Source organism: Bombina bombina, chromosome 4 (genome assembly GCF_027579735.1).
Source record: "Bombina bombina isolate aBomBom1 chromosome 4, aBomBom1.pri, whole genome shotgun sequence".
Taxonomy (NCBI): Eukaryota; Metazoa; Chordata; class Amphibia; order Anura; family Bombinatoridae; genus Bombina; species Bombina bombina.
In genome coordinates, this window is record NC_069502.1 from 652,292,059 (window position 1) to 652,364,147 (window position 72,089).

The following is a 72,089-nucleotide window of genomic DNA, read 5'->3' on the forward strand; positions in this document are numbered from 1 at the left end:
CCAACCAGACTATACTTTTTCTTAAAATGAGACAGTTCTATTATAAAGATACCTCTTAATAAGTCAATTGAAGAGATGTAACAGCAAAAGGATTTTAGGCTGATTATTATCCAGGATATACAATATATTGCACGCTGTTTAGAAGTTAAAAATATAATTTCAAAAATATGTATAAAAGGAGTGGTAAAATTGAAATAAAATTAAATTTATATTGGGAATGCACACTTAATACCAAGAATAAAAATAAAATTTTATTATATTAAAAGTATACATCAAGAATAAAAATATAAATATATTGGGAATATACATTTAATACCAAAATTTAAAAGGACACCACAAATAAAGGACTTAAATAAAATATATGTATAAGAAAGTACCATCTTATACCTAATATGAACCTCCTCTTGGATTATCTAATGAATCAGCAATGTGGAATATTGGGGTAGGTGGAGATTGGATGATATATCTGACTGGATTAATATATGATCTAAAGGTTTGAGGGCTAGAATGATAATACATGCTCTATCACCTAAAGGTCCCTAAATTTTCTATTAGAAAAGGTGCACTATCTCAAAGTTCGCATTAAGTCCTTTGGCATAGACACAATCCAAATTGAAAATCCATTTTTATTCTGTCCTAAGTAATCTTTGTTCCATGTCCCCCCCCCCCCTCCAATCTTTAAATAGTTTGCTGATCCCCATATCTTTAAAACTTTGGTCACAACCACCATGTACTTCTTTAAAATGTTTGTATATAGGTAAATCCACTTTCTTCCATTTAGTCTGTAATAGATGCTCTCGTATCCTGCCTTTGAGCTGTCTTGTGGTTTGTCCTATGTACTGTAGGCCACACCCACATTCTATGAGGTAAATAACATATTTGTCAGAACATCTAATGGTTTGTTTAATTTTAAATTCCTCATTATCTTAGAAATCTTAGAAATCTTAGACTGGAACTTACCAGTCTTTATCCCATGTTTACAGACTTTGCAATGATAACACAGAAAAAAACCTTCTAATTTATTGCCTAATACACCCAAATGGTTAATATTTTTCTTATCACTTGGAACACTGGGAGCTAGGATGGATTTAAGATTGTTCGCTTTTCTATAGATAAGATAAACTGTGGTTGGGCTGTCAAATGTTCTCCTATAATATCATCATTCTTTAGAAGATGCCAGTGTCGCTTTATGATATTTTCAACTGTTCTCTTCTTTTCACTATATTGGGTGATGAATGGCACTTTAAGGTTAGCCTTATTGTCTATGGGTGTTTTGGATTTATAAGCCAAAAGTGTGTCTCTGTTTATATTGTTTACCTCGCTAATAGTTTGGTCAATGAGGGTTCCATTGTAACCTCTCTCAAGGAATCTTTCTTTTAATATTAGAGATTGTTCTTGCCACATCTCATTACTGGAGTAGTTTTTTTTTTTATCCTCAAAAAATTGTCCTTTTGGGATATTGGAGATACATTTGTTGTGGTGGCAGCTGGTCTGGTGGATGTAATTATTACAGTCTACCTCCTTAAAAAATGTTGATGTCTCTATTCTCCCATTTTTCACACAGATATCCAGATCCAAAAAATGTATATGTTCTTTACTGATCTGGTGAGTGAACTTAAGATTTATCTCATTCAAGTTCATGACTTCTAATGTATGTGATAGGCCTTCAGGAGTGCCTTTCCAAACCATAAATAGATCATCTATATATCTCTTATAGAGGACCAGGTCGGTGCTAGCTGGGCACGACTGCCCGAATAGGGACTCCCATCTGCCCATATATAGGTTGGGATTCCCAGGCGCCAACTGATGGAGGCTAAGTGTGACTAAAAGGTATATTTATTACATATAATATCAGAAACGGGATTTGGGCCACAGATCTGTGTGTATGTAAATGTTCTCCATTGGCAATGATATTAACTCTGGAGTTAATACCATTGCCAATGGAGAAAAATACATACACACAGATCTGACGCCCAAATCCCATTTCTATCCAACCTATTGTAAAGGTCCAGCCATCGAAACATTTGAAACGATGGTTTGTAACGATATCAAGAAATTGAAATCAGTTAATTTTCATAAAAAGAATCTCAGTAGAAAACAAGTAGAAATGATTACTAAATTTTAATATAATAAGAATATTGTCATTAAACCAGCCGACAAAGGCGGTGGTATAGTGATTCTCAACAAAGAAGACTATTCTCTAGAGTCAAATAGAATTCTAGGAGACAAAGAGACCTATGAACTCTTGAGAACAAATCCCACAGATGAATATAAGAGATCACTTGATGACATGCTAATAGAGGCGAATTATATGGGTATTATTAAAGACAAAGAATTCAATTATTTAACAAACAAACACCCCAAAATACCGGTGTTCTATTACCTACCTAAAATCCACAAAAGATTGGAAAACCCACCAGGGAAGCCAATCATATTGGGTATAGGTTCTTTATCCAGTAATCTATCTGGATATTGATACGAATTTACAGATATATGTGAGATCCCTACCTTCTTTCCTTAGAGATTTGACTGAAGTCCTAAATATTCTAAATAATATGGAATGAGTGATGATTACATCATGATTACTAGTGATGTGACATCACTTTATACCTGCATTCCACACAAAGAAGGTCTCAAATCTGTAGAATATTATCTAAATAAAGATAACAATATGCCACAAGCACAGACGACATTTATACTGGAGGGTATTGATTATATACTGAGACACAATTATTTTAATGGTGAAGGAAAGTACTATCGTCAAATATGTGGAACAGCTTTGGGGATCAGGTTTGCGCCTAGCTATGCCAACCTATATATGGGCAGATGGGAGTCCCTACTCTGGGAGTCGTGCCCAGCTAGCACTGACCTGGTCCTCTATAAGAGATATATAGATGATCGATTTGTGGTTTAGAAAGGCACTCCTGAAGACCTATCACATACATTAGAAGTCATGAACTTGAATGAGATAAATCTTAAGTTCACTCACCAGATCAGTAAAGAACATATACATTTTTTGGATCTGGATATCTGTGTGAAAAATGGGAGAATAGAGACATCAACATTTTTTAAGGAGGTAGACTGTAATAATTACATTCACCAGACCAGCTGCCACCACAACAAATGGATCTCCAATATCCCAAAAGGACAATTTTTGAGGATAAAAAACAACTGCTCCAGTAATGAGATGTGGCAAGAACGATCTCTAATATTAAAAGAAAGATTGCTTGAGAGAGGTTACAATGGAACCCTCAATGACCAAACTATTAGCGAGGTAAACAATATAAACAGAGACACACTTTTGGCTTATAAATCCAAAACACCCATAGACAATAAGGCTAACCTTAAAGTGCCATTCATCACCCAATATAGTGAAAAGAAGAGAACAGTTGAAAATATCAAAAAGCGACACTGGCATCTTCTAAAGAATGATGATATCATAGGAGAACATTTGACAGCCCAACCACAGTTTATCTATAGAAAAGTGAACAATCTTAAATCCATCCTAGCTCCCAGTGTTCCAAGTGATAAGAAAAATATTAACCATTTGGGTGTATTGGGATAAAGACTGGTAAGTTCCAGTCTAAGATTTCTAATGAGAAATTTAAAACTAAACAAACCATTAGATGCTCTGACAAATATGTTATTTACCTCATAGAATGTGGGTGTGGCCAAAACCACAAGACAGCTCAAAGACAGGATACAAAAACATCTATTACAGATTAAGTGGAAGAAAGTGGATTTAGCTATATACAAACATTTTAAAGAAGTACATGGTGGTAGTGATCAAAGTTTTAAATATATGGGGATCAGCAAACTATTTAAAGATTGGAGGGGGGGCATGGAACAAAGATTACTTAGGATAGAATCGAAATGGATTTTCAATTTAGATTGTATCTATCCCAAATGTCTTAATGCAAACTTTGAGATAGTGCACCTTTTCTAATAGAAAATTTAGGGACCTTTAGGTGATAGAGCATGTATTATCATACTAGCCCTCAAACCTTTAGATCATATATTAATCCAGTCAGATATATCATCCAATCTCCACCTACCCTAATGTTCCACATTGCTGATTCATTAGATAATCCAAGAGGAGGTTTATATTAGGTATAAGATGGTACTTTCTAATTAATATATTTTATTTAAGTCCTTTATTCGTGGTGTTCTTTTAAATTTTGGTATTAAATGTATATCCCCAATATATATATATATATATATATATATATATTTATTCTTGATGTATACTTTTAATATAATAAAATTTTATTTTTATGCTTGGTATTAATGTGTATTCCCAATAAAAATGTAATTTTATTTAAATTTTACCACTCCTTTTATATATATTTTTGAAATTATATTTTTAACTTCGAAACAACGTGCAATATATTGTATATCCTGGATGATAACCAGCCTAAAATCCTTCTGCAGTTACATCTCTTCAATTGACTTATTAAGAGGTATCTTCATAATAGAACTGTCTCATTTTAAGCAAAATTATAGTCTGGTTGGATTGCAACCATCTATGCATGAATAGTTATAAATAATGAGGGAATATACACATAATTTTTAATTTTTTTGTAAACCCTCACAACTAACAATTGCCCTTATTGCCCTTATTCAATATGGCTCCTGTAAGATATTATCAGGAGTTACACACCTACCGGATATGCCGTTGGGCCTAACGCAACCGGAAGTGATGAAATAAGGAGCCGCGAGATTGTCCGATTCCTAATAGCCGGGCGCCAAAATCAAGGTGTGTTATCTCGATATTCATTGGGCAAGTATCCTTTAAATAGTAACAATGTAAATAGCCTCATTATGTCTTGAGAAAGGCCCTTTTACAGGGCTGAAACGCGTAGACTTATTCCTACAGGATTTGTGAGGCTATTACCAATCCAGGATCGTGAGTTTGGGTGAGTTGTATACTGATAAAACCCACCCTGCTCACGCAATTTGTATATCCCGGCTTTTTCTTCTTTTTTAGGTACCTAAAATATGTGAACATCGAACCATTTGCATATGGATATACATATGGACATAGGATTTATATTTCACAAATAGGATATCATCATCACCGTTATCATTAAAAAGGATCTATATAAGGATTTTTTAATATTTGACTTTTTATCTGGACTTTTTATTCACTGGCTTCTTTGGGACATATTGGTATAAGAATTGTTATCTACATCGATATTGGATTCATTTGAATTCCCAGCTCGTTTGTGATAACATATTCATTCTATATTGGTTAACAGTCATATTTAAATGAGTTTTTAATGAAATTTCAACTTTAGTGTGGTGCCGGCACATGCTATCCAGTTGGCCATATGCCAAATTGTTAATATTGTTTTTCACCATTTCTGCTGTAAATTATTGTTTAATTATATTTGTATAGGAAATTTAGTTATCATCAGCGCTATCACCATTTTATAACAATGTTATAGATTATTGATACATTTTTCACATTTATTTTTATTTTTCATGTTGATTTCGTGCACAAGATTACAATGTATCAAATACACATCACATTAGTGATCTCTAATTTTACATTTTTATTTTTTATCACTTAGTTTTACCAATTTGTATAAATATTTATTTGGGGAATAATACCTGTAAAAGTATTTCCTCCCATATTTATGCCCATTTGGGACTGCGTCTTGATTGTATCAAAGTTAGCTACCCTTTGATGACTCTTTGTAATTTTTATAATTTCTATAACTTCTATACTTCTTAAAACTTTACACATTGTTTAGCAATATAGACATCTCATTTTAATAAATAGGAGATAACTCTCTAAAATACTTTGTCTCATATCTCTGGTTTTATCTGCCTGGAAGCTGACAGAATATATGAATAATCCTAATATAGGGATTTAAGGTGATCCATTGTCTCTAACCTGTGAATACTTTAGCCTTTTGGTGCTCCTATATTTCTTCCATATCTGTTCCAACCTCAGACTCTGTTAGGGGGTCTTTTATAGTGTAGCTTGTATTCCATCCAGGTGCTTGTTACTGAATTAACAAAATATCATAAAAAAGGATCTTTATAAGGATTTTTTAATATTTGACTTTTTATCTGGACTTTTTATTAAAAAGGATCTATATAAGGATTTTTTAATATTTTACTTTTTATCGGGACTTTTTATTAACTGGCTTCTTTGGGACATATTGGTATAAGAATTGTTATCTACATCGATATTGGATTCATTTGAATTCCCAGCTCATTTGTGATAACATATTCTTTCTATATTGGTTAACAGTCATATTTAAATGAGTTTTTAATGATATTTCAACTTTAGTGTGGTGCCGGCACATGCTATCCAGTTGGCCATATGCCAAATTGTTAATATTGTTTCTCACTATTTCTGCTGTAAATTATTGTTTAATTATATTTGTATAGGAAATTTAGTTATCATCAGCGCTATCACCATTTTATAGCAATGCTTTAGATTATTGTAGTATTATTTTAGACCTACTATCCCACTTAGGTTATTAAATGTATTATTAAATGTATTCTTAGATTTAGACATGACTGCATCTAAATCTTATTTTGTTAAAACATTACCATTGCATATTTACTTTTAGAATAGTGTGTATTACATGCACTCATCAATAATAAGAACAATTTTCTAAAAGTAAATATGTTAACTATTTAGTTGTTGTTGTTAATAGCTTGTGATTTCTAATTCATTTGTAGTGAAAGGGACATGCAACCCAAATGTAATCTTCCATGATTCCGACAGAGCAAATTTTAATAAAACAAACATTTACCTTCGATAATCACATTTGGTTCATTCTCTTGGTATCCTAAGTTGAAAAACTGATCTACATCGGCTCATGAGCAGCAAAGCATTACTGGGAGCTATCTGCTTATTTGTTTGTGGCCAACTATGCATAGTTGCAATGGTTAGCCAGATGTCTTCAGATACTTCACAGTATTGCATAGCTGCTCCTTAAAATAAAATACACCATGAGAATTAAATTTAGAATTAAGTATATGTGAATATTTAATAGAAATACATGCTCTATTTGATTTTTGGTAAATAATTACAACATTTATTTTAAAAAAAAATGTCCCTTTAATTTATAAAAGTAACGTCTATTTTAAATACAAATAACGCATTTCACCATTAGTGACATAGAGCGTGGTAAACATATCTTTCAACACAAGATTCACATTTCTGAAAAGTTAAACATAATTTCACACACTGTCACTTAGCACACAATCAATGTGCCTTGTTGGGATTGTAAATAAATTAAAAAAAGAAGCAGTGTCAATACTTGACATTGAGTCCTGATGTTTATTTAATAACAAAAGAATGCATACAATATTAACATTCTGGATTCTAAAAAATTATCAACAGAGTTAAAAATACATTGAACAATGTTACACATCTATTTATCAATATTAAACTTTGAAATGTTTCAATAAATATTAACTAATGTGACTGGATAATATTTACTTTCTGAATATGAAATAAAATATATTTCAACTGTCAAATGTAAACAAAATAGCTTAATATTTTACGTATGCCTTATATTATATATGTGTCACATACACATTACATTCCAATAAATTCTAAAGAAAAGTCTACATGCCAAATGTAGTCATAGCACCCCTAGGAGGTATGTGTATGTAAGGTACAAAGATATGAATCCATGAACCATTACATAACGGCCAATCAGAGTTCATCACACAAACATGTCTTGAGTCAGTATGGCCTCACAGACATGCTAACAAAATATCATTATTTTATCTAATTAGATGTACAGATACCATGTCCCATGGTGTATCTCATGTTTACTTCCCCATATAAAAGTCCATTACACATAGCCATTTTTGTCAGTTCTCTAAAGCCTGTTTGACAACAGACGTTAACTAGGAGGATATGCATATGAATTTAGATTCCTCAAACATCATATAGGAAGAATGCTATTTATTGTGCAATGATGAATATGAGTCACAGAGATTAAACGGAAGTGCGCATCTGTGAACTCCTTATCCTCCGCCATTTTATCAATTGCATATCGATTACTACATAACTTTAAAATATTATTTAGCATCATTAAATATTCAAAACAATTATATTAGAATATCGTTATAAACACAATTGTTAATATATTAAAAACTGATCTAAACTATAATCACACTACTAGATCCAAAGAAATGAATAATCACGGATACGCAATTACACTTTCAATTATTGTGCAATGCTCATCGAATAATTGCACAGATGCGTGAACATGAGTTTGCTGTTACAGTGACATTACTTTAGACATGTTGGTCAAATGTATACATTAATTTGTATAAATGTTAAAAATACAGTATCATGAGTTTAAAGATTAAAAATACAATTATCTATACTATGAATCTGAAGTTAAATAATGACAGATAAATGTGTAACAATTGATATCAATGCAAGAATACATAAAATGACTCACAGGGACAGTCAACAACAGAAATTATTTTTTAATTAAATAAACATGATCCCTTTATTTCTAAATCCATTTTGATTGATAAAATAACATTTATTATAAAATAATTTTAAACTCTGTGATTAGCTTGTATCTAAGCCATTGCATACTGACCCCTCATTAATTTATTTTTGACAGGCTTGCATTTAGCCAATCAGTGCCCTCTTCCTTGTAAATCCTTATAAATCCATGGGCATGGTCCCAATGTTATCTGAATGGCACACATGAACTTACGCCCTCTAGATTTTTAAAACTGCAAAATACATTTAACTAATCTTGCCATTTCAAGGATATTGATAATTGCGTATGACCAGAATTAATTTTAGATTTAAACAAATAATACCAAGAGAACAAACACAATTTGATGTTATAAGTGAAGTTTCGATATTGTAACAATTGCATTCCCGATGTAATTAATGAAGATTGGATTCTGAATAAAATGTCCCTTTAGCAAAAGAGGCACACTTCATATTATAAGAAAATAACATGTGAGACTACTTAGGATTATGATAAAACTCATGATAGCAACATAAATACAAAAATAAAAATTAAATCTAAATATTTTTCAAGTTAAATATATAAATCAAAATAAGGATTGGAATAAAAAGATTTTATTATTTGATTCACTGGCCATGGGGTCATTGATTCAACCATCTAGTTTGTTAGTGCCTTGATAAATGGATCAAACTGAGTTTTAAAACCTTGAATTTAAAAGAAATTATAAATCATTCAGAAACATATGTACCATTTTCATAATAGTTGTTATTACGTTAACACTTTATGGCAAATACAAACTAGGGACTCATCTCTGCTCATTTATACATACATTTTACAAAACAATGAACTCAGAGAGAAGAATATGTTTTACTTTGTCAAAATTAAAAAATATGTCTGATTGATCATGTCAAAGTTATGATTTCTACTAATGAGATCCAATCTTGATTTAATATTTTACAGATATGGATGTTGGTGCTGGACCCTCAACCTCGGGTTTTCCCCAGTCTGGTATGTCTCATTATACTTCACTATTGGCTTACACATTTGTACATAACATTGCCTAATACATTCACATTAATCTATATGAACATGGATCCTAAAATTAAATGTAAAGTGTATTTGAAATGAAAAATTCATTATTCGGACATATAATTCCATATTAAGCAAAATCTGAATTTACTCGTATTCTAAGATATTCTTCATAATCCTGCTATCTTTATTTGAATGTAATATTAGGGGCTGGGCCATTTTTGATTCAGCACATGGGTATTGCTTGACAGTTGTTGGCTACATTTAGACAACAATCCTAAATTGGTACACAGGCGCTGAATATAAAATGACACATCTCAAATGCTTATATTCTTTAATCTTATAATTAATATAGCAAGAGAATGAAAAGTGTTCAAAGTGTTAATTGTCTGTCTGGATTGATTAGGAAACAGGGACAAATCTATATTTTGAAATGTTCGATAGATGAATATTATAAGAATCGGACGTACAGTATAATCTTTTAAAAAATAGTACATCTGTGAAAGACATAATTTTCTACTCTATCACCGTAATGAAATATTAAAAAAAAATTTCATATTAGTGATCTATTCTTCACATTTCGATTAATTCAATTTAGACTTGTTTAATAAAAAATATTTTTTCAATGCAAAATATGTATTTTTAAAGCATATGTAAAAATTGTGTTACATAATTTATATTTATATCATTAATAGTTGAAGTTAGTTTGACAATCCCTGAGGGATCCAGCACCAATCCAAACCTGCCTGAGCAGGATGATGGTAAGTCCATTTACTCATTCATACATCATTAAAGGTATCATACCAAAATATTTGATGATCATGATTATGATGGAGCATTTAATTTGAATAAACATTATGATGTACTCCTCTAATAATATATATGTATTTTAGTATTTTAATTGTAAAATCTCAAAGCTTCTTAGTCTACACTTTTGTGTTTCAGAACCTGGATAGCACATGGTGATTTTTGTATACATTTAGACAACAATCATCAAGCAATACACACATGATTAGCATTAAATGTTCTGTCTTCCTGATTTCACCAATAATAAGTACATTTAAAAATTATTACTCGAAAATTATATATTTACTTGAATTGCATGCTCTATCTGAATAATGAAATACAATAATTTGGTTCAGTATCTCTTTAATACCACATTATTGTGTGTACTTGAGCACCAGTAACACATGTTTGAAATATTAGATTTTAATGTGTACACAACATATTAGGTTTTACAGATCTGGATGTTATATGTGTGATGGAGGAGAATGTGGTTCCCTTGGGGTCTGATGGTACGTCAAAAATATATAGTCCAACATATATATAATGTGTATTTTAGTGAAAAATTATAATTTTTATACAAATACAGTCTACACCTTGCTCCTGTTAAAAAACATTATCAATTTTTTTTCTAAAATACACTACTGACCCCCTTTTTATATCATGCAGCAGGAACATCGAAATTTAATAGTTACATTTTTTAGGTATAAATTGACATAAGTGACATCATCCCACAATAATCATATTATTATTGTACAGACTGTTATTGCTATTCATCTGAGGGCCTAGATGCAGACCATCTTGTGATGTCAGCCATTTCTAAGTATACATAAAACATAATCATGTTGAAATTCCTTGCCTTAATTTCATGATGCATGATCTATAAAGTGTTCACTAGAATTTTTGTATATTCCTCTCAAGTTTGACTTTAACATGATTTATGTGTAGACTGTCCATTTTACTAAGACAAACATTAATATTTCTATTAAATAAAGTTTTCAAGTCTGAATGTGTCTATTAATATTGGGTTGACATACATTTAATCCTAATGTTAAAGATAAATTCAAAGAAAAGACTATGAAAATGTAATGTCAGATAGCATTCTATTCCTAATAGTTAATAGGAAAGGTACTGTCTACTGTGTAAATGTTTTGAATAGTAAATGATTGATCCATCCATGTTTAAATAAATAATATTTAACCTTACCAAGCCAATCATCTTAATATATTTTTTCATCATTGATTACCTTGTTTCAAAGCATATGTAGAGTGCACATTAATATTTGTTCATATGACACACTTCCATATTTTCCAATTAGTGGACTCTCATAAGTCAATCCACGGGCATGTGTCTAAACATACTCTATGTTGTGCACATTAAATAATGCACTCTAGATGTGATCCAATGCCAAGTACATCCCATAAGATACCTCTATGGCTTTTCAATATCAAATGCATCCATGTGTTCTGATATATATATAATCAAAAAGAGAAATGTAATATTAATGCTTATTAATGTATGGATCAAACGTTCAAGAAAAAGTACCAGTGAGCAAACATTAGAGTTTCAAGGATACATTTAAACAGATTCTAAATTATACTTTCTTCAAATCAATTAAGACCTTTAAACATAGTCATTATTGTTACCTTGTCACATTTTGGAGAAAATAAAAATAATTACATATTTCAAATGATGAAGATTATTAATTTGAAATGTAAATAATATAGTTTTCTTTAATATATATATTTAAATAATTGTATTATATATTTCAGATGGACCATCCACTTCTGGGCCTCACCCTGCCACACCTTACCCTCCTCCCCCCTCTGCTCCTCCTTTTCCCATCATTCCTGTCCTGTCCCTTACAAAGATGTCCTACCTTTTGTTCGTTGATCTCCCCATCATACCCTTTATGCTCCTACCCAAACTCAGCCACCTGCTCATGTCTGTCCTTCCCCTTATGCCCCTGCCCCTCCTGTGCCTGCCCCACTTGTCCAGGCCCCACCTGTGCCTGCCCCACCTGTCCAGGCCACATCTGTGCCTGCCCCACCTGTCCAGGCCCCACCTATGCCTGCCCCACCTGTGTCTGCCCCACCTTTCCAGGCCCCACCTTTCTCAGCTGGCCCTGCCCTACCTTGCTACATCCATCCTCCCTGCCAACCCCTTTTTCATGCTCCTCCCCTTCCTTTGCCTGTGTATCCTGTTTTCCTTCCCAGCCACAGATGTAAGTATCATTCAAAATAAACATTAGACCATACATTCTTAAAGGGACATTATACTGAACTAATTATACCAAAATGTAATTTTAATTGAAATTTTTATTTTAAAAAACGTTATTTCTGATTTACATTCTTGAAAATTATCATCAACATGTTTTTTTCAAAAATATGATATTGGATAGATTTTGCATATGAATTATGTAAATGTGGATTTTCTTTGCTTTTTATTTTATCACAGCCCCTTTCCCTGTGTGTCATAAACTGAAAAAATAATGATTTGTCTATATAGTTATTATTTTAGTTTATATCTAAATGGTTTAGCTATAAAGAACAAATTTAATGTGTAATTCTTCTTCTATATAGTATATTTTCTTCTAAACATGAATTGTATTAAGATTATTACAATGTCCCTTTGCTTATTTTTATTTCTGTTCTGTCATTTATATTAAATATGAATTTAATATATTGTTTTAGGTTGTGACTTAGCATTGTTATATGTTTAATTTGTTCAGTTTTGTGCACCGTTGCATTATGTCACCTTGTCATATGGCTCCAAAGGGGCTGTGTTGGCCTTTGTTTGCCCTTGTCAACTATCTGAAAGGACTGTGATGCACTATGTCACCTTGTCAGATGGCTCCAAAGGGGCTGTGTTGGCCTTTTTTGCCCTTGTTAACTCCCTCCAAGGACTGTGATGCACTATGTCACCTTGTCAGATGGCTCCAAAGGGGATGTGCTGGCCTTTATTTGCCCTTGTCAACTCCCTCCAAGGACTGTTATGCACTATGTCACCTTGTCAGAGGGCTCTAAAGGGGCTGTGTTGGTCTTTGTTTGCCCTTGTCAACTCCCTAAAAGCACTGTGATGCACTATGTCACCTTGTCAGATGGCTCCAAAGGGGCTGTGTTATCATTCTGACTTATTTGTCCTATTATATTATTTAATTATGTTTTATGACCCTCATAAATCATATTTATCATAATAAAAACAATCTTTTAATTAAAATGTTATATTTATTATTTATTTATTAATGTAATTTCTAATTCAAATGATTTTATGTTGATAATTCTCAAGTGATGCTGACAACAGTTATTTCTTTATGGATATGCATTTATAAGGTACTTTTTATTATCTAATTTTGTTTTACTCAACATACACATATAATATATTTAAAACAGACTATAATCTGAATGTTGACAGCACATATATTCCAATTCGCATGAAATATTTTTGTAGTAGTAGAACATAAAAAATCACTGTGTGTAATGCACACATATTTTAGATGATTAATCTCTTTCTATGATGTTTTATTATATTCAATAATCAAATGATATATTACTATAGGTAACATATAATGTATAAACAATACACATTTTTGTGATGCATATAGTAGCATTTTTTTATATGTTAAACCTTGATACTTCATAAATATTTCCTAATCCTACTATTCTAATGAAATATATATTTATTAACAACAATGGATTATATTTCACATATCACATTATTATTGTATCTAGCGTTACATTATGTGAAGATGTGCATTACATAGAACAAACACGCTTTCTATTTAACAATATAGCACATGCTAGATTTTTAAACTTTTTATTGATATGCAAAGGTGTCAATTCCGTAATTTGATTGGATCACGCTGTTCCACGATATTAAATGCCCCATGTTGCGTAAGACATCCCATGCAAAGGTGTAAATACCGTAATTTGATTGGATCACGTTGTTCCGCGATATCGGATGCGCCATGTTGCATAACACGTCACATGCAAAGGTGTCAATTCCATAATTTGATTGGATCATGTTGTTCTGTGATATCAGATGTGCCATGTTGCATAAGACGTCACATGCAAAGGTGTAAATTCCGTAATTTGATTGTATCACGTTGTTCCGTGATATTGGATGCGCCATGTTGGCGAATGAGAATACAAGTTTAAAACCATGATTTTCTGAGTTTATAGATTGTGTCAATCTTTTACATTGTTGAAACATAGATGATAAAAGATCTAAAATATTTCAAATGATGGCTGTCTCATGGAAGAAACAAATTAAGTCAATTTGTTGTTGATCCAGAATATATTTTGAGGCAAGTGATAATCCATGAATGTTCTGCGATGAATATACTCCATCTTGTTTAATATGTTTGTCAACAATATTTTCTCATTTACAAATAATTTATGTGTTGTGTTTAATTGTATACATTGTAATTTCCGAAACATGCACATTTGTATTTGAAGTCATTTTTCAATATGCATTTACCTATATCATATGATATACAAAGGATATTTTAATTGTGTAACATATAATAAATCATGTATACTTTTTAGAGATGTTATGTCCTAATAGTTATTATTTCTTTAAATGTTTAATATTGTGTCAAGTATCGATTCAACATAGTTGTTATCCAAATAATATAGCACAGTGAGCATGAAATTCAAATGTAACTCTTAAAGGGACATGAAACCCTAAATGTATCTTTCATTAGTTATGTAGAACATACATTTTTAAACAACTTTCCAATTTACTTCTATTATCAAATTTGCTTCATTGTCTTGCTATAATGTGTTTAAGGAGCATCAATACATTACTGGTTTCTAAGTGAACACATGGGTGAGGCAATGACAATCGGTAAATATATGCAGCCACCAATCAGCAGATAGAAGCTAGGTTCTTTGCTGCTTCTGAGCTTTCCTAGATAAACCTTTCAGCAAAGGATAACAAGATAATGAAGCAAATTAAATAATATAAGTAAACGTGAATGTTGTTTAAAATGTTATGCTCTGTCAAAATCATGAAAGAGAATTTTCTGCTTTCATGCACCTTTAAATTAAATAGATTTTCAAAATAAGTAAAACACTTTAAGCTAGCTTTCCAAAAATACACTTTATTTTAGGTATTCAATGTTGTCAACACTTCGAAAGAAATACATACATACAAGCTTTTTAAAAATATACAATATTTGCTTTATTTAACAAGCACATGTAGATATACCAACAAGCCATAAGGATTAGTATATGTTGGCATATGTTCTTTTTAAAGCTATGTTGTTTGCATCAACACAGTGATATGCCATCATGCATAATTGTAATGGTCGTTGGTTTGTATTAGGAGAACACATTTTGACATCACATCACTAAAACAAATCAATCTAATCAACAAGGACAGCATGTGATGACGTTGTCTCAACACACTTGTAAAACACTCTGCAAACAATCTGCCTTCATGGACCTGGTCCCATAGAAGCCTATTAAATACAGAGTGTGCTCCACAAGTGTAAGAAGACAACATCATCACATAATTATCCTTTACACATTAATTTTAAATTAACCCCTTAACGACTGAGGACGTGCAGGGTACGTCCTCAGAAAAAAGGCAGTTAATGCCTGAGAACGTACCCTGCACGTCCTCAGTGTGGAAAGCAGCTGGAAGCGATCCTGCTCGCTTCCAGCTGCTTTCCGGTTATTGCAGTGATGCCTCGATATGGAGGCATCCTGCAATAACCTTTTTAAGTAATCCGGTGCAGAGAGAGCCACTCTGTGGCCCTCTCTGCACCGGAGATCGGTGGCTACCTGCGTTGGTGGGTGGGAGCCGGACCGGGAGGCGGGTGGCGGCCATCGATGGCCATGTGGATGTGAAGGGGGGCGGGATCGTGGGCGGGGGTGGCTGGGGGCACGCACGGGCGCGTGCACGGCAGGGTGGGGGCGGGCGCGTGCACGGGGAGGGAGCGGGTGGGAACCGCTACACTGCAGAAAATTTGAAAATAAAAAGATAAAAAATATCGAAAATTTAAATAATCAGCAAGGTGGTGGGGGTTTGTCTGTGGGGGGTGGGGGGGGGGAAGCTACACTACAGAAAAAAAAACCCAAAGACAAAAAAAGCACTTTTTATTGTAAACTGGGTACTGGCAGACAGCTGCCAGTACCCAAGATGGCCCCCAATAAGGCAGAGGGGAGAGTTAGAGAGCGGTTTTGGGGGGGATCAGGGAGGTTGGGGGCTAAGGGGGGGATCCTACACAGTAGCATATGTAAATATGCTAAAAAAAAATTTCATTTTTTTTTTAAAACCCTTTTATTTTAGTACTGGCAGACTTTCTGCCAGTACTTAAGATGGCGGGGACAATTGTGGGGTGGGGGAGGGAAGGGAGCTGTTTGGGAGGGATCAGGGGGTGGGATGTGTCAGATGGGAGGCTGATCTCTACACTAAAGCTAAAATTAACCCTGCAAGCTCACTACAAACTCCCTAATTAACCCTTTCACTGCTAGCCATAATACACGTGTGAGGCGCAACAGGATTTAGTGGCCTTCTAATTACCAGAAAGCAACGCCAAAGTCATATATGTCTGCTATTTCTGAACAAAGGGGATCCCAGACAAGCATTTACAACCATTTGTGCCATAATTGCACAAGCTGTTTGTAAATGATTTCAGTGAGAAACCTAAAATTGTGAAAAATTTTACGTTTTTTTTAATTTGATCGCATTTGGCGGTGAAATGGTGGTATGAAATATACCAAAATTGGCCTAGATCAATACTTTGGGATGTCTACTAAAAAAAAATATATACATGTCAAGGGATATTCAGGGATTCCTGAAAGATATCAGTGTTCTAATGTAACTAGCGCTAATTTTGGAAAAAAATGGTTTGGAAATAGCAAAGTGCTACTTGTATTTATGGCCCTATAACTTGCAAAAAAAGCAAAGAACATGTAAACATTGGGTATTTCTAAACTCAGGACAAAATTTAGAAACTATTTAGCATGGGTGTTTTTTGGTGGTTTTAGATATGTAACAGATTTTGGGGGTCAAAGTTAGAAAAAGTGTGTTTTTTTCAATTTTTCCTCATATTTTATCATTTTGTTTATAGTAAATTATAAGATATGATGAAAATAATGATATCTTTAGAAAGTCCATTTAATGGCGAGAAAAACTGTATATAATATGTGTGGGTACAGTAAATGAGTAAGAAGAAAATTACAGCTAAACACAAACACCGCAAAAATGTACAAATAGCCTTGGTCCCAAACGGACAGAAAATGGAAAAGTGCTCTGGTCACTAAGGGGTTAAAAACAATTATATATAAACATAATTACATCTTCCTCCTTCCCTTCTCCCAATGACAGTGAGGCTCTGGAATGGTCAAATGCCTCCTCAGACGTGTCCTCATTGGATATGTTTGGGGAAGAGGGGGAGGAGGAGTACTGCGAGTGATTGGGGGTTGACCAGGCAGAGTAGGAGATAGAGGAGGCACAGGAGCTGATGGTCCAGGAGCTGATGGTCCAGGCTCTTGTGGTCTTCCCATTTCTGGATATGGTTTGCTTGCCACCTTCCGGAGGACCTGAAATATGTTATTTAGAACATTTACAATATTTCTTTGTCCTTCTATCAGGGTGTTCACTGCATTGGTCATAAACTGTGTGTGTGCCAATTGTGCCCTCCGCGAGTCCTGCAATTCCTGTAGAAAGATCCTCATCAGCTCCACCTCAGGCATTGTGGGAGGATGTTCTCGTCACGGGGAGCTGCTGCACGGGGAGCTACTGCATGGGGGGCTGCTGCATGGGTATCTTCTGCAGGGGTATCCTCCTGTTATCTCTGAGGTTGTGTGTCACCTTCTGCACCACTCTCATGCCTGAGTGAAGGAGGAGCATGGTCCTGCTGTGTTTCCTCCTCACTGGCCTCAGCCTCTGTATATTTTAAAATTAAAGAGATATTAGCACAGTTCCAAATAAATATGTAAATGTTATATTTGAAAGTGTATTAATGAGGGGGCGGAGCCAGCTGCAGTGCAGAGCAGTCGCACAAGATCAGAGCTCTGCTATAAACTGATAGAAAACTGGTATTTAAACTAAATAAGAAGGCTTGAAAACTATTACTAAGTGGCCAGGAGAGCTTCGGGATACCAGCAACACTACCCACAAGACTGTACAGTGGTTCGCAGCAGTTTCCTCCTAAACACCATCGGAAAGGTAGTAGGAAAGACCGCGGCTGCGGCCTACTATGGAAGAAACATACACCCATAAATCTACTGCGGCAGATAAGTGGACTCTGCGCTGCACACTACGATAGACCCTCCGCCATGGGAGAGATCTATAATATGTTTCAGACCTACATGGCGAAATTTGAGAAGACATTCTGCGAGAGAATAGACACCATTATTGAATCGGTGAACAAAGTGAGAGATGACTTGAGGCACAGAAAAGTAGCAGGCGCAGCGCTGATCCTAAAGACGATCCCTACAGGACCCTCTTCCCACACATACACTCATTTATCGACATCAGTTGAAGAGGGGAGAAGGGAGCCCATGTACCGGCGAGAACAGCCATGCGAGTCGCAGCCACCCGCTGATCTGTCCCCTCGGAGATGCAACCTGGCGATGGCGGTGAATCCAAGTGTGCCGTGGGATGCCGGGTGGCGGGGTGGCTCTGAGGAGGAAGAGGCTTGGAGAGATACCTGGTTAGTTAACTGGGGAGATACGACGGGCTCCCTGAACTGCTATCTGGACCTGCCTGGGGTGTGTATGGGGGCGATGAGAGACTTACAACATACCTTGCTAGTTATTAATACCTCATATGCAGGGGTCGCCTCCGTGCACACCCTGTGCAGCACGGACTGTGTTGGTGCCTGCCTCATAATCATGGCCGCCATAGCTGAGAGGATAGGTGTGGGGTAGTGGCGCTGTTCTCTGGGGCCCAGAATGTCGACACTGAGAGTCACTGTGCGACTGCTTCTGCATCACCCTGATGCAGATGATTACGATAACTACTTAGTGACTGGGAAAGCTCTGCCTTACACATGCATCACAAAAAGTGGATATATATGAATGGACTCGTAATACAGTCATTTAGTGAACATTTGGTGGTACAGTGTATGGTGTATTCCTCCCATTTTCTTTAAGTTTGCTGTGTGTTTGTTACGAATTGTTTATTCTGAATATCACCATTTCAAATGTGCTCTGGACAGTACAATAGCATACTCTGCGCAAAGGGGGTTTGAAATAGTGATTGCCTCCTGCAGATTAGTAACCAAGAGAAGTGCATCATGCTTTCCCAACTGACCCCTATACTAATAGCTTCCTGTAATTGTGATCTGGTTCTGACGGTCACTCCCCTATATACAAGATGTTTATTATTTTAACTCATGTATTTGATACATTCGGGGGGATGTTGGCTGCCTCTCCTACAAGTCTACAGCTCCATTTTACGCTACAACCCCCTTGCTGAGTGGCTAAGATGTATTATGCCTAACTATTAATAATGCCATTTTTTCAGTCTCTATTTAGAGGCACACACAGGTCTGGGAAACCCTTAACTAGCTAAGTGCAAAGTTTTTTCTGGGACTAGCCCCACAACGTATATATTTATGCAGAGGGACCACTAATAGCGCCCAGCCCTTGCTTAGGGGGTACTTGTGAGCTTTATTGAGAGGTCCTACAGCTCTGTTATTGAGTATGACATCAATCTACTTTATGAATATGTGATGTAATTAATTAAAAGTTTAATTTTTCATTACTATCGAGTATGACATCAATCTACTTTATGAATATATGATGTAATTAATTAAAAGCTTAGTTTCTCATTACTCATAGTAAATAAAATTTACACAGCTTACTCTATACTCTAGTCTGGGGAACTAGATTAAGTGACCTACCGGTCGTACATATTAATTGTGTGCTATCTCCTATCCTGAGTTACAGGTATATTATTTAATTAAAATGATTTTTGGTAGACTGATTTGGCCTCTAGCACGCAGACCTGTGAGTATCACTTGCCCTTTACCCTTGTGTTCAGTTTTAAATAAGGTTAAGTTGTTATATTAGTATTTTTTGTTCCTCAAAGCAGTTAGACCATGTTAGCTATAGCATAGCCCCCACATAGGCTTGAAGTAATCACTTATGCAGAAACTAGAGCTTATATAGCCTTCTATGTGTTCCATATTTCCGTGTTTACTCCGGGGTTGATTGCCTTGTTAGATATGAAAATTGACAACTGAAGGCTGTGCTGTTCCCAGCCCCCTCTCCGCCCCCCCACCATTCTTATGCGGTTAGGGTTGATTCCTTTCCTCCGCATAAATTTTTGACAGAGTATAGTAGTCTCTGTCCAACCCGCAGAGTCATGCTCCAATCTTTCCCTGCATTTCTGTAGCATGGCTCTCGGGGTTCCAATGCAGGAAACTCAAGTTAATTTACGATTTCCTGCTCCTCTGAAGTGTACCCATGATAATAGAAAATGTTTATGCTCTTTTATCTGCTCAGTTTTAATGGTTTATTTAGATTCAAATAATAATTGTGGATTGTTCTGCACCTCACCGGTAACAACTGTTGATCTATAGAGTTACGTTGGTGCCCTCTTTGTACTTCACTGTTTTGGTATAGTGTGTTCATTCCATAATCTGTATTTATCTGACTTATACTGAAGCCGCAATTTTCACTATTATCTCCATCAACATGTCCTCAACCGATCTATTCAACTTCTGGGCCCTCGATTGGCCCTGTTTGTCTGAGGACTAAGCGAACCTATAAGACTTAAAAACTGAGGTGCCCAAAATGCCATGTCATGTCAGTATAACGTATGTTGTGAAATGTAACCTGTTGATGAGACTGTTGTATTTATGCTATTTTAACCTCAATAAAATAAAAATTTATAAAAAAAAAACTTAAAGGGACACTGGGCCCAGATTTTTTCTTTCGTGATTCGGATGGAGCATGCAATTTTGGGCAACTTTCTGGTGTACTTCTATTGTCGGTTTTTCTTCGTTCTCTTGATAACTTTATTTGAAAAAGAAGGCATCTAAGCTTTTTTTTTATTCAGACTCTGGACAGCACTTTTTCATTGGTGGATAAATTTATCCACCAATCAGCAAGGACAACCCAGGTTGTTCACCAAAAATGGGCCGGCATTTAAACTTACATTCTTGCATTTCAAATGGGGATACCAAGAGTATGGGGAAAATTTGATGGTGGGAGTGGGTTAGAGAGTTGCTTGGGATTCCATGCTCTGTCTGAATCCGGAGGGAAGGGGATTGGGTTCAGTGTCCTTTAACATGCAATAAAAGGTGTTATTTTTCCCCTTTGCACCTCTTTTCTGTATATTAGCTCTGACATTGGTAGATTTTCCATTTTTTCATTTCTGAGAAATAGAATTGCGCACTGCAGGCTTCACAAGCCTAACCCTGCCACATATGTGTCACTAATTGATAGGGATGGGAGAATGTTTTGTAACATTCCCAAAATTAAACAAATTTTAACACATTCCTTAATTCGTTTCAAATTTTGATTGTTTGCATAACATTCTAACATTCATTTAATATAATAGTATTTCTAATGCTTTATTTAAAATGTACTATTCAATTCAAATTTTTTTAATAATTCAATTCAAATTATGTTATATTCAAATTCGAAAAATTCAAATTTATATATTAGCTCTCTCTAAATGTAATATTTGAATTATGCAATAATCGAAATAGAAACATTCTAATTGATATAGTTGTATCTATTATGTATCAATTTACACACTAGGCTAACATATCCTATCAATTTTATGCTTATTGTTTATTAATTTATCACAAGACAACAGAATCGTTATGCTGACGGTCTCTAAATGTGATTCACCTTCATTTTAATCACTTGTTTTCTATACTTCTCATTAAGGCCCGATGATAAAAAGTTTGCAAACAAAAACATGTTAAACCAGTTTTAGCCTTGCAGGGACAATCTTCGTGCAATTATGAAAGAAAATGTGCTTGTCCCTGCGAGTGGCGAGATGTCTCACATTATAGAAATGCTATGTAAACGTTCACAATAGAGGACGAAGTACACAGGAAGAACCCAGCGTATGTTTAAACTTTATTATTACGCCTCTCTATTACACTGTACCTTAAATTAACTGCTATTTTCATATGCATAGGTTTTCCTTTCAGAGTAACGTGTTTTCAGTATTTTAATAAAAACTCGCCACCTTTTAAGTTGTGAGAAAAAACAGTGAGATCTGTAGGGCAGAAATGTTTAGATAATTAAGCTGGGATTTGAGAGACAATTTCATGCACGCCCATGTTATGCACATTTAATTAAAAAACAAAAATATTTTGTACTTATAAGTACGAATTTCTACGTATTTTTTGCACATCCAGTGTACTTAAATTACGATTTATTCTGTGCATATTTAAAAGGATATGAAGCCCAAAAAAAAATTCTTTCATGATTCAGATAGAGCATACAGTTTGAAGGGGGTTTCCAACTTACTTCTTTTATCAAATTTGCTTTGTTCTTTTGTTATTTATTGTTGAAGAGATATCTAGATAGGTCGAGTGCACATTCCTGAAGCACTACATGACAGGAAATAAAGCTGCCATCTATTGTTTTTGCTTATGTAAAACATTGTTGCAAAACTGCTGTCATACAGTGCTGCAGACACATGCACACACCTGGGCTTAAATTCCTGCTTTTCAACAAGGGATAATTAGTAAACAAATACAGTTGTATAATGGAGGTAAGTTGGAAAGTTGTTTACAGTTGTGTGTTCTATCTGAATAGTGAAGGAAAAATTTGGGGTTTTATGCCCCTTTAATACAATTTAATTCTGATTAATTTACATACAAATTTTATGCTTTTGATAAAATAAGATTTTTGGTGCCCAATTTGGCTTTAGATCATTCCCCAGGGAAATAGAAGCACTGGTGAGTATTCTTAAATAATCTCTCCAGCCCAGAGACCTTTAGATCATTGGGTGATTTTTTTCCTTGTTTTAATTCCATCACCCGAGTTTTTGTACTAAATATTTTTTTGTAGTTCTTATTCATTTAATATTTGTGAATAAAATAAGTCATAAATAAAAAAAAAAAAAAAAAAAAAAAAAAAAGAAAGTGTATTAATGAGGCTGCCTCAGTAATTCAATTTTATCCAAAAGAAATCAATACGATTTACGTATTTGAAAACCCGTCTATTAGATATCTAGATGGTCAATATTAATGTATTTTTGTGTGCGTCTTAAATATGTTTAAATGCACACATAATCTGGAGACTAGATACTAATGTAAATAGCTTTTCTTCAAATCTAACTTTCTCATGGTAATTCTGACTGCGTTTTCAGAATAATGTTTAAAAAAGCATAATTGTGTTAGCCATATGCCTAATTTATTTAGAGTGTAAATGAGTTATGAGGTGGATGAAAAGAGATTAGTAAATGTCCTTAACAGAAGATGAGAAGTGCAGGTTTCCAGTATCGATCCCTCTTTTGATCCCAACTAGGGCCACCTCGGAGATGTTGGGATGCAGCATTTCCTCCCAGCGCCTGTAGATGAATGTCTGCTCCGGGCCGCCACCGGTCCCGGTATTCGCTGGCCTCTCCCTCGACATTTTTTTCTTGAGCTCGCTTTTGCAGTCCTGGTAGCGGTGCTGTATAGATTTTAAGTCCCTCCTGAACTCCCCCACTGCATTGACAGCATCCCTGATCTCCTTTTCTTCATTGCAGGGGTGGCCTTCGGTGCCTGCAGCCTCCTAGCCCTCTCTATAGGCCATTATAAGGGTCTCCTTCTCCTCCCTAGTATAACTCTCCTGCCTCTGCCTGGGCTTCCACTGTAACGTGAGTCTCTGTTCTCCAGAGCGTATTGCGCCCTATCTGCGCTCCTGCCTTGTCCCACTGGGCCCAGCCACTTGTTCATCTTCAACAGTGTTGCTTGGCCCACCCACCCTGACCTCTCCCCCTTCCGCTCTAATTCCTCTCCCCCTTCTCCCCCTTCCTCTCCCACTCTCCTCCCTAATCTCCTCCCTAATCTCCTTAATCTCCTGCCTCATCTCGTCCCTAATCTGCTGCCTAATCTCCTCCCTAATCTTATCCCTAATTTCTTCCCTACTCCTCCTTCTTGTCATACCTTTTCAAAAGGTGAAAGTGCACAAATGAAAGGGGTCAAAATAATGAAATAAAAGTAAAAAGTGCTCAAAGTGTGAATGGGTTTTAGAAAATAGGGTAAGGGGTAGTAAGAAACAGACAAACGTATAAAAATGACTAAATGATGGTGTGTAATCAATAAGTTGGTCTAAAAAGAACAAAATATAACTATGGGATGGGTATAAATTTAAAGGGAATGGGGTATTGAGTGTATGTATGTGTATGTAGTGTTTCTGCTATGTGTATGTATGTATTGAATGTGTTTGCGTGCAAATAAAAGTAAATATGTTTAACTTTGTGTAAGAATTGAAAAACAAAGCAGCACTTGCACACTCACCCAGACACATTCGTACACAAACGCTCTCTCACTATCTCTCTCTCTCTCACTATCTCTCTCTCACTATCTCTCTCTCACTATCTCTATCACTATCTCTCTCTCACTATCTCTAACATCGAAAAAGCAATACGGTCAAGGAAACCATGTTCAGAGCGTGCTTATATACCCTTTGTAAATGCTTCATGATGTACCGGTTTGCAAAGTAAACGAGGTCCAGGTGTGCTGTTGTGAAGATTTGTATGTGTGCAATGTGGAGTAGTTGTTTGAATTTACACATGCTCATATTGAGTTTCTAAATCCACATATATTTTTAAGGAATGTGTATAATGCTATGATGGCATAGTGATCGTTTGCGTAATATTATAATAATTTAGTATTGAAAAATCAAAATTATAATTTTTGATCGTATTGTATTTGTTAACTGTTCTAAATCTTTATTTTTGTGAAATCTTTCCTAATCACCAATGCGAATGTTTGGTTTGTATATAAGTGTGTAATTTGTTTTTTTTTGTTCTTTTGTCCCGTATTTGTTGAATCCTCGTTTTGTGTAAAATGTTATGTAGTATTTGTTGTAAATAACTGTGAATGTTGAATGTGAATCTGCTATGTTGTGTGAGCGATTCTTGTTTGTACATTTGACATGATTATTATTTGTGTCCATTAAGTTGTATGTATAATGTGACAGAGCAATGTGTAGTTCTCACGATATCGAGTGTTAGATGAAAAATCTGTTTATTTTTCTGTTTCCATTGATCTCTATAAGGGAATCCATTACGCGGCCGTGATTACGCAAGTTAAATAAACACGATATTCGTGTTAATGCGATGCATAGCAACATTCTATTCAGACTTGTAATACCTACGTTATGAAGAGTGCGCAATAAACATTACGCATACGCTATTTGCGCACAGCCATAACGCAAAACTCGTTATCTAGGTGATTGTTATTGTGTGTAAAAAATTTACTTGACCTCTTGAAAACAAATTCTGGCCTCTATTATATGGCATATCTTGCCTTTCTGGAAACAGACTTTATGAACAGGCGGCAAATGGTAATATTAGGCTTGTAAGGCCAACAATATTACAATAAATGTATTGATTCAAAGATTAAGAAATAGTGGAAAGGTACTAACTGACCAATCCAATTCTCTTTAATTGGTATGAAATACTAAAGAATGACTCAGAGAGACTACCTAAAGCTAATAGGATATTACTTGGCTGGCATAAATATTTAGTTGGCCTGTGGAAGATTTTAGTCTTACAAGGGGCTTTTCAGTAGAAACTCTCAATCTACCTTCTCTAAAAGGACATTAGACACCACTTGATTTTGTGTAAAATTGTGCTTGTCCCACACTCCCTAGAGAGGCCAAAAAGCAGATGCTGCAAACCAAATAGGCATTTAGAAAACCTAGGTTACAGATTTTACTTGTTGGGCTCCCTAGGAAGTGTGGGACAAAAACATGTTTAATGTTCCTTAAGGTACTGAGCTATTTTTGACAGCACTGAGGACACACTGTCAGAGGTTCAGCATTGCTTCTATTATACATACAGAATGTTTATGTGGCATTCTGTAAAAGCACTCATGACTCATACATCCAGAGACATTCTTTGATATGGAAAAGTTGCCTCAAGGATTTTTGGTGGCTAAGTGCTGTGATTTATTTATTTGTTCATATTTTTTACCAAACACCATGTTATAATTCAATGAATCATAAGTAAACTGTAAAGCAAAATATGTTTTTTTTTTAATGTGCACTGAGTATTCTTAGGAAGGATATTAGAATGGTCAACTAATCATTAAGGGCTGTCGGGTTATGAGTTAAATGTAAACTGTTTTCGCTTGCGCGGTAACCTGATGAGTGCAAAAAAATGCACTTAGCATATCGAGAGCACGTTCATGTTTTCCCCAATAGAAGTCAATGGGGGAAAAAACACCCTACTCGCGCGCAAACCCCATCGTATATTCTCATGTGCGCTAACTTGACATGAAGATATTAATATTTCACATTCCAATGTTCTTCACATAGTAGAATATGTTCTATTTATTCATAAATAAATATTTCTACATATATCTGATGGTATTTTTGATACAATTTATATCTATACCTATATATATATATATATATATATATATATATAAATACATGATTATATATAGGTATAGATATATTCAGATATATACAGGAATGTCTATTTTGAAATACTTACTAGTACTACATATTCTGCTATGTGCAGAACATTGGAAAATTTAAATATTTACAGTACATACATAGTTAAAACCTTTATTAAAAATGAATATTGCTTAAATATGTTTTTTTCGGGTTTTCATCTACTTAACTGTAAAGGGCTCCAGTGCACATATATATATATATATATATATATATATATATAAATATATATATATATTGTATGTCTTATGTGTGTACATATATATTTATGTGCTTAAATGTGTATATGTGTCTGTAAACACATATATATACATATAAAGGCATATGTACACACACACACATATATATATATATATATATATATATATATATATATATATATATATATATATATATATATATATATATATATATATGTGTATATTCATATACATCTTTAGAGATGTATATGTATGTATCCCAATGTTTAAGCCCTTTGCCTGCCTTTTTTTTTTTGTAACACCCGAGAACGTATATCTTTGAGCCCTCATAACTTTTGTTGTGCAATTTTTTTTTAAATAATTTGTATTAGATGGTGTTATTATGAGTGTAAGTGTACTTTGTAATGTACTTTTGCTGTATTTTGTTTCTTAAAACAGTTAACCAGAGCTCTGAGGTCACGCTAACCTGACTGGAGTTAACTTGAATTGTGCTCAAGTGATCACGTTTACTTTTAACTTGTAATACGAGCACTCCATTCGTAATCTGTCCCTAAATATTTCATTTTCTCCACAATCTGTGTTGCATCACATACATTTCATATTAGATGATTAAGCGAAGATCAAATGGACATTAATGTCATTTTGTTTTCATACACATAACATGTATGAGCTATCAAGCCTAACAAAGATATACCTAACAAAATAATATGTTTACAAAATATCCATCTTTCAGCACTTCAGGGATACCCTTTTAATTTCTCATTATCATTTTTACCTTCTGTGCAATAGAGGTGGAGGACCACAAGTGGTTAAAGAGACAGTCTACTTCAGAATTTTTATTGTTTATAAAAACATAACTAATTCCTTTATTACCCATTCCCTAGTTTTGCATAACCAACACGGTTATATTAATATACTTTTTACCTCTGTGATTACCTATCTAACACCTAGATTACGAGTTATGCGCGCTATAGGGAAATTAACGAACACAACAAAAGTTGCGTTATTTAACCCCCTATAGCGCAGCGTTGAGCTCAATACCACACAAAATACAAGCGCTGTTTTGACGTGCTTGTGCACGCTTCCCCCATAGACATCAATGGGGAGAGCTGGGTTAGAAAAAAAACTAACACCTGAAGAGTGGAATGAAATGTTCCGTAACGCAACCCCACTGATGTCTAGGGGGAAAAAAAAGTAACGTTTTAACCTAACACCCTAACATAAACCCCACGTCTAAACACCCCTAATCTGCTACCCCTGACATCGCTGCCACCTACAAAATGTTATTAACCCTTAATCTGCCGCTCCCAATATCACCACCACCTGAATAAAACTATTAACGCCGAATCTGCCGCTCCCAATAACAAAGCCAGTATACTAAAGTTATAAACCCCTATTCCCCTGCACCCCAACATCGCCCACACTTTAATAAATCTATTTAACCCATATTCCCCTGCTCCCTGACATCGCCACCACTAAAAAAAGTTATTAACCCCTAAACCTCTAGCCTTCCACAACACTACCACTAAATAAACCTATTAACCCGTAAACCTCCAGCCCCCCACATTGCAACATCCTAAATTAAACTATGAACCCCTAAACCTAACCCTAAACCTTACCCTAACCATAACCCTAAACCTAACCCTAACACCCCCTAACTTTAACATAATTAAAATAGAGCTAAATTAAAGTTACAATTATTAACTAAATAATTAATTAACTAAAAATAAATACATACTTGTGAAATAATAACTAAGCTAGCTGCAATACAACTAATAGTTATATTGTAGCTAGCTTAGTTTTATTTATATTTCACAGGTAAGTTTGTATTTATTTGAACTAGGTAGACTAGTTAGTAAATAGTTATTAACTATTTACTAACTACCTAGTTAAAATAAATACAAAATAAAATCTAACCTGCCTTACACTAAAACCTAACATTACAAAAAATAAAAAAACTACCATTACAAAAAATAAAAAAACACTAGAATTACTAAAAATAAAAAACCTACCATTACAAAAAATAACAAATGAAATTATCTAAAACAATAAAAATGATTCCTATTCTAAAACCCTTTTAAAAAAAAAAAACACCCTATTCTAATACCCTTTAAAAAAATAAAAAATAAAAACCCTAAAATAAAAAACCTAATCTAGAATAAACTACCAATAGCCCTTAAAAGGGCCTTTTGTAGGGCATTGCCCTAAGTTAAACAGCTCTTTTACCTAAAAAAAAAAAAAATACAACCCCCACTAACATTACAAGCCCCCACCCCCCAAACTCCCCAAAAAAAAAGAAACTATCTAAGAAACCTAAGCTACCCATTGCCCTGAAAAGGGCATTTGTATGGCCATTGCCTTTAAAAGGGCATTTAGCTCTTTTGCATTGCCCTTAAAAGGGCATTTAGCTCTATTACAAAAAGCCCAAACCCTAAACTAAAAAAAAACACCCAAAAAAGTAAAAAAAAATCCTAATACTAACCCCCGAATATCCACTCACAGTTGCTGAAGTCCCGCTTGAAGGATCTTCATCCCAGCGGCTCCATCTTCATCCAGGCGGCATCTTCCATCTTCTATCTTCTATTTTCATCCCTGTGGTGCGGAGCGGGTCCATCCTGAAGACATCCGACGCGGAGCATCCTCTTCATACGGTCTCCGCCGTGCACTGATTCTTCAATGCAAGGGACGCGATTAAAAATGGCGTCCCTTGCATTCCTATTGGCTGATTTGATTTTAGAAATTCAAATCAGTCAATAGAATTTCAGTAACTCTCATCCTAGGTTTAGCTATTAACAAAGAATACCAGGAGAAAAAATCAAATTTGATTAAAACATTTAAAAAAAAAAAAAAATCAAATTTGATGATTAAAGTAAAATGGAAAATTGTTTAAAATTGCATGCCCTATCTGAGTAATGAAAGTTTAATTGTGACTTGACTGTCTCTTTAACACAAATACACTCCTACCAGTGTTTTCCAAATTGTTCCAGTAAACTCAGTTGTCTTTAAATTTTACATATTTTTTAATTTATAATATTAAATTCATTACACTAAATAGATTAGTTATACATTAACATTCAGGGAGAAAATTGAAACATTATATTTATTTACTTACTATTTGTAGAAGACCCTTGCATTGCATTGATATTTAAAATTGTAACTTTATCGAAAAAGGAAAAAAATACATTTTCAGAGCTGAACTTTGAGACACCATAAAATAAGGTCCACGCCATATTTGTCAAAATTTGCCATGATACCAAGGTCATTTCAAGGGCAGTCAGAGGAAATGTGCAGACTGGGGCTGTCCACACCCCACCTGGATTGTGAATGAACAGAGGGCTTCAGTTTCATTACATATAGCTATATATACTTCATCAGCTCAATATGCCATTCACTAGAAGAAGAAAAAAAACACGGAAAAAATTTGGTACTTTTATATAAAAAAATAGACAAAAAAATAGTAAATGTACTGGATAATTAAGTCTAAACTATAGTCAAAACATAAATATTGGCTTCTTTTAATAAATGCATTAGAACTGGAGTATGAAGTAAATTATTAATTAAACTATGTGCATAGATTTATTCCAGTTAAAACATTTTATTTAGCAATGAAACAAAACATTAGACATAAACAAAGGCTGTTTAAAAGGGACAATACATTTTAAATGTAATTACACTTACTATGTTCATTAAGGAAAATAAAACATCCATTCATTATTACATTATTTATTTGCCTTCTTTTTTTAAATAAATGTGAAAACTGTACTTGTTCAAGACAGACAGGACTGAGTCCCACTATTAAACTTAAAGGGACAGTGTGCATTAAAATAGGTTTCTACTTAAAGGGCCAGTAAACCCACCAAATAATGCAACATAGTGCAGAATTATATAACATTAGGTTAGCGGCAGCTTTCTAAATCAAAGTATGTCACAGATATTTTCCTACAAAAATGTATTGTACAGACCGCCGCTCCTGGCACATTTTGGCAGCCACCAGTGGGTACTACAGCAGAGTGATAATTGATCATGGGAAATGTTATTACAAGGAGTAAAGTATTAGCATTTGAGAAGATTTTTGAGTGTGCACTAAGCCACTATTCACAGTGTGAGACAGACTTGGCACTTTGTTTGTACAGTGTGTGCCTGAGTCAGACGGCAGATCACTTTCATTTGCAGAGAAGGTAGGACTTACTTAGCAAATGTTTTTTATTTCTTTGTGCAATTTTGGATTGTAACTTAAGTGTGGTAGCAGTTGTATGGTGGGGCCAGGGGTCCATAAAAACACATTTTTTTAGCAGCAGTGTATTTATGATTATTTGACAATGCTGTAGAAATTCTATATTTAAAACAATGCAGAAATGTTTCCTCCTCAATACACAAATGGTACATGCCCTTTGGCAGATATGCATTTTATATATATATATATATATATATATATATATATATATATATATATATATATATATATATATATATATATATATATATATATATATTACATTCCAGTTTACTGCCCCTTTATGCAAGGACTTTCCAGATGCAAGGAGGCATTTTATCTAGGATTTTTACATCTGCATAACATGTTATACTCTCAGACTAAGATTGCTCAGTGTTTTAAATGAGACAGGTTAACTTAAAACTGTTCAGTTTATACTCCAGCTGACTTAATTTTGAAATACATACCAACAGGCCTAAATCCTGCATTTAAACAGTTCTAATGGTATGAGTACCACAGCTTATGGTTCCACCAAGACCATATAGAGTACAGCATTTTCAAAATCCATAAGTACAGCTGACAGATGGGAACATTTGTACACTATATTTGAAGTGGTGCTCTTGGTTGGGGAAAATGGGGAACAATCAAACAAACATATGTCAACCTTTTAAAAGTACTTTTCTTCATCTAGCCATCTACCTAGATCATTAATGTGCAATTTTAAATTTATAGAATTATTTTTGTTTGCACATTTACAAATATGATTCTTTAAAAAGTGATCTCTTAATGTCTGCAATTTTTATGTCATGCATGTCACACACTGTTGATTTAGGGGATGCAAGGTGCATAAATGTTTTCTCCTGTGAGTGTTTCTGCGGTTGTCTCTGTTTATGTCTTTGTGCTTTGCTTTGTGTCTCTATGAGTGTGTATGCATTATTTTTCTGTGGGTCTCTCTGTGAGGGTGGGTGTGTATATCTTTGTGCAGTTTCTGTGGATGTCTGTGAGGGTGTGTGCATATGTCTTTGAGCTTTTTCTATGGGTGTCTCTGTGAGCGTATGTGTATGTTTGTCTTTGTGTATTTTATCTGGATGCCTCTGTGAGGGTGGGTGTGTATGTATGTGTTTTCTGTGGATGTCTCTGTGAGGGTGTGTGTGTGTATGTATGTCTGTGTTTTCTGTGGATGTCTCTGTAAGGATGTGTGTTTTCTGTGGGTGTCTCTGTAAGGGTGTGTGTATGTCTTTGTGTATTTTCTGTGAATGTCTCAGTGAGGGTGTGTGTATGTATGTCTTTCTGTGTTTTCTGTGGTTCTATCTCTGTGTGTGTATGTCTTTGTGTGTTTTCTGTGGGTGTCTCTGTGTGTGTGTTTGTCTTTGTGTGTTTTCTGAGGCTGTCTCTGTCGGTGTTTCCTTGGGTGTATGTGCAAGTTTGAGTTTGTGTGTGTGTGTCCATTGTCTGTTCATTTTTAGGAAATTTTGACCTTACTACTGATTCACATCTTTCTACAGACTTTGAGATTAATGAGACCTTTCCGGAAGTCACCAATCTACCATTTAACCTTTAAATGATTGTTTAGGCAGTTCAGGGCCCTTCCTTTCAGCCACTGCATGCTGTTGTCATCATTTAGTTGGCATCTTCCTTTACAAAAAGATAATCAGAACTCCATATTTTGTTTTCTAAATCTCCTTTTTTTTTTTTTACAAAACTGTAGTTTACCTCATTACTTGTCAGGTCAATGTAAACAAGTGCTGAGTGTCTGTTTGGGTGTCTGTGCCTGAGTGTGTTTCTTTGTGTGTCTGCTAGAGTGTGTAAATGTGAATCCTTATGTGTGAGTGTGTGTTTTAGTGTATGAGTGTGTCTGTGTGTTTGTATGTTACTACCTTTGCAACATTTCCAAGTTTAAATAGACACAAGAATAAAGTGCATATACGTTTTAGTCACTTGGCCAAAAATTGCACATGTCAAAGGAGGGAGGGTGCCCTGATTAATGGTTAAGTTAGGGGCCCCAAAATTTCTAGTGGCGGCCCTCGCTGGGCGTTCCAGGGTTGTGTAGATTAGGTGTGACATAGGTGTAGGTGGTGCAGGGGGAGTGTAGGTTAGGCGTGACATGGATTTAGGCATTCAGGTGGAGTTAGCGGGCGTGTTAGTAGCAAGTAGCCTGCAATTTGATTCAGACACATCTACACAAGATCTATATGTTTGAATTAGCGTAGCGCAGGTTGCAAGGGAGGCATTGTCTGAGGTAGTTAGAGTAGGTATAATAAAACGTAGGTCTCACCGGCAATATATGGTCTGTGCCTACACGGTAACAATTTTTAGATTTAGTGAGGGCACTGTCTGCGATGTGTAGGCCCACTTCAAAAAGCCCCCCCCCCCCCCGGCCGCAGGAAAATGATGAAGAGCAGAAAGGTTGGCAATGTGGGTAGTAACATCACCCCTCATCGGCATTGCCTGGATTCTACCCTTTACTTTGAATTTCTCAAAAGATGATATATATGTCTGTCGATGCTTTGAATATCGGGGCTCTAGAGAGAACAATGGTGAATTAACATTTCAGTACCTCCTTGTCACAGACACCAACTAGGAGACTTATTTTATCTAAATAATTTTGTTTACATGTTTTTTTATGTAACCTAACCCAAAGTTTAGAAATCTTCTGTATAGGTGGGGAAACAATAGACAAAATCAGTTATTTCAAATGAGAAAATAAAGGTAAAGGAGCTATTTGTAAACAATTTAATACACTCCAGTAGGTAAAATGGATAATTGGCAAGACATTAAAGGGGAGAAAATATAAGTGTACACTGCACATTTTAATATAGTGAAATTAGTGTGACCCTGCAACAGTGACTGCTTAAAAAAGCACATTCACACCTGTCCCTAAGTTCCCGCAGTAAATTAAAACCGTGAACTATATTTCTACCATCACTTCAGAAAAATTTGTAAATTGAGCTAACAAAATCATAAAATTAAACATCAGACATGTGCACAGACGAAATTTGTTTTGGATGAATCATTTATTGTGAAAAAGTTATTTCTATTCATCAAAGATTAGTTCCTGGAGGTTATTCTGTTTAGCCAAATGTTCACAACATTATTTGTTCATTAAAGGAAATTTGTTAGCCCCTTATTTCCTTTAGGGCAACTAAAAAGTAGGGATGGGCGAATGTTTCGCAACATTCGAAAAATGGCACGAATTTTAAGACATTTGTTCGTTCTAATCGAATTTCGAATGTTTACATAACATTCTAACATTCGATTTTCGAATGTTCGGTTTCTAATTTTACGATTACATTCGAAAATATTCTTTTCGAAAAATTCGAATTTAGATTGTAATAGTATTTCTAATGCTTTTTCTTTAAATGTAATATTCGAATTATGCAATATTCTTTTCGAAAAATTAGAATTTAGATTGTAATAGTATTTCTAATGCTTTTTCTTTAAATGTAATATTCGAATTATGCAATACGTGTATTCAAATTTGAAAAATTCGAATTTAGATTGTAATAGTATTTCTAATGCTTTTTCTTTAAATGTAATATTCGAATTATGCAATATTTGAATTCGAAAAATTCGAATTTAGATTGTAATAGTATTTCTAATGCTTTTTCTTTAAATGTAATATTCAAATTATGCAATACGTGTATTCGAATTCGAAAAATTCGAATTTAGATTGTAATAGTATTTCTAATGCTTTTTCTTTAAATGTAATATTCGAATTATGCAATATTCGAATTCGAAAAATTCGAATTTATATTCGAATTCGAAAAATTCGAATTTATATGTTTGTAATAGTATTTCTAATGCTTTCTTTAAATGTAATATTCGAATTATGCAATATTCTATATGGAAACATTCGAAATGATATATTTGTATCTATTATGTATCAATTTACTAGATTCCCGCCCTACCACATGAACTATTGAACTTCTGAATAGTATTTGTTAAATAGAATGTTAAATTCGAAATTTCGAATGTGGACATTCGATATAATTATAAACATTCGAATTCGAAAGTGACATTCGAAAACTGTAAATAACATTCGATTTTCGAATTTTTAAGAATATTCGTTCTTATTGACATTTGGATTTAGAATTCGAATTTTGGTAATAACATTCGTTCTACATTCAAAATTCGAAAATTTACACATTCTCCCATCCCTACTAAAAAGCAGATTAAATTTAAAGTCAAAGCAATAGCCAGTGCTTCTGCTATAAACAAGCAGCAGAAAAAATGGTTATTTTTTTATGGGGTCAGAATTGGCATTAGCCAAGAATAAAACTGAAATTTACCTACTTGTTGGCTGACACAGAATTCAATCATCTGACAATCAAATTGATATATATAGATAATAAATAGTGAAAATGGGAACTTCTGAATCCTTTTCCATCTGAATAATGTAAATCTAAATTTTTTAAACCTTTCTTTGTGACAGAAAAGCCTTCCTGCACCATTATTCATTGATTCACTTATTTGTTAAAGAGGCGCTCATTTTTTTGTTTTGAAATAAATGCAAAAATTACAGAAACATTTGTGATGATTTTTTCTTACCTTTTTCCCTTTAATATCTATTAAACATGTATTTAGTATGCAGAATTTCTGTAGTATACTGTTTATATTTGCATAGAAAAAAAACTGACTTTAGTTTAAGTGTGATGTTAGCACCTGTTTGGACAAGAACTTTTCTACACATTTTCAAAGATTTTTCTACAACATTTTAGTAAAACAGCAGTGAGTTAAGGGAATATTAGCACTTTTGGAAGTAACTTACAAAACTATCAATGGGTTATAGTTGAAACTAATCAACAGATTGCTTGAGATTGTGATTCAAAAGGGTGATAGTGTCACACATGAAATGGTCACTGAAATAAAGACCATCACACTATTCACATGGTGATGCTGTTGTTGGCTATTACGCTGCATACCTCCCAACATTTCAAAATTCAAAAGAGGGACACCCCCCCCCCCCCCCCCCCCCACCCACGGCAAAAAAATTTAAATGCGGTGGGAGGGGGTTAAAAAATCATAAGACCAAAGTAATATAAATAAAATTCTAAATAAAGTCATATATTTTAATACACTTAGGCAGCAAATCAAATACAAGCTCAAACCACTGGTATGGCTATGTGAGCTATGTATTTAATTAGCCTTTGCAAAGACATTGCTAAATATTTTTATCTTAATTGGACATTTAATAATAAATTAAAACTGCTCTCTGCATTCCCCATTAATATTCTAGATTCTGGCCTTTAAAGTCAGCAAAAATGCACAGTAGCACACTACATAGCATACACTTATACATGCAGATACACACACACACACACTGCATAGCATACGCTTACACATGCAGATACACACACACTACATAGCATACACTTATACAGGCAGATACACAGACACTACATAGCATACACTTATACATGCAGATACACACACATTACATAGCATAAACTTACACATGCAGATACACACACACACTACATAGCATACACTTATACAGGCAGATACACAGACACTACATAGTATACACTTATACATGCAGATACACACACACTACATAGCATACACTTATACATGCAGCATACACTTATACATGCAGATACACACACATTACATAACATACACTAATACATGCAGCATACACTTATACATGCAGATACACAGACACTACATAGTATACACTTATACATGCAGACACACACACACTACATAGCATACACTTATACATGCAGATACACACTTATACATGCAGATACACATACACACACTACATAGCTTACATTTATACATGCAGACACACACACACTACATAGCATAAACTTATACATACAGATACACACACACACAGTTATGCAGATAGACACACACTACATCATATATGGGTATCTGTAATTCATTGTATGGGGTCCTGGGGTTGGCAAGCACATTAGCTGGCAGTCTGCGGCTGCCACTGTTCGTTACCTTGGTATTAGCACTGCTCATTGTATAAAACTGAAGGCATGCTAGTATTATCACCAGGGGTTAGACATCATCACTGCCAGAGGTAGGTTAGAGCGGTCACCATTACCCGTGGTCAGAGTGTATACAGCCTTCTTACTCCTGCTTAACCCACACACCATTACTTTTCCACAGGGAATATAACCGGTATCTAACCATGTGAGAGCAAAGCCAGCTGCTTCTGAGTATGGGCCCAATAGAATAAAAAAATAAAAAAAAAACATTTTTTTTAATGCCTGGGGCAAATCAGGACAGATGGCTAGCAACCCAGGACAGGGAGAAAGACCCCAAAAATCGGGACTGTCCCGCAAAAATAGGGACAGTTTGGGGGTATGACGCTGTAATAACCTTGTTTGAGGTTCTGCTCTGCTCCCTGTTACTGTTCACATTACCCAGTAGTACATTATACTGTTAATATACCATAAGCCTTAAATTGTAAAAATTGTGTTTGTCCCATGCTCCCTAGAGAGGCCAAAAAGCAAAGTCTGTAACCTAAACCAGATATTAATGTGATTGTGCAGCATTTTCAAGAAAATAAAACAAGCACAGTTTTTACATTAAAGCTAGATGTGTTTAAATGCCCCTTTAATTGTGTTATGTATTGTAACTACTAGATTATATAGTTTACAACTGCAAAACATCTGCCTAATGCAGAAAATCATAGCGTTTCAGTTTTAAAGTTGACTATCTTCATAACTGATTAATGGATTTTCTAACAACTACCTGTTGCCAGAGAGGATTTTTTTAAATTGATTGCTAGGACTTTCTCCTTTCATCTCACTTGTGTGCAAACTTTGTGAAATTAAGTGTACAGTAGTTAATTTATAAAAAATAAAGATGGGCATTTTTTTTTATTTTTTTTTAAAATGCACGAAGCAGGTATAAGTGGTTAAAGTGAGGGGATGTGGGGTGTTTGAAGAAAAAATAATGTCACTGAAAGTGCTTTTACATTGAGGTAAATGGGGACTGTGTTTATACTGTGAATATATATGTATATGCTTATAAACATATATATTTATGTGTTATTATGTGTATATACACATATAAACACATATATATATATATACATATATATTTTTATTTTGCTGCCTAACGATGCGCGAATTGCCCCCTGCGCTGTGCTAGGTGCTTTGCTGTGTCTCACAGCATGAGAACGAGGCTCCCATTGGAGCCAATGGAAGTTCGCTCTCAAGTTCGCATTGCGCTTAACATGTTATACCAGCGCACATTTACGTGCGCTGGTATTAATGAGTGGATCGCTAATATTGCGGTTGCGAAAGCGCAATTTTGCTCTCCTCGTAATCTAGTCCTTAGGAGGCAGTTTATTGTTTAACCCTTATCAGTGGCATTGATTTTTACCTGTATATTTTTTAGTATATCTGGGTATGAAATTTTATTAAATTATTCAGATTTATTCAGTAATTTATTCAGATTTGTGCACGTTAAATTATTTTTTTTGCTTGTGCACTAACTATAGATAAAAAGATAGACAGACAGATAGATAGATCGATATATGAACAAGTAAGTTTTTTCATCATCATCTTAAAGCTAGAATAATGCAGTGCTTAATTTTTTCCAGCCATCAAGCAATTCAAAGGTTAAACAAGCATAACATAGTTATTTTTAATGCAAATGCCTCTTATTATTCCTAAATAAACTTTGAGTTGGTTGTTCCATCTTTAAGGGACTTTGTACATTTGATTTTTCTTTATAGCCTATCTGGGAGTGTTTTTGTAACAATGTATAGTTTGGGTTATTTTTTAATAACATTATGCTGATTTTCAGACTTCTAACCAAGCCCCAAAGTATTAGATGTAGACCCTGGTCTACAGATTTCTGCTACTCCTGTTTGTGAATCTGTCTTTTCATATGCAGGGAAGAGGGAGGGAGCAGTGTCTCCTATTCCTGCTTTTCCAGTCCTTTTCATTGAGTGTCCCAGCCTAACCTCACCAACAGAGCTAAATTGGGAGCTTCTAAGTAAGTTTTTAAAAGGTCTTATACTGGATGTTTAGATTAGTATCAGTGCATATACTTCTTTATAGTAGTGTCTATTACATGCAGTTATATTAAAATTGATGTACACTGTCCCTTTAAATTTAACAAAAAAATGGAAGAGTGTTAAGAGATATATAAATTCTTTGAAATTCTTTTTTTTTTTTTTAATCTTTATTTACAAGACAAAATAAATAATAAATATTATACACAGACTGCCACTCAGGGCTATAATGATAATATTCAGGAACGACATACGTTTACCAAAGGATGTAAACCTCTGAATAAAACCTCAGTATGTGCAATTGTCCTCATGTAAATTTTTCAAGCCCATAGTTACATAACGCCATATAGTGGATATAACATTTTATACATCTTGTGAGTACACCTTATTGAGTCTTTCTTTTTCCTTTTTTTATAAACCATCACAAACCACACAAACAGAACAACATTCCTGGACAGAACAAACAAAACAAAACAAAACAAGACAAAACAGAACAAAACAAAACAAAACAACAACAAAAAACACCCAAACAGCGGCCCGTTTCCCCCTCTCCCTCAACCCCTCCACCTCTCCCCTCACATACTCTACTCCATCCAATATTCAGGGAAATAGCCAGCGTGTATATTTGTGTGAACAAATGCTGATTTAAGGAATGGTTTGATCAGTTTTTTGGCATAATATTGGTAAAGACAAAATAAAAACTTCCCATTTCTTAAAAAAGGAAGCTAAATGATCTTCATAAGGATACAGTAAATTAAATTGTTCTGCCGTATATTGTGCTATCAATGCATTCCTGAAATGAGAGATTTTAGGTGCTAAACATGATTTCCACAGTTTGAGAATTAGATTGCGGCCGATTAATATAATTGTGTTTATAAGTTTATAATTTATGGGTACACCTTGAAAATTAACCAGGAAGAAAATCTCGATAGGTTTAAAATAATGTTCCAAATGTAAGACTACATTCATCCAATATGTAACTTTTTGCCAAAACTGGAAAATCTTGGGGCAATCCCAAAAACAATGAAATAAATCTGTTTTTATTGCCCTACATCTGGAGCAAGAGACCCTCGATTTATACCACTTGGATAAGGTTTCTGGAGTAAGATAACTCCAAAGACTAATTTTAATCTGAGATTCCCTCCATGATGTTGGTACCCAGGTTTGTTGGGTTATTTTAAAGCTCTCAATAATTATCCGTTCATTAATATCCGGGAACCATTTAGACCAATTTGCAACCATGTCATTAACTTGTAAACTTGATGTTTTTTGAATAGGTAAGAGATACAGTGGGGAAATTCCATAAATTCCTAGATATTCTATTCTGCAGTTCACCCAGTGACCAATTTGTACCATATTTTTTAAGCAACTCTAGAAGGAAGTGTCTTACTTGAAGGTAGGCATACAATTCACGTGATGTAAGATCAAATTCCCTAGCTAAATCTGCAAAAATTATTGGATGGCCATCCGTTCCCAAAATTTGACTCATCGATTTTAGCCCTTTTAGCTCCCAATCTTTAAAGACCCTGTTAGAAATCCCAGGACTAAAATTAGGATTACCACAAATGGGTAAATAAAGAGAAATATATGGGGTACATTCCAGCTCAGCGCACAATTTCTGCCATGCTACTATAACATTTTTAAACATGGTTAAATAGAATATATTTGAAGGCAAAGAGGTCAGTGGGCAATGAAGTAGTGCCTTCAATTGGTAGGGTGACACCACTTGGGATTCCCTCATAAATATGGTAATTTGATCTTTCTCTGTTATCCAATCTAACGCAAATCTTGCGGAAGTAACTAGCTTATATACTTGGATATTCGGAAGCACTAGACCAGCTGCCAATTTAGAGTTCATGAGTCGATGGCAGGCGATCCATGGTTTAGCTCCTTTCCACAAGAATCTAGAGCATGCTTTATTATACTTAAGCATATCCCTCTTATGTATAGGAATCGGAATATTTTGAAAAATATATGTAATTTGGGAAAGAGAATTGTTTTAATCATAGCCACACGGGCTGATAATGAAATAGGCAGAGAAGGCCACTCCTCTAGCTTATTTATACACTGCTCCATGCAATACACATAGTTTATTTTATACCATTCGTCAGGATTTTTGGATAATCTCAGGCCTAAGTATGTAATTTGTGATACCTCGGCAAAAGGATGATTAATTCTAAATGAAGGATTTTTATGCAACCATAAAAGTTCTGACTTCTGTATATGAACCTTATAGCCAGAGATTACTCCAAACTGTTGAATAATATTCTGTAATATTGGAAGTGTATTCTTAAGATTAGACAAGAATAGTAGCAGGTCATCTGCATATAATAGCAGGACCAATCTATCGGCAGCCAATGGAATACCTTCCAACTCCTGTCGCAGTAATATAGCTAAGGGTTCTAAACAAATATTAAATAGCAAGGGGGAAAGCGGGCATCCTTGCCTAGTCCCTCTATGTAGAATAAACTGTTGTGAGATCCTGTTGTTAATAATAATCGCTGATGTAGGGGAGCTATAAATTAATCGGATGTAATTATTAAAATGTCCTGACAATCCAAATTGATCTAAAGAGAAAAACAAATGATCCCAACTAATACGGTCAAAGGCCTTCTCTGCATCAACCGTTAGGATGGCCTTATCTGAAGTGTCAACAGATCCAAGGGCTCTATATTTATTCTAAAGGGATTCTATAAGTACTAAGACTTTCCTCATATTCCTTACCGGATTCCGCCCTGGCATGAACCCTGACTGATTACCATGTATTAAGGCCCCAATATGGGGCTTTAGTTGGTTGGCTAGAATAGTAGCTAGAAGCTTATAATCGGTATTGAGAACTGAAATGGGCCTGTATGAACTTGGTAACTCAGGGTCTTTGCCCTTTTTTAAGATTAGAGAAATGTTTGCTGCGGCAAAATATGGTGAACATATAGTATTTTCAGAGAAATAAACATTATATAGCTTCTCCAAAATTGGAGTAACTTGAGTTTGTAGAATTCTATAAAATTATGTGGGAAACGCATCCGGCCCAGCGGCTTTATTTAACTTGGCCTTCTTAATAGCCAGTATTATCTCCTCTTCTAGAATCGGAGCATTAATAGTTCTCATAGCTTCTGGGGATTGTTTAGGTACTTTGATCTTATCCCAAAATTCTGTCTCTTTTTAAATACTATATGGTTCTGCTTTATAAAGCTCGTTAAAAAAGTCAAAAAACGCTCTTTCAATGTTTGGGTAGTTTGTAAATCTATTCTGATCCCTTTTAATGGCGAAGATAGCATTCCTAGAACTAGATTTAGAGATTCTGTCTAGGAACTTAGCGGATCTTCCCGTGTATCCACCATAACAAGCCTTTAATCTAAGCTCTTATTGAACACTATTTTGATGAATATCTTGTGCTGCTTTCGCTCTCGCATATGTATCCCAACAACGTTTTATAGGGTTATTTATATAATCCCTATACGCGTTTTTGACTTGATTAGCTAACTGCCTACTGATGTGATTAAATTTTTTCTTCCGATATGACATATAAGATTTGATCTCACCACGTAAAACAGCTTTCGCCGCCTCCCAGAACACTTCTGTTTTCCCAAGATAATTTATGTTATCATTATAAAATTCTGTCCACTTTTGCCGCAACCAGCATTGGAAATTAGTGTTATTACTTAAATCTTTAGGGAAATAAATATGATTATTACCTGTACTTCTCATATCAGAATTACAATTTAACGATATGGCCGCATGATCTGAGATTATGATGTCCTCGATTTTAGCCAACCATCTCCACTTAAGTAAGGACTCTGAAATAAAAAAATAATCAATTCTGGATAGCGATTGATGAACTTGGGACATACATGTATATGCACGAACATCTGGGTTCTGGACTCGCCATATATTGATAAGACCCAAATGCGAGCAAATTTTTTGGAGAATCCGAACTTTCCTGTCCCTGGAGTTTATAGATTTTCTTTAAGGTTGTCCAGTGTTGAATCAGCTAATAAGTTGAAATCACCAGCGATTATTAAATTCTGTCCTATATATCTATGCAATTGAAATTCTTAAGTCACATTGTGTAAATAAATATTAGAATCACAGAGTTCGAACTGATATAGTGGAAGCACTTCTTAAATATGGGATTCACCTGGGGGTTCCAAGAAAATAGAGTTCTTCTGTCTGTGCTCCATTAGCCCTCAGGAGTGTAAAGAAATTAAATGGCCTCAGGCAACAAATCACCAAGACAGATAGAAATAAAAGATTCTAGCACATTATAAAAAGTTCTGTGGGCAGTACCATATAAAAACTCAAGGCGGAGAGTTGCAATCAAGTGTATACCACATAACATTCTAAGCTAGGAATATCTGTGTTTACCTTAAACAGTGACTCCAACTATTTCTACATTTCTGGACATATTGACAATGTATTCTAAGGTTTGGAGATCTTACAGAAGACCTAGATCTGGGTTGGTTTACCAAAGTTAAGAACAAAATAGAGTATATCCTCTCACTCACTCAAGCTTTCACCACATCTCTAACCTTTGTCTCTTACCATATCCTTAGCCTCAGTTGGTTCATCAAACCAACTTGAAACATAACAAGACTGTGGATTGTAATCCATTCATCATTTTTCGGTTTTCAAACACATACATAAGGTGCCATTTTTTCTGTTTATGAATGTTAAAAACTAACCACAAGTGAGTCTGTTAGCTACAATGTGAACTGAGGTTACATCTAATTTTGATGGCTTAGTGTATCTAATAAAGGGGTCAACTCCTATTTTTCCGATAACTGAGTTTCTGTTTCAGCGATATGGGAATTGAGTGAATACAATACAAAATGTATTGAGCTATTAAAAGCCCAAAGCAGCAAATGTGTTTTTGTTTGTTAAAGGGACAGTCTACTCCAGAATGTTATTATTTAAAAAGATAGATAATCCCTTTATTGCCCATCCCCCAGTTTTGCATAACCAACACTGTTATATTAACACACATTTTACCTCTGTGATTACTTTGTATCAAACCCTCAGCAGACTGCCCCCTTATCTCAGTTCTTTTGACAGAAATGCATTTTAGCCAATCAATGCTGATTTTTAAATAACTCCATGGGAGTAAGCACAATGTTATCTATATGACACACATGCACTAGCGCTGTCTAACTGTCAAAAACTGTCAAAAATAAGATAAGAGGCAGTTCAATGTCTTAAAAATTAGCATATGAGCCAACCTAGGTGTAGCTTTCCACAAAGAATACAAAGAGAGCAAAGCAAATTTAATAATAAAAGTAAATTGGAAAGTTGTTTAAAATTGCATGCCCTATCTGAATTATGAAAGTTTAATTTTGACTAGACTGTCCCTTTAAAGGGACATGTACCCCTTTTGTTTTTATTTCATGATTTAGAAAGAACATGCAATTTTAAACAACTTTCTAATTTACTTCTATTATCTAATTTGATTCATTCTCCTGATATTCCTTGCTGAAACACATATCTAGATAGGCTCAGTAGCTGCTGATTGGTGGCTGCACATAGATGCCTCGTGCAATTGGCTCATCCATGTGCAGTGCTATCTCTTCAACAAAATATGTTTAAAGAATGAAGCAAATTAGATATTAGAAGTACATTGGAAAGTTGTTTCAAATATTCTCTATTTGAATCATGAAATAAATATTTTTGGTTTCATGTCCCTTTAAGTACTTGCTATCGGAATCAAAATTGGCAATGCAGCTGAAACTAGCACTGGGCATGTTTGCTCAATAATTATATTGACACTTTTAATATTTTAAAGTATTGTTTCTTTGAAATCATCATTTCTTTCCAATCATTGGTTGAGATTGAGAAAGCACTGTTTTCCAGTTTTCTGAGAGATACATTTGAAACCAAGAATAACACAATGGGTTTCCATTGAAAGGAAATGGCCACAACATATCTCATCTTCTAAAATGGGATTTTAAAAGTTTTAAAAGATTTTACAATTTCATACTCTATCCAGTCAATTTAAGTTTGCTGTCTTTTTTCATTCAAAAATATTTTTAATATCTATAGATAGATACTGATATTTTCTAGATGCATAACTGAAAGTTCTAGTATTTTAGAGCCACACACTTAAAGGGACAGTCTACACCAGAATGTTTATTGTTTGAAAAGATAGATAATCCCTTTATTACCCATTCCCCAGTTTTGTATAACCAACACAGTTATATTAATATATGTTTTACCTCTGTTATTACTTTGTATCTAAGCCTCTGCAGACTGCCCCCTAATCTCAGTGCTTTTGACAGATATTCAGTATAGCCAATCAGTGCAGACTCCTAAATAACTTCATGGAAGGGAGCACAATGTTATCTATATGACCTGCATGAACTAGTACTGTCTAACTGTGAAAAGCTTTCAAAATGCTCTGAGCTAAGAGGCAGTTTTCAACAGTTTAGAAATCAGTTTGAGCCTACTTAGGTTTAGCTTTTAAAAAATACCACCAAGGGAACAAAGCAAATTTAATGATAAAAGTCAATTGGAAAGTTGTTTAAAATATCATGCCCTATCTGAATCCTGAAAGTTTAATTTTGACTAGACTGTCCCTTTAAAGTCAAGGTAAACTTTGATGAATGAAAGCCCGTTTTTTAAAAATACTATTAAAAACAGGGGCACTTTCATTCATCAAAGTTTAGAAAGCAGCCGTTTTGATTAAAAACTTACCTTTGTTTTTTTCACAGCCAGAGATCCTCTCTTCACACGTCATCAATGACTAGTCCAGCTTCCTCCAATCACGGAATGGCCTCAGGCAATGACTCCCCTGAGGGGAAAGCCGTGATTTGAGGAAGCCGGATTAGTAATTGATGACATGTGAAGAGAGGATCTCCGAGTGGGGGAAGCTGTTCTGGCTGTAAAAAAAACCAAGGTAAGTTTTTAATCAAAACGGCTGCTTTCTAAACTTTGATGAATGAAAGTGCCCCTGTTTTTAATAGTATTTTAATAAAACAGGCTTTCATTCATCAAAGTTTACCTTCACTTTAATGTGATGTTAAACCACTGATTCTTGAGTCATTGGGGTAGATTTATTAACTAGCGGGAGGAAATGATTTGCTGTAGTGATTCCTGTCCGCCCGACATTGATAAATGCTGACAGCATAAGCTGTCGGCATTTATCATTGCACAAGCCTTTCTTGTGAAATGCTAGTGCCATACGGCCCACTGCACATTCGCAGCCAATCGACCGCTAGCAGGAGGTGTCAATCATCCCGATCGTATCTGATCGGGATGATTGCAGTCCGCCACCTCAGAGGTGGTAGATGAGTTAAGGAGCAGCGGTCTTACGACAGGAGCCGGAAACTTCAGGGGTAGATTGCAGCATCCGCTGCTTGATAAATCTACCCCAAAGTCTCTGCAAAAGTGTAAAATCACATCTCTTCTAAACAAAATATTTATATGAGATTAACATTTAATAGAAATCAGCTGATGTTTTGTAGGAAAATATACCAGGTGTAAAACCCATATGGATCATTTTAACTCTGGATTGTTTAAAAGGAGAACATTTATATGATACCATTTTATATATTTTCTTTATCTCTGCATCTTGCCTCCCAAGGAAACATCAAACTAACACCAGTTCTGCAGTTCATGTACAACTGTATGTGATTCCCCTTGACGTCAGTGCAAGATATTGAGTAATCACCATGGGATTCAAACAAAATTCTGATGGTTGTTTAAAGCTTTAACTAATTTATTGATCTTTAAATACAAATTACTTGTAAAGTTTCTGCTTTAAGATCTACATTCTTTTAGCTTCTTCTATTAATTTTTCAATTTTAGTTATGCAACATCTGTTAAACAGGAAAGCTATTTCATTGTTTAATGAAAAAATAGTCTAGTAGATATTGAGGGCCAGATTACAAGTGGAGCGCTAACTCCGCTAGAATTAAGATTTTTGCGCTAGTCGGGTTGCGCTGGTATTACAAGTTGAATTAAAATGTTTTTGCTCTAGCCTGACTAGCGCAAAAAATTGAAGTTAAAATATTGTGTGTGCATTCACGTATTCCCCTGTAGAAGTCTATGGAGAAAAAAGTGGAAAAACCTAACACCCCACTCACGCGCAAACAGTCACCATGACATATTCTCATTAGCGCTAACCCAATATGAAAATATGAATATTTCATATTCCAATGTTCTTTACGTAACAGAATATGTTCTATTTGTTCTATTTATTCATAATTAAATATTTCTACATATATCTGATGTGCTTTTTTTTTAAACAAATATATATTTATACCTATTATTTAGATGATTATATATAGGTATAGATATCAACAGAAATATATAGTAATATCTATTTTAAAATACAAATAACATATTCTACTATGTGCAGAACATTGGAATGTGAAATATATGCAGTAAATACATAGTTAAAGCCTTTATTAAATATGAATATTGCATAAATATGTTTTTTCGTGTTTTTATCTACTTAACGACAAAAGGCTCTAATGCACTTATAGATATGTGTATATGTGTGTATTAAATATACAAATATAAATACAAAAATACATATCTTTAGATAATTATATGTATGTATCGCAATGTTAAAGTCCTTTGCCGGATTTTTTTTTCTAACACCAGAGATCTCATATCTTTGATCCCTTATAATTTTTTTTGTGCAATATTTTTTAACAGTGTTATTATGCGTGTAAGTGTACTGTATTTTTGAAGTGTTTTGTGCAAATAGTTAACCACAGCTCTGAAATTGCGGTAATGATTCTAGCATAAATCACAATTGCGCTCACGTAATTGCATTTACTTTCAACTTGTAACAACAGTGTTAAGCCCGATGAGCACAAACTTTCGTGATATATCCCTTATCACTATGGCGCAAACTATTGGGCTCCACTTGTAATCTAGCCCTTATTATTTTGTTTTATTTCAACCAATTATATCTGCATGGCAAAATATTTAGGGCTAGATCAATAGTAGCATGCTATTTAGTGCTTTAGCTTGAGCGTAAACTTTGCTAGAAGTAAGCATTTTTACAAGTTGAGAGAAAAAAGTTTGCATGTGAGGGAAACCTGATGCCTTCTATCCAAAGGACTTTGAATATAGTGCAGAAAAAAAAACCTAACACTTATCACAGGCTAACCCAACAGGTGTTATGAATATTTCACATTCCAAAGTTCTTCACATACAGAAATGATTTTTTATTGTAAATATATATATATATATCTGTATATACCTATATATCTATTCCTATAGCTATCTATTTTATGTTAACATTATCAAATCCATGTGTGGGGTTAGTGCACATGAAGAATTAGTAATCTTAAAGCGCATTCTTGAAATATTATATATAAAATATGAAAAAATATTAATAATAATAATGATTAAAAATTATTATACAAAAAATACAAAATCATAAATAATCCACAGAATATATATATATATATATATATATATATATATATAGAGAGAGAGAGAGAAAGAGAGAGAGAGAGAGAGAGAGAGAGAGAGAGAGAGAGAGAGAGAGAGAGAAAGTCAACTGGGAAACTTGGCACACACTAATAATAGTAGCAGTCGCCAGGGTGAATTTAAAAAATAGTGAGAATATTTATATATATATATATATATATAATTATAATTTTTTTGACAATATTTATAATAATTTTTAATAATTATTATTGTTTTTCAATATTTTTTAATATTTTATTATATTTTAATATTTTATATTTCATATTTCAAGAACAAGCTTTAATATTACTAATTCTTCTTGATGTGCATTAACCCGACACTGTGTTAGACCTAAAGCGCAAAACACAAAGCACATTACGCATATTTTACATCCTGTGTTCTACACATAGAAAAAAATTTAATTTGTATTATTAAATATATATTTCTATTGATAATGTTAATGCAAAATAGATACTGTATCTATACCTATATATCTATAGGAATAAATATACAGGTATATGTATATATATATATATATATATATATATATATATATATATATATATATATATATATATATTTACAATAAAATAAAATTTTCCTGTATGTGAAGAACATTGGAATGTGTATATGTACAGTAAATATACAGTAAAACACATAAATACACAAGTACACACATATATACATATATATGCATACATACATATATTTAGACATGTATATGTATGTATATATACACTCTAGCCCTTTGCAGTCAAACACCTTTTCATATAGCATATACCTTTTAACCCTTATAACTTTTTTTTTAAGTTATATGACTCAATTTTATCACATAGTGTTTATATGAGTGTAAATGTTTATGTTTAGTTTAGTGCAACTTTTTTTAATGCACTACCCTTTACTCAAGTTTTTTATTTGTGCTAACCCAATGATTGTAAAATGTGATTGCACTCTTGTGGTCGTGTTTACTTTCAACTTGTATTGCAAGCGTTATTTCCATCACACGCAAAAAAACAATATCGCTCATGTGAACACTGTTAGCATGCCATTTGTAATTTAGCCCTTAATCATTATTGATTTCCTAGTTTCTGGCTTTATCAAATGAAAAAAGTCAAGGGACATGAAATCTAATTTCTAATTTTCTCCATTTACTTAGTATCCTTTGTTGAAAGAGCAGCAATGGATTACTGGTGATTAGATTAGGTGATTCAATCACAATAGGCATATATGTGAAGGCACTAATCAGCAGCTAGCTCCCAATAATGCATTGCTGCTCAAAAGCCTTCCTAGGTATGCTTTTCAACAAAAGATACCAAGAGAACAAAGCAAATTAGACAATAGAAGTAGATTGGAAAGTTCCTTAAAATTACATGATCTGTGTGAATCGCAATTTTTACTTTACTATGCCTTTAAGATATCCAATGATTAGTGGCTGCACATATATGCCTTTTGTCATTGGCTCACCATATATGTTTAGCTAGCTCCCAGTAGTGCATTGCTGCTCTTTCAACAAGGGATAACAAGAGAATGAAGTCAATTTTATAACAGAATTAAACTGGAAAGTTGTTTAAAATTGTATGTTCTATCTGATTTAAGAAAGAAAAAAATTGGGTTTCATGCCCCTTTAAAGTTTGGGGTCATGACAATTACCTTTGCAACAATGAAGGTATTGGCATTGCATTATTACATTCAATACATTAATTATTGACATTCTATAGTAGAAATAACTAATTATGCATGTTTGCTATAGTTTTATTTACATATAGGATCCATAAAGAGGCATTTAATTGGACGTATATGAACTAATTTATTTATATTAATTTGTGTGTCTATACAGGGGCAGAACTATTGCTGGTGTTAATCGTGCCGAGTAAGCCCCTGTCACTATTGTTTTGTATTCACATCATATAAATGTCCTACATGCATCCGGAGCGTGTAGTATAATGGTAGGCGACGGGCGTAGCAGAGGTGTGGCCAAAGTATATACATGCTTCCGTATAGGACAATCAATCCTGCGACAGAGTACCTCTAATAGTAATTGAAGTTAACCTTGCTGTAATGTGTTAGAGAGCGGTTAAGGCAATGGGGGGTAGTTATCAAGCCGTCTACTTTTCTGCCTTCGCCGGCCCAATACGCCCGCCTAAGCTCGCCTACCTTCGCCGCCGCGGACCTTGAATACGTTCGCCTAAGTTATCAAAAAAAGCTGTCAAAAAGCCGCGGGGCGATGAGCAGCGGACTGTGAGAGTTATCACTCATCCGATCTCGCTGAGACCTTCGGCTTTTTCCCAGCTTTATTGCTAGCCTGTCACTAAGCACTCACACTAAACTACACTGTTCTATCCCTATACTGGCGCCCCCAGAGCCCCCTGCAACTAAATAAAGTTACTAACCCCTAAACCGCCGCTCCTAGACCCTGCCTCAACTCTTATATATGTATTAACCCCTAAACCGCCGCTCCTAGACCCTGCCGCAACTCTTATAAATGTATTAACCCCTAAACCGCTGCTCCTAGACCCTGCCGCAACTCTTATAAATGTATTAACCCCTAAACCGCCGCTCCTAGACCCTGCCGCAACTCTTATAAATGTATTAACCCCTAAACCGCCGCTCCCGGACACCGCTGCCACCTACATTATACCTAGTAACCCCTATCCTGCCCCCCCTACACCGTCGCCCTCTATAATAAAGTTATTAACCCCTCTCCTGCTGATGCCGCACCTCTCCGCAACTAAATAAATAGTTTAACCCCTAAACCGCCGCTCCCTGAACCCGCCGCAACCTATATTAAACCTATTAACCCCTATCCTGCCCCCCCTACACCGTCGCCACCTATAATAAATTTATGAACCCCTATCCTGCCCCCCACTACGCCGCCGCCACTGTAATAAAATTATTAACCCCTAAACCTAAGTCTAAGCCTAACGCCCCCCTAACTTAAATATTAATTAAATAAATCAAAATAATATTTTTATTATTAACTAAATTAATCCTATTTAAAACTAAATACTTACCTATAAAATAAACCCTAATATAGCTACAATATAAATAATAATTATGGCGTCCCCTCAATTCCGATTGGCTGATAGGATTCTATCAGCCAATCGGAATTAAGATAGGAAAAATCTGATTGGCTGATGGAATCAGCCAATCAGATTGAGCTCGCATTCTATTGGCTGATCGGAACAGCCAATAGAATGCGAGCTCAATCTGATTGGCTGATTCCATCAGCCAATCAGATTTTTCCTACCTTAATTCCGATTGGCTGATAGAATCCTATCAGCCAATCGGAATTGAGGGGACGCCATCTTGGATGACGTCCCTTAAAGGAGCCTTCATTCGTCGTAGTCCGTCGGTGAAGAAGGAGGTTCCGCGTCGGTGGGAGGAAGATTCAAGACCCGGCTTTGAAGATGACATCGCCCGGATAGAAGACCTCTTCAGCGCCTCTTGGAAGATGACATCGGCCGGATCAAAGACTTCTTCAGCGCCGCCTGGATGATGACTTCATCGGATGGAAGATTTCTTCAGCGCCGCTTGGAGGATTAACTTCTTCCGCTCCGGATGTCCACTTCGGTTCCATCGCTGCTTGGCTGAGTGAAGACAAGGTAGGATGATCTTCAGGGGATAAGTGCTAGGTTTTTGTAAGGGGGGTTTGGGTTAGATTAGGGGTATGTGGGTGGTGGGTTTTAATGTTGGGGGGGGTTGTATTTTTCTTTTACAGGCAAAAGAGCTGAACTTTTGGGGGCATGCCCCCACAAATGGCCATTTTAAGGGCTGGTAAGGTAAAAGAGCTTTGAACTTTATTTAATTTAGAATAGGGTAGGGCATTTTTTTATTTTGGGGGGTTTGTTATTTTATTAGGGGGCTTAGATTAGGTGTAAGTAGCTTAAAATTGTTGTAATATTTTTAAAATGTTTGTAACTTATTTTTTTATTTTTTGTAACTTAGCTTTTTTTATTTTTTGTACTTTAGTTAGTTTATGTAATTGTATTTAATTGTAGTTATTTGTAGGTAATTTATTTAATTAATTTAATGATAGTGTAGTATTAGGTTTAATTGTAACTTAGGTTAGGATTTATTTTACAGGTAATTTTGTATTTCTTTTAGCTAGGTAGTTATTAAATAGTTAATAACTATTTAATAACTATTCAAACTAGCTAAAATAAATACAAAGTTACCTGTAAAATAAATATAATTCCTAAAATAGCTACAATATAATTATTATTTATATTGTAGCTATATTAGGGTTTATTTTACAGGTAAGTATTTAGTTTTAAATAGGAATAAGTTATTAAAGTATAGTGTAGTGTTAGGTGTAATTGTAACTTAGGTTAGGATTTATTTTACAGGTAAATTTCAGTTTATTTTAGCTAGGTAAGCTATTAAATAGTTAATAACTATTTAATAGCTATTGTACCTAGTTAAAATAAATTGAAAGGTGCCTGTAAAATAAAAATAAATCCTAAGATAGCTAGAATATAATTATTATTTATATTGTAGCTATATTAGGGTTTATTTTAAATGTAAGTATTTAGTTTTAAATAGGATTAATTTAGTTAATAATAAAAATATTATTTAGATTTATTTAATTAATATTTAAGTTAGGGGGGCGTTAGGGTTAGTGTTAGACTTGGGTTTAGGAGTTAATAATTTTATTACAGTGGCGGCGGCGTAGTGGGGGGCAGGATAGGGGTTAATAAATTTATTATAGGTGGCGACGGTGTAGGGGGGCAGATTAGGGGTTAATAAATTTATTATAGGTGGCGACGGTGTAGGGGGGGCAGGATAGGGGTTAATACATTTAATATAGGTTGCGGCGGGTTCAGGGAGCGGCGGTTTAGGGGTTAATATGTATAGAGTAGCTTGCGGTGGGCTCCGGGAGTGGCGGTTTAGGGGGTAATAATTTTATTTAGTTGCGGCGGTGTAGGGGGGGACAGATTAGTGGTGTTTAGACTCGGGGTACATGTTAGGGTGTTAGGTGCAGACAGCTCCCATAGAAATCAATGGGATGTCTGTCAGCAGCGAACTTGTACTTTCGCTATGGTCAGACTCCCATTGATTCCTATGGGATCCGCCGCCTCCAGGGGTGGCGGTTTGAAAACCAGGTACGCTGGGCCGTAAAAGTGCCGAGCGTACCTGCTAGTCATTTGATAACTAGCAAAAGTAGTGAGAATGTGCCGCACTTGTGTGCGGAACATCTGGAGTGACGTAAGAATCGATCTGTGTCGGACTGAGTCCGGCGGATCGAAGCTTACGTCACAAAATTCTACTTTTGCCGGTCTCGAGCCTTTGATAACTAAGGCGAATCAGCCTTGCCACAAATACGCTGTGGAATTCCAGCGTATTTGAGGTTGACGGCTTGATAACTACCCCCCTATGTCAGTTTAAAGGGACAGTATACTATAAAATTGTTTTTCCCTTAATGTGTTTCAAATAACTTTTTTTATCAGATACAGAGTACAAAATGCATGAGATTTGCTTTTTAAGGCTTATTTGTGTCAGGTTAGGAAATATCCAGAAGTAGACCCAAATGCAAGGGCGAACTTAAACAACACCCTTGCACTCTGAGTTTAATCCAGGACGTTAACACTGTGTAGACAGTCTTTGCAGAGTATGCAACAGGTAATCAGGCAGTTTGAGGGTTAACTCTGAGTAGACAGTCTTTGCAGAGTATGCAACAGGTAATCAGGCAGTTTGAGAGTTAACACTGTGTAGACAGTCTTTGCAGAGTATGCAACAGGTAATCAGGCAGTTTGAGGGTAAACACTGTGTAGTCAGAACTTGCAGAATTAACAACATGTAATCAGGTAGTTTGAAGGTTAACACTGTGTTGTCAGAACTTGCAGTGATAGCAACAGGTAAGCTGGTAGTTTGAAGGTTAACACAGATTAATCAGTACTTGTGGAGATTGGCAACAGGATATCAGGCAGTTTGAAGGTTTACACTTAATAATTGTATTTGCAGAGTTTGGAAACAGGTAAACATGCAGACTGAAGGATTCACAGAAATAACAGTATTTGAATAGTTTGCACTACACAGAGTAGTCTGAATATGCAGGGATTGCAGCAGGTAAACAGGAAGTTTGAAAGTTTCACAAAACAAACAGTACTTGCATTGTTTGGAGACAGGTATTCAGGAGGTTGAAGGTTAATCCAGCATAGTAAGTCCTTGAAGAGATTGGCAACAGAAAAGCTGCAGTTAGAGAGATTCCTCAGCGAAATCCTAACAGAAGCCTCAAAGTTAACAAACAAACGGACACTGGAGAAACAGGAAGCCAGAATAAAAAGCCTGGTTGTGACATCATCAGGAAGGGGTGGCTCAGACACCTGTCAATCAAGCACACAGAGAGGACTGCAGAGCTTCCCAGCAGCTGAGCGTGACAATTTGTGTATTTAAATTAGATGATTTTGTGTTTTGAAGCCACAACCTAATAAAATGGGTTGAGCTTGTAGGTATAATCAGATCTCATTACTTTATCACATTGTGTACATATACCTGCTTGCAAGGAGAGGAAACAGCACGGCTCAGGAACACAACCTTAAATCAGCCTGGTGATCCGTAGTAATCAATACACATGCAGAAAGTGTAACAGGAAGCCAGAATAAAAAGCCTGGTTGTGACATCATCAGGAAGGGGTGGCTCAGACACCTGTCAATCAAGCACACAGAGAGGACTGAAGAGCTTCCCAGCAGCTGAGCGTGACAGTGCCCCCTCCTCAAGGACCCCTCCGGGGGACCCGACCGGGCCTGGCAGGGTATTTCTTGTGAAAAGACTTGACAAGAGCTGGAGCATGAACATGAGAGGCCGGTTCCCAAGATCGTTCAGAGATAGGATAACCCTTCCAATGGACCAGGTAGTACAGCCGATTGCCCTGTAGCTTGGAATCGAGAATCTGGCTGACTTCAAACTCAGAAGTTCCCTCTACGGAAAGTGGAGGAGGTGGTTTACTCTTGATAGAGTACCGATTGTAGATGACTGGCTTGAGTAGGGAGACATGAAACACTGGATGGATCTTGAAAGTCTTGGGTAAGGCCAGGCGGTATGCAGAAGAACAAACTCTGGAAACAATTCGAAAAGGTCCAATGTACTTAGGACCCAACTTGGTACAAGGTTGTTTTAGACGTATGAATCTGGTGGATAAAAATACTCTGTCTCCAGTACGAAGTAAAGGAGCCTTGCGCCTTCTGCGATCAGCATATTTCTTATGTCTTAAGGAAGAAGAGAGTAGATTTTGACGAATGAGTTGCCAGTGATTACTGAGATTTTTCACTATACGATCTGCTCCAGGGACTTCAGTAGAACTGGTAATGATAGGAAAGGTTCTAGGTTCAAATCCATAAGCTGCCTTAAAGGGAGAGGTCTGTAATGAGGCGTTATAACATGAGTTGTGAGCTAATTCCGCCAAAGGCAATAACTGAGACCAGTTGGAGTGGTGATGGTCTACATAATGTCTTAGAAAAGATTCCAAGGCTTGATTTACACGCTCAGTCTGTCCGTTGGATTGAGGATGGTGTGCAGTAGAAAGTGATATGTTGATTCTGAAGTGTTTACAAAAAGACCTCCAAAATTTGGAAACAAATTGGACTCCACGATCTGAGACTATGTCAGTGAGAAAACCATGTAAACGAGATATATGTAGAACAAAGAGTTCAGAAAGTCTTTGAGCTGTAGGCAAGCCTGGAAGAGGTATGAAGTGAGCAGACTTGGAGAACTGATCCACCACTACCCAAATGGTCGTATTTCCAGCAGAAACAGGAAGATCTGTAACAAAGTCCATGGATAACTGAGACCAAGGGTAATGAGGAATAGGAAGAGGGTGTAATAGACCAAATGGTTGATGAGAAGATTGTTTGTTCGAAGCACAAGAAATACAAGCAGCAATATAATCCTTAACATCCCTCCTCATAGTGGACCACCAAACATGCTGCTTCAGTTTCCACAACGTATTGGTTATTCCCGGATGACCTGCTGAAATGTTGTCATGAGCCCAACGTAGAAGCTTAAGACGTAATCCTTTGGGTACATACAGGATACCAGAAGGTAGTTTGCAAGAAGATGGTACCCGGACTTGAGCAGCATGTAAAGCCTGTACTGGAAAAGAGGATACTTGAGCCAAAACTTTGACTGGACGTAGTATAGGTTCTGAATCCAATGGAGAAGGTTCAGAAGATTGGAACTGCCTAGATAAAGCATCTGCCTTGGAATTTTTTGAACCAGGAACATAGGAAAGTACAAAATTAAACCTGGAGAAGAACAAGGCCCATCGAGCCTGACGAGGATTGAGACGTGTAGCTGTTTGGAGGTATAAAAGATTCTTGTGATCTGTCAGAATGAAAAAAGGTTGACTGGTACCCTCTAACCAATGCCTCCATTCATCCTAAGCTAATTTTATAGCCAAAAGCTCCTTATTGCCCACATCATAATTTAACTCGGCAGGATTGAATTTTTTCGAAAAGAACGCCACAGGATGTATCTTGCTGGTAGTCGGATCACGTTGGGAGATAACAGCTCCAGCTGCTATAGAGGAAGCGTCAACCTCCAAAATAAACTGGAAATCAGGAATTGGATGACTGAGAAGAGGTGCAGAAGAAAATGCTGATTTTAGCGTTTCAAAAGCCTGTACTGCCGAAGAGGACCAGTTCTTACAATTTTGCCCTTTCTTAGTAAGAGAAGTGAGTGGAGACGTGATGTCAGCAAAGTTCTTTATAAACTTTCTATAGTAATTGGCAAAGCCAAGAAACCTCTGCAGGGATTTGAGAGTAGTTGGTCTGGGCCAGTCCTTGATAGCCGACAGTTTAGCAGGATCCATCTCAAAACCTGATTCAGAAATGATATACCCCAAAAAGGGGATGGAACTCTGATGAAAAGAGCATTTCTCCAATTTAGCGAACAGGGAATTGTCTCGTAACCTCTGAAGAACCAGTCTTACATGATGTACATGTTCCTGTAATGTTTTTGAATAGATTAGAATGTCATTGAGGTAAATGATAACAAATTGATTTAGATAATTTCTGAATATTTTGTTAACAAAGTGCTGAAATACTGCTGGTGCATTGCACAATCCAAATGGCATTACTAGATACTCATAGTGACCAAATCTAGTGTTAAATGCCGTCTTCCATTTGTCTCCTTTACGGATTCTGACCAGATTGTAGGCCCCACGGAGATCTAACTTGGAAAAAATAGAAGCACCTTGAAGACGATCGAATAACTCAGAAATGAGCGGCAAAGGATAGCTGTTTTTGACAGTAATCTGATTCAAGGCTCGATAATCAATACAGGGACGAAGACCTCCATCTTTTTTCCCAATGAAGAAAAAACCTGCACCCACAGGTGAAGAGGAAGGACGAATGAATCCTCTGGCTAAGTTGTCCTTTATGTATTCCTCAAGAGAGACATTTTCTTGATGAGAGAGGGGATAGGTCCTTCCCTTAGGTAGAGGAGCCCCTGAATACAATTCGATAGGACAGTCAAATATCCGGTGTGGAGGTAACGTCCCAGCCTCTTTTTTAGAAAACACATCACTAAAGGCATGATAGTAATTGGGCAATGATTCAGGAACTTCCACCATAGCTACGACAGGACTGGATGGTTTAGAGGGATTTTGCAGGCAATGTTTGAAACAGGTAGTTCCCCAGGAAATAAGTTCTCCTTTAGACCATGAGAAAACTGGATCATGAAGCTGCAACCAAGGTAACCCCAGAATCAATGGTATGTGGGGAGAAGAGATGACATCAAAACGAATAATTTCAGAATGAAGTATGCCCACAGTCAAAAGAAGAGGAATGGTAGAATGCTTTATGATACCAGTACCTAGAGGCTGTCCACTGACAGTAGTTACCTTAATTAACTGTTTCTTGGCTTGAAGAGGAATCCTGAGAGAGTCAGCAAAGTTAGAATCAATGAATACTCCAGCAGCTCCAGAATCGATGAGAGCTTGAGCTCGAAACTTGGTGTTTCCAAAAGAGATAGTTACAGGAACAAAAAGTTTAGAATTGAGGGAAGACATGGGATTCTGGCTTAACTCTGTCCCTCTATCAAAAGTTAAGCCTTGGCTTTTACTGGCCGGATAGGACAGTCCTTCAGTAAATGTCCTTTGGTACCACAATACAGACATAACCCAAGAGTACGCCTTCTATGGCGTTCAGCTTCTGACAATTTAATAGCTCCTACTTCCATGGGTTCCACAGACTCAGGAGATTGGGAATTATTATTAGAAAGACTTGAGGTTCGAATAGGAGGACGAAATGAAGATTTAACAAAGGATCTCCGATTCCTATCTCTCTCCTGAAGACGTTCAGAATGCCAGGCGTCAAGAGTAATACATAAATTGATAAGACTCTCCAATGAATCGGGGAGTTCCCGAAATACTAGTTCATCCTTAAGGCGTTCGCAAAGTCCTTTGCGAAAGGCTGCCCGTAAGGCTCCATGGTTCCAATCAGTTTCTGCGGCTAAAGTCCTGAATTCAATAGCATATTGAGCTACCGAAAGGGATCCCTGTCTCAGATCCAACAATCCTGCCTCAGCAGCTGCAGACCTCCCAGGCTTGTCAAAAACAGAAGAAAAAATGGACACAAATAATTCCACATCCTGTAGTAACGGATCATTCTTCTCTAAAAGAGGGTCACCCAGGCTAGAGCCTTACCCTTCAAGAGAGAAATAATAAAGGTGATTTTGGAAGTAGAATTGGAAAAAACTTGAGGATTGTTTCTGAAGTGTAAACGACACTGATTAAGGAATCCACGGCATTCTTCTGGATTACCGTCATATTTATCTGGAAGTGGGATTCGTGGTATATTCTGTCCAACAGTTTGAGGTGGATTAAAGACAGCATTGGTGCTAGTAGCAGTGGCAGCAGGAGTCACCGTCGCTTGAGAAGGAGCGGAGAGGTTATGTAGCAGAGCAGTAATCTGGTCAAGCTTGGAATCCAAAGATTGCAAATGAGCAGAATGATTTCCTAGAAGTTGCCCTTGTAGAGCCACAGCCCTGGATAACTCGTCAGGGTCCATATTATGGTCCGTTTGTACTGTCAGGTTAGGAAATATCCAGAAGTAGACCCAAATGCAAGGGCAAACTTAAACAACACCCTTGCACTCTGAGTTTAATCCAGGATGTGACCCCACGACAACCTCCAAAAAACAAAGTACTCACGATATGGAGCAGGGTTAGCCTGTGCCAAAGTAATTCATGATATCAGCCAGATAGACTTCTGAATAAGGAACTAGTTTCAGGAAATGCCTTCCACAGAATCAGGAGAGCCGGGAAAGTCACTTATACTCAGACAGAAGAAGGGTAAAACAGCAAACAGTTAATAATGCAGGATTAGGTCATTTGTTATCAGGCAGTCTGAAGGTTAACACTGTGTAGACAGTCTTTGCAGAGTATGCAACAGGTAATCAGGCAGTTTGAGGGTTAACTCTGAGTAGACAGTCTTTGCAGAGTATGCAACAGGTAATCAGGCAGTTTGAGAGTTAACACTGTGTAGACAGTCTTTGCAGAGTATGCAACAGGTAATCAGGCAGTTTGAGGGTAAACACTGTGTAGTCAGAACTTGCAGAATTAACAACATGTAATCAGGTAGTTTGAAGGTTAACACTGTGTTGTCAGAACTTGCAGTGATAGCAACAGGTAAGCTGGTAGTTTGAAGGTTAACACAGATTAATCAGTACTTGTGGAGATTGGCAACAGGATATCAGGCAGTTTGAAGGTTTACACTGAATAATTGTATTTGCAGAGTTTGGAAACAGGTAAACATGCAGACTAAAGGATTCACAGAAATAACAGTATTTGAATAGTTTGCACTACACAGAGTAGTCTGAATATGCAGGGATTGCAGCAGGTAAACAGGAAGTTTGAAAGTTTCACAAAACAAACAGTACTTGCATTGTTTGGAGACAGGTATTCAGGAGGTTGAAGGTTAATCCAGCATAGTAAGTCCTTGAAGAGATTGGCAACAGAAAAGCTGCAGTTAGAGAGATTCCTCAGCGAAATCCTAACAGAAGCCTCAATGTTAACAAACAAACGGACACTGGAGAAACAGGAAGCCAGAATAAAAAGCCTGGTTGTGACATCATCAGGAAGGGATGGCTCAGACACCTGTCAATCAAGCACACAGAGAGGACTGCAGAGCTTCCCAGCAGCTGAGCGTGACAATTTGTGTATTTAAATTAGATGATTTTGTGTTTTGAAGCCACAACCTAATAAAATGGGTTGAGCTTGTAGGTATAATCAGATCTCATTACTTTATCACATTGTGTACATATACCTGCTTGCAAGGAGAGGAAACAGCATGGCTCAGGAACACAACCTTAAATCAGCCTGGTGATCCGTAGTAATCAATACACATGCAGAAAGTGTACCGCACTGCTTGTGTAAGGTAAAGTCAAAGTATTGAGGTGCCCACCTGTAGAAAAGGGACTGAGCGTGTCCCAAAAACTTGAATAAAAAAGGAAAAGGCAGCACACACGGATCCTGAAGAAAAGCAGAGTTTAATCCATTTGATTCCTTATTTACGCCATCTGACAATTGGTGTAATTATGTGAATCCTTTCTTTCCCTATTGTCTGCGAGTTGCAATTGTAATGTGTCTTTAAAGGGACATGAAACCCACATTTTTTCTTTCATGATTTAGAAAGAGAATGCAGTTTTAAACATCTTTCTAATTTATTTATATTATCTAATTTGTTTTATTATCTTGATATTCTTTGCTGAAAAGCATATCTAGATATTCTCAGTAGCTGCTGATTGGTTGCTGCACATAGAAGCCTTGTGTGATTGGCTCACCATGTGCATTGCTTTTACTTCAACTAAGGATATCTAAAAAATTAAGCAAAATAAATAATAGAAGTAAATGGCAATGTTGTTTAAATTTATATTCTATATCTGAATCATGAAAGAAAGATTTTGGGTTTAGTGGCCCTTTAAATGTGCTGTCACCCCCATGTGAGAATCTTTTGATTTATTGGTGGTTACAGTGTATTTATCTACCTTGTTTCTACCTACCTATTATCCTATGAGTTAGTGCCGCACGGCACGAAACGCGTACAACCACGCCCCCTTTCCCCTCCGTGTTATGCTGTGTGTCTTTTCAAATGGATTAAACTCCGCTTTTATTTAGGATCCGTGTGTGCTGCCTTTTCCTTTTTTGTACATATACATGCTTTGTTATCTTATATCTGTCCATAAACCAATCATCAATACTTGGAGAGACCAATGGAAAATTAACATTTTATTGCCTTATCTGTTTTATAACCCACTGGGAGTGTAATTTCTTCTACTGGCTGTGTTAACACAGCTTGGCCTCGAGGTCAAACACTTTCAGGATGGGTGGGGATACCACAAGCTAAATAAACTATTTCAAATGCCAATAAAAGGTTAATGTAAATACTTGTAAACAATTTAATACACTCCAGCAGGTAAAGTGGATCATTGGAAACAAATTAAAGGTAAGAATTTTTTTGAGTACATTGACCCTTTAAGGTTTATTAGTTTTATTACTCTGTATTTGTTCACTAAGTTTACTGCTAAAAAAATTGTAAACTAAGGCCTAGATTTGGAGTCTTACGGACTCCGGTATTTAGAGCTCATTTACCGACACTCAAAAATCACCCAACACACAAATCTCTACCGACAGCTCAAACCCAGTAGTTAACATATACCGACAAAATAAACATCCACGAATCACAAAACAAATATTACACAAACTACACTTACACTCATACAAACACAACACTATATTTATTTTTCAGATTTAATAATTTTTCTTCAAAATACAAAGGATAAAAGTTGCGAGATCTCGGGTGTTAGAAAAAAAACAACACAAATCCATTTTCCCATTGACTTACATTGACACACGGGAAAAGACCCTCATATAGCTACATCTAACTAATAAGATTATCACAAACATACACTCATCGATGCATACAAAAAATATACACCACATTACATACACAAACAAGTTATTTATTACAAAATTAACATGATTTAGCTACTTTTTCACACAAGCTCATGACGTCACTCACTTTACGAGGAAAACCAGTCTTAGAAAAAAAAAATGACCAAAATTTGGAGCCTCCATTGACTTCTATGGGGAAGACGTGCTCGTGCACGCGAAAGACAGATTTCCCTAACGCACGCAAATAGCGTAGACCTAAAAACTCCAAATACCAGCGCTAGAAAATACATGCTTTTCTGCGTTAGACCCAGCTATGATAAATAGATTAAGAAATGACTATTTCCCTATGGTGGACTTAGGGATTTTACTTATTGAATATTCACAACACCATTAAATTGTTTCAGACTTTTATATTACATCAACTACAAATCAACATCACTAGTAACAAACTTTTTTCAAAAAAATATTACATTTAAACGGACACAAAAATAATTCAAACTTTTCAGGATTCACAAACAGTACACAATGCGAAACACCTCTCATGTACCTTTATTATTGCATTTCATTTATTCAACTCATATGCTTGCAGCAACTGCATATCTACATAGGCTTAACAAATGATCAGTCATGGATGCACATACATTACTTTTACCATTCACTCATACATGTGCATTCAAATGATGGGGGAAAAACACATTACATTCTCTATAGGAATCACAAAACAGAACATATGGATTTTAATGTACTTTTAACATCATGATTCCATCACAATAAACCATTAGGAATTACGTACAAGAAGAACATCATTACACAAGATTACAGATGTCCCTTTATGGGAAGGAACAACAATGCCAGACCGCTATATAGAAGTCAGCATATGTGGGACACAATCACAATATATACGTAGATGTACATAACACGCATCACCCATCACGCAACCACAAAGCACACATTTAGATTTTATTCAGCACACAATAACAATGTAGCACAATACAACAACACAATGAGGATTTCAGAACTACATAGGCAGGTTAATAATATGATGACGTCATTAGAAGATTCAACCAAACACATTACAGATTCACCACTGTACCGCCCCTTTCTGAACTTTAACACTCAATACTACAATACAACATATACGTAAATAACAGTTTTGAACAGCATTATTAGGGAGATTTGAATGGGACAATTAATAAATATTGTCAGATCGCAAATCACTTATATATATAATACTACAGATGACAGCCGGAAGTTATTCAGTATTAGTGCCATTTGAAAGGGATGCATACAATATTGACAGTTCGGCAATCACTTATATATACAATACTACAGATGACAGCCGGAAGTTATTCAGTATTAGTGCCATTTGAAAGGGACGCATACAATATTGACATCTCGGCAATCACTTATATATACAATACTACAGATGGCAGACGGGAAGTTCGGAATTATTATTGCGATTTTCAAGGGACGCATACAATATTGACAGCTCGGCAATCACTTATATATACAATACTACAGATGACAGCCGGAAGTTATTCAGTATTAGTGCCATTTGAAAGGGACGCATACAATATTGACATCTCGGCAATCACTTATATATACAATACTACAGATGGCAGACGGGAAGTTCAAATTATTATTGCGATTTTAAAGGGACGCATACAATATTGATATCTCGGCAATCACTTATATATACAATAGTACAGATGGCAGACGGGAAGTTCGGAATTATTATTGCGATTTTAAAGGGACGCATACAATATTGACAGCTCGGCAATCACTTATATATACAATACTACAGATGGCAGACGGGAAGTTCGGAATTATTATTGCGATTTTAAAGGAACGCATACAATATTGACATCTCACCAATCACTTATATATACAATACTACAGATGGCAGATGTTACTTTATCGTTTACAAACAATGTTGCAGCAACATTGATCAATCACATTCGATGCACATTATACACAACTATGCACTTTCATTCATGTTAGCCTGGACGTGTGCTTGTTACTATAAGATCGCGTTTAAGAAATATTGATTACGCATATGATCAAACATTACAAACATGCACTGTATGTGTGATATTTGACACTTTCACATTGAGATTCATTGGGGGAAAACAACATTTCAGCCCAAAAAAAAAAAAAAACGCCCACTGTGAAAGCATTTGCGCCGCTCACATACAAACAAGTGAATACAATCAGCAATCATTACAAACTCACTACCATTGGACTAATTGTACTATAAATCCCCCAAACAACATGGCCAAAGCATCACTTGTGATCCACATCAGATCAAGTGCATACCTTGTTACGCTGTTTTGAAAGATGGATGATGATGACATGGTAGACGCTGCTGGTGCTGCTATTGGCGAACTAGCTGTTGATCGAATCAGGCAGCCTCGGCGGCTCAGACTGAGACGAAGGGGTCGTCTGGTTCGAGGTCCTCATGTCTACAGGGTGAGACCCACCTTGGAAAACATGAGCAACTTTGAGGTTTATGATAAGTATCGGCTCAATCGCGAACAGCTCATTGGCCTTTACGATCTTCTTAAACCTCATTTGGAGCCACGTATAAGAATAAGGACTGCTGTTCCCGCCATGAGTAAGATGCTAAGTTGTCTATACGTCCTGGCCTCCGGGAGTTTTCAATCCGGAGAAATGTACATGCATGGCCTGGCTCAAGGTACATTCTCTGTGGTGTTTGATAACTTTCTGGACGCCATGGTACGTATCAGTAAGCATTACATAGGATTCCCACAAAATGATGGTGATTGGAGGCGCCTGAAGCTGGAATTCTTTGATATTGCTCAATTGCCCAATGTCTTGGGAGCCATAGATTGTACCCACATTGCGCTGCGTGCTCCAATTGATGACTTGCCCTTCAGAAATCGCAAACATTTTCATAGCCTCAACGTGCAGTATGTTTGTGACGCACAGATGAGGATTATGCATGTGTGTGCGAATTTTGGAGGGGCTTGTCATGATGCCCGCATCCTCGCTCAGTCGTCCCTGTGGAGACCGTTTGAGGAAAGACAAATGCCCCCTGGTTATCTCGTTGGTGAGTATTTGTGCACAACATGGTTAATTAGTTTGACAATTGCCACTGTAGTTTTAAAATGTTAGCGTAATGTTCAGCTATGGGATGCAATTTAACCATTTATTTATTTTTCCGCAAATGTCTAGTTTTAGTTCAATGCAGATATGTAGCATGTCTTACCTTAAATGCTCAGATAGAGAATGCAATGTAACCATTTAGTTTGCATTTTACACAAGGTTTGGTTTAGGAGAAATATGCATATGTAGCATGTCTTAGCTGAAATGGGAAGATATTAGCTCATGCAATTTAACCATGTCATTGTCTCTTTCCGCAAATGTCTAGTTTTAGTTCAATGCAGATATGTAGCATGTCTTACCTTAAATGCTCAGATAGAGAATGCAATGTAACCATTTAGTTTGCATTTTACACAAGGTTTGGTTTAGGAGAAATACGCATATGTAGCATGTCTTAGCTGAAATGGGAAGATATTAGCTCATGCAATTTAACCATGTCATTGTCTTTTTCCGCAAATGTCTAGTTTTAGTTCAATGCAGATATGTAGCATGTCTTACCTTAAATGCTCAGATAGAGAATGCAATGCAACCATTTAGTTTGCATTTTACACAAGGTTTGGTTTAGGAGAAATACGCATATGTAGCATGTCTTAGCTGAAATGGGAAGATATTAGCTCATGCAATTTAACCATGTCATTGTCTCTTTCCGCAAATGTTTAGTTTTAGTTCAATGCAGATATGTAGCATGTCTTACCTTAAATGCTCAGATAGAGAATGCAATGTAACCATTTAGTTTGCATTTTACACAAGGTTTGGTTTAGGAGAAATACGCATATGTAGCATGTCTTAGCTGAAATGGGAAGATATTAGCTCATGCAATTTAACCATGTCATTGTCTCTTTCCGCAAATGTCTAATTTTAGTTCAATGCAGATATGTAGCATGTCTTACCTTAAATGCTCAGATAGAGAATGCAATGTAACCATTTAGTTTGCATTTTACACAAGGTTTGGTTTAGGAGAAATACGCATATGTAGCATGTCTTAGCTGAAATGGGAAGATATTAGCTCATGCAATTTAACCATGTCATTGTCTCTTTCCGCAAATGTTTAGTTTTAGTTCAATGCAGATATGTAGCATGTCTTACCTTAAATGCTCAGATAGAGAATGCAATGTAACCATTTAGTTTGCATTTTACACAAGGTTTGGTTTAGGAGAAATACGCATATGTAGCATGTCTTAGCTGAAATGGGAAGATATTAGCTCATGCAATTTAACCGTCATTGTCTCTTTCCGCAAATGTCTAGTTTTAGTTCAATGCAGATATGTAGCATGTCTTACCTTAAATGCTCAGATAGAGAATGCAATGTAACCATTTAGTTTGCATTTTACACAAGGTTTGGTTTAGGAGAAATACGCATATGTAGCATGTCTTAGCTGAAATGGGAAGATATTAGCTCATGCAATTTAACCATGTCATTGTCTCTTTCCGCAAATGTTTAGTTTTAGTTCAATGCAGATATGTAGCATGTCTTACCATAAATGCTCAGATAGAGAATGCAATGTAACCATTTAGTTTGCATTTTACACAAGGTTTGGTTTAGGAGAAATACGCATATGTAGCATGTCTTAGCTGAAATGGGAAGATATTAGCTCATGCAATTTAACCATGTCATTGTCTCTTTCCGCAAATGTCTAGTTTTAGTTCAATGCAGATATGTAGCATGTCTTACCTTAAATGCTCAGATAGAGAATGCAATGTAACCATTTAGTTTGCATTTTACACAAGGTTTGGTTTAGGAGAAATACGCATATGTAGCATGTCTTAGCTGAAATGGGAAGATATTAGCTCATGCAATTTAACCATGTCATTGTCTCTTTCCGCAAATGTTTAGTTTTAGTTCAATGCAGATATGTAGCATGTCTTACCTTAAATGCTCAGATAGAGAATGCAATGTAACCATTTAGTTTGCATTTTACACAAGGTTTGGTTTAGGAGAAATACGCATATGTAGCATGTCTTAGCTGAAATGGGACGATATTAGCTCATGCAATTTAACCATGTCATTGTCTCTTTCCGCAAAGGTTTAGTTTTAGTTCAATGCAGATATGTAGCATGTCTTACCTTAAATGCTCAGATAGAGAATGCAATGTAACCATTTAGTTTGCATTTTACACAAGGTTTGGTTTAGGAGAAATACGCATATGTAGCATGTCTTAGCTGAAATGGGAAGATAGAGAATAAGATTGAACTAGATTATTCTTTTAAAATACAAAAATTTGATAGTGGATTATCGTGTACAAAAACTTTTATTGGAATCAAAATACTATTTTGAGGATTCAGTTTGAATTATGTTCTGTTCATAATTTATAGGTGATTCTGGGTACATGAGCCGGCCTTGGCTTATTACCCCCTTGCGTAGCCCGACTGATGTGTCTGAGGAGCGCTACAATAGGGCTCATAAGAGAACCAGGGCGGTGGTTGAATGGATGTTCGGGCTCCTGAAGATGAGGTTCAGGTGCCTGGACCGGTCGGGAGGAGCCCTCCAGTACAACCCAAAGAAGGTGGCTAAGATCGTTGTAGCCTGTAGTGTCCTGCATAATATTGCACAGCGGGCTGGGATGCTGCAGGGCGTCCAGGCGCACCGAAACCTCCTCAGAGATGAGGAGGATAATCCTGTTCTAGAGGGTCCATTCCGGGATGAGGGGCTCAATGTTAGAGCAGACATCATCAACCGCCACTTTAGACGGTAAATAATAGAAGTTAGACTGGAGTATTGTCAATAGATGTGGATTCTAGGGAAATGACAAGTAGAGAATTGTGCAAACATGTTAGGATTGTTCATCAAATGCTAAAAATGTGTTTGATTTCTTAATATAGGTGATGCTCTGGTCATTGGGTCCTGTAGCGAGTCTTTGCCACCTGGTTTTTAAAGAGGACATCAGCTGGTAAGTATAAATGTATGGACTGTTGCTGGCATGAATTGTACACAAATACATCATATGGCATACATTTTCAAAACTAGTATTTAGTTTACACATTACTTAAAATGTACATACTCAGAAAGGGATCCTCTAGCATAACTATCCTCTAGCATGACTATGGTTCAAGGTCACACATTAGAGGTTCGTTCTGCTCAATATGACTCATCTTCACACTTGATAGAACATAACACAAGATGCTCCACACGCTTAGTAAGCTAGTGACAGAAATGTATTCTGAAATGGGGGGGTGGGAGAGGGGTACTGAACTGATTCACACACTTGTAGTAATTTTTATTAAACTTTTTCTGCCATTAGGGAGCTGACTTAATCTAAAGACTGAAAGGGAAGAATTAGAAGCCTGACAGTGAAGATTGCCCAGACTGACAGTGGAAAAAGCCAAGATTGAAATTGAAGTATACCAATGGGATCATGTCTGGCATTATCTTTCCAATCTGCTGACCTTGAAAAACATACAAAGACATGTTCACATGGTAAGTGCCAACTATTTGATAGAATAAGGCTGTGGAGGCATCCTATTGGAGACACTTAGATTATTTTCTAATTTTTAGATGGTATTTCACAGTCCTCTATTTTTGAAATGATGAATAAGGCACCTATTGAAGATCAACTGTTTACCCCTGAATTGACTTTCAAAGACCATGCATTATCCAGGTTGGTGTACCAATGCATGCTAGTGAAGAATGTTGACTATTAGTAGCTTACATACATTAGTCATATTTAGTTCATAATTAGATATTTAGGGATCACAATCAGACACTTAGATGATTTTACCTTTTTAGATGGTATTTCAGTCCTCTATTTTATGAACTGATGAATAAGACACCTATTGAAGATCAACTGTTTACCCCTGAATTGACTTTCAAAGACCATGCATTATCCAGGTTGGTGTACCAATGCATGCTAGTGAAGAATGTTGAATATTAGTAGCTTACATACATTCGTCATATTTAGTTCATAATTAGATATTTAGGGATCACAATCAGACACTTAGATGATTTTACTTTTTTAGATGGTATTTCAGTCCTCTATTTTATGAACTGATGAATAAGACACCTATTGAAGATCAACTGTTTACCCCTGAATTGACTTTCAAAGACCATGCATTATCCAGGTCGGTGTACCAATGCATGCTAGTGAAGAATGTTGAATATTAGTAGCTTACATACATTAGTCATATTTAGTTCATAATTAGATATTTAGGGATCACAATCCGAAAAAGGAATACATATTATAGTTGATATAGAGGTATTTGAATGGACATGAAATATTACATTTATGTTCAGCATACATATATATTTATTATTGGAATGTGATATACATTATTATGTATAATTCGAAATTCTGATATTTAAATTTAATTTTTATTACACAATATAATGGTGTATGTTTATTTTATTTATTTTTAAATTTAAATCATAAATATCTTGATAAAATGTTGAAAAAAGTTAGAGCATAGACACAAGATGATTCCAAATGTATTTTATGAATATTTGACAACGTGTGTATTTTTTTTAATTTCAGATTGTCATCTGATGACTTTCAGGAATATTTTTTTGTTTTTGTTTCAAAAACTTTTTTTTATTTAAAATGGTAATAATCAACATTTTATTATTAAATACACTCTTTTGAACAGATTATAATAAATATCCATATAATCTGTCAATAAAAAACAATTTGACTCCCATGACTGGTAGTTGTCTATTTGACAAGCACATGCATAAGATCAAATAATGCATTAATTTTAGAAAATCCACTGATTCAGAGAATATTAAATTAAACTATCTTTTTTAAATTAATTGGGGAGTGAGATCCATCGATGCTTTTCTTTTGAAATTCTTAGATGTTAAAATAAATTTGGATATGTAGTCAAAACTTTACATAAATTATTTTGTTTCACTTTTAAGAAGGGGAAGTGGTTCACTTACATTAAAGTGACAGTGTTGTTGAATGTAAAATTAATTTTATAAGATCTTGTATCTTCCTTAGGTATCTCAAAACATTAGTTTATTAAATGTATAAATGTTTACTTTTATAAATGGTAGGTCATTTAACTTCATATTTTTCACAAGCTAGTTATTGGATGCCATGTTAATAGATTTTATTTTCTAGTGGAGTCATTTAAAGGGACATTTAACTATAGTTATTAATATTATGTATTTTTTTAAATCTTATCTCTTGGGTTAGACATCACATATCTATATATAATTTTCATTCCCCTTTAGTTTCTTTTGACAATGTTAAATCAACATTCAAAATGTTTTGGTCCTTAAAGGGACATTCACAAAGTATATTGTGTCTTGATTTTTAAAAAATAATAAAAGAATTTAAACATATTTAGAAAGTACTATAGAATTACATTCAGTCTTTAAATATACTTCGAAAAATATACATCAATGCACATATCTTAGTCAATTACATAAGGCATCTATGTGCAACCAACAATCAGCATCAAAATAGCCTATCTAGATATGTATTTAATCCAAGAATATATATAATTACAATCTAATGATTGAATACCAAAACATATTAAGTTGTTCAAATATTATAATCTTATCCAAAATGCATACATAACATATAGCTTAATGTCCCTCTAAGCTGAAGACTGCGAAATACATCCATTACAATATATATTTCAGTCAGTGTGTAAAACAATCCAGAAGTTAATCTAAATATGCTTTACTCATATGTTATACTAATTTAGCAAAAGGAAGGTGGCTAGGTTTATGATTTTTCAAGCATTATTGTGAAATGTCTCTTTAAAGGGACATGAACTCAAAATATACTTAAAGGGAGAAAGTTAAAAAAATAATGATTTATACATTATGAATGAGTATTCTATTTTAAGCAACTTTAAAAATTGTCTCATATTATCAATGTTCCTCGTGATGTTGCTATCATTACTTTAAAAATAAGGCATTAAATAGATAATTTATTTGCTTCAGTACTCTGGACAGACCTTTTTTTTTTTTTTGGTTGGATTAATTGATCCAACAATCATCAAGGACAACCCAGGTTTTTTTGCAAAAATTCCCCGTAATCTAAAATATCATTATTGATTTGCAAAGAAATATAACAAGATAATTCTTAACATTTGAGAATCGGATTAAATTATAAAGTTGCTTAACATTTCATGCTCAATCTGAATCACGAACGCTAAATTTGTTTGGACAGTGTCCCTTTAAGAGATTTAAAGAGTGTATTTACTTCTCTTCTTATCTTGACATACTTTGCTTGAAAAGAATATTGAGATAGGCTCAGTAGATGAAGATTGGTGGATGCACAGAGATGCCTTATGTGATTGGCTCAACCATGTGCATTTAAATTTCTTCTGTTGAGGATATCTAAATACTAAGATAAATTGAGTTACATTTTAAAGTCTAAACAATTTTCTATCTCTACAGATCTTTTGATACAATTGTTTGTT